Source organism: Olea europaea, chromosome 6, assembly GCF_002742605.1.
Source record: "Olea europaea var. sylvestris chromosome 6, O_europaea_v1, whole genome shotgun sequence".
Classification (NCBI taxonomy): domain Eukaryota; kingdom Viridiplantae; phylum Streptophyta; class Magnoliopsida; order Lamiales; family Oleaceae; genus Olea; species Olea europaea.
The window spans coordinates 8,700,852-8,759,117 of record NC_036242.1 but is presented as its reverse complement, the minus strand read 5'-3'; the positions used below and the strand labels follow the sequence as shown (position 1 = coordinate 8,759,117).

The window sequence follows — 58,266 nt, the reverse complement described above, 5'->3', positions numbered from 1 at the left end:
GGGGGGGGGAGAGAGGATCTTAACACAGATCTCTTTCTGAAATTGGCGGCGGATCCTCTGACAGAGGTTGCGAGAGTGCATCGTACTACGAGGGGTCAAAGCCAAGAATGCTTCGGCTTATTCAGTATAATTGTTCGTGCCTCGCAGCGTGCTAGCGGCTCGCCAACATTAGTGATGGAGTCACTTCGGATCCATTTCGGATGGGTGTTGGACACCTCATCTGACACAGTGGAAGACTTTCCGAAGTGGTTCAGATAGGAGGGCGCAACATTAATATTGATTGTTTGACTTTGATCGAGATTAAAATCAGCTAAACCAAACAAGAGGTTAGTCAAGAAAAATTACACAATTTTTCATGTTATTTTTAATATTCGTTGTACATATGTTTTAAGTGCCATTCGTTAGCGAATTTTTCAAAAAAATAAAAATAAAATTGTGGATTGAAATCCACAATAAATATCCTTTAATAGCTTGACATAGACCGATAATAAATAATAATGGTACATTATATCAATCGATGGTCTTTGCGTGTACTTAAGGGTGGGATATTGGTGGATCATATTTCTTTTTCTTTTTCTTTTTCTTTTTCTCCTATTTTCCCTTTCCTTTCCTTTAAACTTAAATTAAACTTTTTAAGCATAAGAAAGATAGTTCTTGGTGGATGTTAAAATAATAATAATAATAATAATAAATGTTTAGTTCTTGTTAGTTAAGAATCAAGTGCTCCACAGCAAAAAGGTTGAGGATCCATACACTTCATTATAACTTTTGGGGACCAAAATTTTCTATATTGTAAAGGTTGAGGATGCCAATTGTAATTTTCCCTTTAAAGAACCAAAATAAAAGATAAAATTGAAAAATCGTGGAAGCTGAATAGGCCCAAGAGTGAGATAGAATTGAAAAGGTTATTTTTGAAAGGATAGTTAAAAAAAATAATAAAAAAATAAATCATTCTCCTATAAAGAAATGAGAAAAATACATGAATTTTTAAGTAGGGTGATGTTATTTAACACTACTATGTTTAACATTAATTTAGATGATAGTCCTAGCGACATTAAATTACATATTCAATTAAATACAAGGAATTATAACTCATTCTATTTAATAGAATCTATGATATGTTGATATCTAGAATGGTATTCAATACTGATGTCAGATAGTATTATTCTTTTGAGTATGAACAAGGTATTCAATATTGATGTCAGATAGTATTATTCTTTTGAGTATGGACAAATCCTTGTCCATACTGAATAAATACTTGACAGCTTGGATTTATATGCTAAGAGTTTCATCAACATTTTCATTGAGTCTCGTTCTTAAAGATTTATTTTTCTTCAAAATTATTTTCAACCATACATTTTCCCATTAAAATAATTTATCTATAAACTCGTTTTAATTTGCTTCAATCTCTCAATGCATTTTTGGTCGCTAAAGGCCCGATCATATAAAATTTTACCATAAAATGAAAATTTTAGGGATCAAAATGTGGTCACTAAAGTGTTTGATTTCGGTGGTGATAAAAGTGAAAAATCGGTTGATTCACCGTCGTGAACTTCTTTAGCGACCAACACATGGTGGCTATATATAACATCCAGTGACCAAAATGTTGTGTGAAGTTTGGTCGCTAAAGGGTGCCATTTTGGTGACTGATACTGGATAAAAATTGGTTGATTCCACCATATTTTAATCGAACTTTGGTACATAAACAGATTATTGTAATCGAACTTTGTTTCATAAACAGATTAGAAAAAAATATTTTCATAATAAAAGCAACCAATAATTGATCAATTAAGATTATGAATTAGTGACAAACACGTAGTAGGTGAATATGCTATCTTTGGTCGGTGGAATTAGGAATATTAGGGAGTCTAATTTCTGTAGTTTTCTTTAAAATATTCGTGAATATTGCATTTTGCAAAATATCATTTTTGTTGTATTGAAATCTGATTGATTTCCAAAAACTTATATACATGTGAAGACTAGGAGACATTACTCATCAAAAAGCCCCTTCTTCTATTGTCGATTAATCGAGGTCGTTAAACTTATAAGAATACTCATAAATAACTTCTATGATATTTCATATTCCAGAATCTCGACCTGTTTTATAGATAATTTAATATAGATTTAACTCTTCTAGGCATGATTTAGTGGCTTTAATGATGCATGTGAAGAAATATTGTGTAAGACCTGTCCTAACTGAATAAGACTCGAATTCAAGATTCGTCCCTGAGTGATTTGGTAGATTTTTATTATTATTATTTTTTTATCAAATAAGATTTTAAACTTTAACATTTAACTTAAATAAATAACACGTGATTATAACATCAAAAATTGATATTGAATTATCATCCTCTCTTCAAAAGAAAATGAAGAACTATATCCCTCAAAATGGAGTTTGCTCTCATCTCTAGCCATTGTCGTCGTTACTCAATGTTGTATAATTATTTCTCTTTTTTCCTTTTTAATTGAAACGTTGTATTGCTGTTGAAAACGAGATTTATTCTGTAACTTTTTGGTAGTTAATTGATTTGGGACAAACCAAAATTGGAAACTGAAATCGAAAGGACCAAAAGTGATACTTAGGATAGATCAATTTGGTTTTGAATTTTTATGGTCTGTTCACACTGAAATTAAGGAAAAATTCATAAATAAGAGATTAAGTATGACACATTTCAAAATTAAGAAAGAGAGTTTCAAATTTCGAAAACAATATATTTTAAAATTTTATCTACAAATTAATTTATTAAACATATATTTTACTAATTAAATATATTGAAGTCACAATTTTATATAATTTGGTCATGGTTACCTAATTAATTAGTTATAGATTAATGTTTAGTCATAACTTATCAAATTATCAGTCATAACTTATTTCTCGATTACAAATCAAAAATTTTATAAATCATAGATCATTTTTCGATCACAAATCAAAAATTTTATAGATCACAAATTATTCATCGGTCATAGAATCAAAATTTTTATCGGTCACAACTCATTTATTTATTGCAAATTATTAGATTAATGAGTCACGATTAAATTTTCGATCACAATTTAATCAATTGTGAGTCACAATCACAATTTTTAAGTCACGTATTAGAAATTAACGAATTATTAGTCACAATCAACCAAATAATTAGTTACAAGCACCCAACCCCCATCTCATCCCTCCCACAACCACCATCACTATCATCATTGCACCACCACTACAACAGAGCACCACGGCCAACAGAACCACCACCACCACCTCATGACAACATATCAACACCACCACACCAATATATTCATCACCACCAAAGAGCACCGTCATCACCAGAGCCACCACCTTCACAATCAGTCACCACAATGACCAACACTACCATTAGTCACCACTACAATCCATCACCACAGCAACTACCATCAGTCACCACCACAGGAATTAGGGATTAAACAACCATCATCTCCTTACCACTATAGCCACAAACAAAATCAGATCCAAAGAATTGAATACCAGATCCGCAAGTTGTCTTTGACTCACTGGTGCCCGAAATGACTAGAATTACTTGCTGGTGGAGAGAATGGATACCAGATCTACAGGTTGTTTTCAATTTGTTTGTGGAAAAAAATGACCAGATATGCAAGTTGTTTTTGATTCGATTGTGCCCGAACCACCACCGCCACCATTCGATGGTGCCCTGAACCCAACGCAGATCGAAGGAACAGTGTCAAGGCGTTGTTGTGAATGCAACATAGCAACGCCTTGCTACAGCGGCCGATGGTGCTTCACTGGCGACAATGGGGACCAGTGGCGGATTTAAGGATTGGCCAGCTAGGGAGACCGCCCTAGCTGGATTCGCTAGAGAGAATTTTTTGTTGTTGATAATAGATAAAAATTTTATGTTATATAACCAATAGTTTAATTTATTTTTAAACCCCTCTTTTATTTAGTTGGTTAGAGCTTGCATTTTTATATTACAAGTCTTGGGTTCGATTCTTTTTCGTCCATTTCATTGTGCAAAATTTTTATTTCTACAATATTTACCAAAATTAATTCTCTAAGAAAAGGATTCATAACTATAACTTCTAATTTGAATGATTGGAAGCTTAACCATCATGGCAATGGTTGAATTTTGAATCTAAATTTAACAAAATAATATATGTTAAGATTTTAGGCAAGTCAATGACTATTTTTTTTTTTTTTGGGTTGGTTTTTGTCGTTTCAAATATTTTATGCTTAATAATTTATAAGATATGACTTATGAGTATTGAGTTTTAATTTATATGTTATTTGAGAATTTGTCTATTATGAATTTTGATATTAAAAATTAATTTGAGTATTGGGAAATGTAAATATGTGATTTATGAAAATTGAAAATGAGAAATTGGGGAATTTATAATTTGTGATGAATTGGTGTTGAGAATTGGAAATTGAAACTTTAATTATATTTTAAAATTAATTTTAATTACATTTAATCTTTGATTAACGTTCAATTCTCATATTAATTATGAAATGATTTTTTCAACTGAATCTCAATCTAGTTCTTGTAGTGATGTATCTAATATCTCAACTACTTTTAGTCAAGCAAACGATTTGTTAAGCATTGATAACATAAAGAAGTTTTACGTATTATGTAATTTATATTATTTCGGATTATATTGAAATATAATATGATATAAATATACGATTTTTAGGTTTTAGTGTATTTACATATAAATCGAAATTTTTTTAATATTATTTTATCTAATATTAATAAAGGATATCACTATACGGCCGTTGACTATCGACAGTCAACGGCCAACGATCAACGACCTCCCTAAGTTGATCGAAGTTTTAGATTCGCCCCTGCAATGGGCAATGCTTGCAGCTCCAGTGAAAAGCAACTCGATTGAAGAGACATGGGGTGAGAGCGAGATACAAAGAGAGAAAAGATAGGAAAATTGATTATGATTCAGGATGAAAACTGTATATTTAATATTTAAAATTGATATCTAATTTGTGAAATGTGAAACTTCCCACCTGATTTTAGAACATAAATCTTTGAAGGTAGGATAGGGTGTAATTTCCTTTTGAAACTAACCCAAATCGATTAGCTTATTTGGGTTATAATACAAAAAATAAAGCATAATTTTTTCATTTGAGCTTTGAAAACAATCTATCCTTATTTGGTTATCTTTTACAAATTATATATAATTGATCACAATTTTTTTATCCAAATATTTTGTGGGACTCACATAACCATAAGCCAATTCGTGGTTGCTCGTTATAATCAATAAAAAAATCAACAAGAAATCATTATAGAAGCATCTTTAATAGTCTTTTTAAACATAAAATACTCTCTATTTTAAGGAGTCGACTCTTAAAATTATATTTTAAGAGACTTTTTAAATTAACATCTTGAAATAGATGGTGATTTTGACTCTATAAATTTAGAGAGTCAAATTTACTCTCTATAATTAAATGCATTCAAAGTATTTTAACTTTTAATGGAGGAAAATAATACAATAATTTGGAGATAAACTAATGAAAATAAAATATGGAGAAATATTTTATTTTTGAAAATAGTAAAATTAAATGTTAAATAAAAAAATCTGTTGTAGTACTTAAAAATTTTTATTCTCTAAATTTATAGATGCACTTTAAATTGTGAAATTATATTTTTTTAAAATAGAGTGTTGCTTGAAAATGTTAATGACAAGTGTAGTTGAAGGTTGGTTGCTGAAGTGTCACAACCACAGAATGGTCGCTGTCGGTAGCTTGAAATACCAATGGAAAAAATGTGCGGAGTATATCCAGCCAAGTGTGCCAACAACCATTTGACACTGATTGCTGAAGCTTCAGGCCAGGGACTACAGAATGGTTGCCGACTGCAGCTCACATCTAGCTAAAACATATAAAAAAATATATGCGAGCTACAGTCCACGTTTTCTTACAACCATTTGAAATTGGTTGCTGAATCGTTAGCAACCATGGTAGCACTATTCTAAAATTTATTCAACTTTTTGTGTAAGAGGGTTAGAAGGTAACTAAATCAATCTCTGAATTTGATTAAATGACGTGGTTGTTAGTCAAATTGAATCTCAATACTTGGTTTAAAACAACAAAGCTATAAGTAAAGAAAAAATTTAACAAAATTTGTACCGACAATGACGTGGCAACAGGGGCGGACCCACTTGAAGCCGAGTGGGGTCGGCCACCCCCACTCAATTTTCAAATTTTTTATTTTTCTTGAGGTTTTTTCAAGTTTTTCAGATTTTTTCCTATGATTTTTTGCTTTCACTCCTTAATTTTTTTGATTTCGCCCCCACTGAATTTTCATCCTGGGTCCACCCCTGCATGGCAAATATAAGTGGGCTGTTTATTTTCCTTTTTTTCCATCCTCCAACAATGTCGTGCCATGTGTTGTTTGTAAGATTTTTCTGTTAAAAAATTTCTATGCTTATAGCATGATTCGATTTAAAATAGGAGTTCGTTTCCGATTAGCGTCCACAAATCTAATCATTATAACCGTCGAAATTAATTTTGATTTATCGTACTATCAAAAATTAGAATTTAAAATAATGTTATATAGTACCAGTAATGTTGAACACTAATTTAAGTATCAACATATCATATGTCTTATTAAATGGACTATAATTTTTTGTATTTAATTGAACTTGTAATTCAATGGAACTAGTTCTACCAGATAGACTGTTGTTAAATATCAGTGGCATTAAATAAAAGAGTACGTGGTCTACCGAGCATCATCTACTTTTGGGTTAAATATCAGATAGACTGTTGTTAAATATCAGTGGCATTAAATAAAAGAGTACGTGGTCTACCGAGCATCATCTACTTTTGGGTTAAATATCAGATAGACTGTTGTTAAATATCAGTGGCATTAAATAAAAGAGTACGTGGTCTACCGAGCATCATCTACTTTTGGGTTAATTTCATTCGTAGTCACTGAACTTTTAGCATAATTTAATTACACCATTAAATATACATTTAATATATCTCAACTGGATCACTATTTCCATTTAGTTTTCTATTCAATTCAAAAATTGGTGCAAGTTGAGCAAATAACTTTGGCATTTTTCACGCCGTTTAACAGTAAAATTAAAGAAAAAAGATATGCATCCTATCTATTTATCAATCAAGTTCTATATTGCAACTTGATGGGAAATTGACTGGCTTTGCATTCAGATTTGTTTCTTTATTCAAAGCTGACCCTATTCCATTAGATAATATTAAAAAAAACCAGAATAATGATTTTCAAGTTGGAACTAAGTACCTATTTGATTTAATTAAAAAGTTAATAAACATTTTTTATCAAAATAAAATATTAATTTTAATCACATATTTCTTTCAATTACAATTTTTATTAATTTTTCAACCATCATATTTTTATAAAAATTTATTAAAAATATGATTTTCAACCAAATTAAATGGCGGCAAAACCCACCAAACAATAGCTTAATAAGACCGCTTTCTCCCAACATTTCATATAGTGTTATTTTTGAAGAGTTATATATATCATTGAACGATATTTCAGGCATGTAAATAACTAAATTTTTTTATTAACAATGTTAGAATACTATGCATCGATACATGAAAGATTCATTGCTATTTTGGAAGATGACATGTGATGAAATTTAGAACTTCAATTGGAGTTCAATGTCCAACTAAAACAAATGAACTGTAGTGACTTAATTAAGATTTCGCCGAAAGTTCAATAAATGTACCCTATATTTTTCAAGAGTAATGCATAACCCCATTGGGATTGCAATCCCAATCCACGAGACACTAAATAATAGATTAAATAAAATGTGAGGCTAAATAGCATTACTCATTTTTTAATTCTTAATTGTGTTCCCAAGAATTATTTCATAGTACTCTAGACACATATTTGCACTCTCATGACATCACTGTGAAGGCAAATATTCTTAAATAGAATAAAATCAGACATTGGTCGGTTTTCACAAGTAGTGCATAAGGCACTCACATATGAGTGTGGATCCCACGTCAACCCCATATAATTAAAAATTGCACAAAAAATGTTGAACCCCTCTAATATGAGAGACCTGTAGAGCCTTTGTAAAAATTATTTCAGGCGGTATAGTGCTGCCCTCTTAAATATCACAAAATAATATCAAGTCTTCATTTAGCCAACATCAACTGTATATAACCAGTAGCAATGTCGAGTTTTCTATACACTAGATTCTAGGGACCTCTGCCGACCATAAAAAAAAAACAACATTTTAAGACTGTCCAAATACAGGGGCTACAGGGGGTAATGAGATGCAATGAATGATTTCACTTGTCAGAGAGCGTCAACATCTAGAAAGGTTGGTACTTCACATTCCAATCCCCTATATTGAATGCTGAAGAGAGAGACTCAAGGAAAAATTGGAGCCAAAAATGAAAAAATTAATTGAAGATATACCCTATCTTCTTGTCCTAGCATCCTTACTGTCCATCCTGAAGAGTTCCAACGCAACTGATACCATCAGTACAACTCAGATCCTCAGAGATGGCGATACCTTGGTTTCATCAGGGGGATTCTTCGAACTGGGATTTTTTAGCCCAGGTGACTCCAAGAATCGGTATGTGGGAATATGGTACAAGAATATACCAGGTAAAACTGTTGTTTGGGTCGCCAACAAAGAAATACCCGTGACGAGTATATCAGGCACCTTGAAGATCATAGAGCCAGGCATCTTGGTTCTTCTGAATGACACTAATAACATCATATGGTCTTCGAGAATGACAAGAGTTGCTCAAACTCCAATTGTGCAGTTGTTGGACTCTGGAAATCTTGTCCTAAGAGAAGTAAATGACAATGATCAAGAGAATTTTCTTTGGCAGAGTTTCGATTATTTGAGCAATACATTTCTACCAAACATGAATTGTGGCTGGAACTATGCAACGGGTATAGAAAGCTACCTGTCATCATGGAAGAGCGGTGAGGACCCAGCTCCCGGAAACTTCACACTTCACTTGGATCCAACTGGATATCCACAAATATTCATAAAAAGAGGTAATACTACTACATGTAGAATAGGAAATTGGAACGGTGTACGCTTTAGTGGAGCAACAGGTGTGAGAGGTAAAAGATCCTTGTATGGATTGATAATAATGAACAAGAACAAGACATACTACAGGGAAGATGTCCTTGACCGATTAGTTATTTCGAGAATTACATTGAGTCAGAATGGTGTCATGCAACGCTGGAGATGGGTTGTTGGAACCAGGGAATGGGTCAATTTCCAGATTTTACCAGTGGATATTTGTGATACTTACAAATTTTGTGGTGCTTATAGTAGTTGCAATGTAACAAAATCTCCAGCATGTGCATGTCTCAGTAGTTTTGTGCCAAAAGATCCAAAAGGTTGGATTGTCGAAAATTGGTCAAATGGGTGCATTCGTAGGACCCCCTTGAATTGCAAGAGTGATGTATTTTTGAAGTATTCTGGAATTAAATTGCCAGACTCGAGATATTCCGGGTTTAACAAGAGCATGATGCTCAAAGAATGCGAGGTGGTGTGTTTAAAGAATTGCTCTTGTATGGCATACACACAATAAGATATTAGCACAGAGAGAGGTGGGTGCTTGTTTTGGTATGGAGACTTGATTGACATGAGAGATCTACCTGTTGATGGACAAGATATTTATATTAGAATGGCTCCTTCCGAGTTGGGTAAGAATATCAGCAAACTTGCTGTAGATTCGAAAGGAAAGAGAAGAAAAATATTGATATCGAGTTTGACATCATTGATAGGAGTTGTTCTGCTAGGCCTGAGCTTGATGCTATACTTTTGGAAGAGGGAGAAGAATGATCCAAATGGGAAAACAGAAGGTAAGCAACATCTGCCATTTCATGCCATACGTATAAATAAGCATGCAAAGTGCAAACACTCAACTACTCTCAGTTGAATTATATCCTTATATTACTCACGATTCAGGAAGTAGTAGCAAAGACATTGAGCTGCCATTGTTAGACTTATCTACAATTTCAAAGGCCACCAACAACTTTTCAATCAACAACAAGCTTGGACAAGGTGGATATGGACTTGTTTATAAGGTAAAATGTGCAAATTCTATACATGGACTGTTGAGAAAATAAGAGCAGAAGATGAACAAATGCTAAAAGTCATGAAATCCTAGATACCTTCAAATACTTGAATCACGTATAAAATCCACTTGTTTTTCAACTACTGATCATTTTTTATTTTTAGGAAATTATTCATACGTTTTACTCTATGAGAAATGCAGATGGTCTCCTCAGAATAAGTTCACAGATATCAATGTTAGCCTAGTAGATTTTATCAGAGTAAAACATGAATTTCAGAGACATGTTAAACTAGAGTAAAAGATGAAAGCAGTAGCCTAAAATCCTGTACTACGTCAATTTTCATTAAAGTGAATACCTTTCCAAATGCAAAAGTTATGGTCTTAGGGAACACTGGAAGATGGACAAGACATTGCTGTGAAAAGGTTGTCAGAAACTTCCATGCAAGGACTTGATGAATTCCAGAATGAAGTGATGTGTATTGCCAAACTTCAGCATCGAAATCTTTTTTTTTTTTTTTGATAACCCAGGTGCCCCAGCTTAGCCGGACTAAATCCTGGACCTCTAGCCCCCGGCCCCTCAGTGACTAGTGGAGGTAAATCGCAGGTTGTGCCCTTATTGGTTCCCAGGTTCCCACATGGCTTTTACTCCTTCCCCAAAGGGACCCTCCTCCATGGTTATTACATCACCAAGCTGCTCCAACCCTTCCTCTGGTTATTACATCACTTGGCTGCTCCAACCAGGAACCGAACTCCCCACACTTGGTTCCAGAGCCCCCCAATGTGATTGTTCTGCCAACTTGGATGTGCCCTGGGGGGCTTCAGCATCGAAATCTTGTGAAGCTTCTTGGATGCTGCATTCAAGGAGAGGAAAAGATGTTGGTTTACGAATACATGCCAAACAAAAGCCTGGACTTTATTCTACTTGGTGAGGATTTCGGACAGTAATACAATTACCTTTACATCCATATTCTAATATAAGTATATACCATAATAAAGGTTTAGCCAGTAGCTAGAATATGTAGGGATCTGAAGATCAATGCTAGCAGGTAGTTAAATTCTCTGATTTAATTGTATAAATACAGAAAATTTTACTCATAGTGACCAGCATAGCTTCAGAATACAGTTGTTTAAAAGATCGAACACTGTGATAATAATTAGATTTTTTTCCCCCTTTTTTCACCAGATAAAACAAAAAGTAGGTTACTAGATTGGCCTAAGCGCTTCCATATCATCAATGGTGTAGCTAGGGGGCTAATGTATCTCCATCAAGATTCTCGGATGAGAATTATCCATAGAGACCTCAAAGCAAGCAACATATTACTAGATACTGACATGAATCCAAGGATATCGGATTTTGGCCTGGCTAGAAGCTTTGGAGGGAATGAGATTGAAGCTAAGACTGGCCGAGTTGTGGGAACACAGTAAGAATCCATCTCTATGTGACAATATATCTAATGCATTTTCATTACTTATAGCATTATTTCTTGCTATCGATTTTTTCATGCAGGGGATACATGTCACCAGAATATGTGATCGACGGCTTGTTCTCTTTAAAATCAGATGTATTTAGTTTCGGGGTCTTAGTGCTAGAAATTGTGAGTGGAACAAAAAATTGGCGATTTACTCAAAGTGATCACCACCTCAACCTTCTTGGACATGTAAGTGTTTGTCTTACACGTAAGAATGTATGGTTGTCTAAGGAGGGGGGGGGGAGGACAGCACATAAAATTACTGTCATTAATATTTTGATAAATAAATCCAATTTATGCAGGCATGGATACTTTACAAAGAAGGAAGGTCATAGGAACTAGTCGACACTTGTCCAGATGATTCGCAATACGTGAACGAAGTGCTAAGATCAATTCATGTGGGCTTGCTATGCGTGCAAAAATATCCAGGAGATAGGCCAAACATGTCTTTAGTTGTTTTTATGTTGGGAAATGAAGGTGTGTTGCCTGAAGCTAAACAGCCTGGTTTTTTCACAGAAAGAGATGTATTTCCTGCAGAAAGTTCAACTAGCACAAGTGCAGCCAACTTATCATGCAAAATGACCATTACTCTACCAGAAGGCAGATAGGAATAGTGTTGCATACTTATATTACATTATTTATCCAATCCACGTTTCTTGCATTTCACATGTTTTTCTTCTTAGTACATTTTTCCTGCCTTTGCAAAGGTTCTGCGTATCATATCAGTATGTGTTTATTTCATTGTTGTGGGATCAGTTTTGTAGTGTCAATGTTTCCAAATTGACAATAAGACTGTACAAGATGACAGTTCCCATTTGAATCAACTGATATATTTAGATTTGGCTACACCAATGTCCTTGCGATATGTATACACATACTCTCCTCATTGTTTGTAGACTCTCTACCCAGGGTGAAATAGGACAAGTCAGAATTTTTATACTATAAACGATATGGGATTTTATCCCTAACATTCCTATGCAAGATGGTTGCTAGCTTGAACAATACCAATCTTTGGAGTCCATTTGAATTTTACAGAGGTCGACTTGCTTATTTGAGCTTAATGAACTCTAATATTATATTAGAACTTGAAGTTCCATTTAGATAAATCTAAGTAGCTTATGTTTTTATACTTAACTGACGTCTTACTTTAACATAATAATTATTTACTCAAACATATAGATAGCATTGCTTGATGTCTGAAAATGTAATTAGTTGCTAGATCTGTTCGACTCTGTTTCATAAAAAAATAACAGAATTACACAAGACATTGTGAAGCTGTTTAAGTAGTTTTTGTAAATGCAAATTTAAATAATGACATCAGCAAGACGAATATATATATATATATATATTAAAATTAAACAGAAAAGATACATAAAAATTGAAAATCGCATTAGAGATTATTTACCTTATTCTGAGTGGAGAGGACAGAATTATTCCGGGAAATTCGCAGGGACTTAATTATCCTTATCATCAGAAGAATTTTAAATATCTATCGAATTTAATATAGGCGAGTATGCGTGGTTGGGGAGGCATGCCCACCTGCAAATCCAGGCGAGAACAACGTTTCTGGTTTAAATTTGGTTGTTTCTACATAAGCAAAATAAAATCAAATCAAAGTTCTTAATTTAAAAAAATTGCAACTGGGCCCATATCTTTGCAAAGAGTGTAAATGGGTTCCAAACATTTTATTTTTTGCAATACCATCCCGAAATTTGGGAAAATGTGCAACACGATGATGTTGGGCAAGGCTTGTGGACCAATCCTTAATCAATTGGGACAATAGTAACTGTTTTGATAATGAGTTATGATTGAGCTTAAGTTCACATTCGGTAAGCATCAACGTAATTAGGACCATCATACTAGGTTCACATTTGTAAGAAATTTGTTGGTAGCTAGTTTGAAGATTGCTTTCTACCTACTAATACAATGAATGAAATTTAGTATTCTCTCGTCCCAGGGGGATAGACTTGCTTTCTCTTTTCATTCGTCCCAACGTATATTCAACTTTTCTTGTTGAGACTAATTTATAGTTGATTTCTTAATTTTCTAATATGCTGTTATTTAACATGCCTTGCTATTAATAAATAAATATAATTTCAAATAAAATGCAAAGAATATATATATATATGTGTGTGTGTGTGTGTGTGTGTGTGTGTGTGTGTAATTTAAGGGCATTATTTGGGGGATTTTTCTAAATGGCCTATCACTATTCATTCTTACCAAAATGTCTATAATACCCTTAATGAAATGGCTTTCCATATTTTGTACAAAATATCCTAATTTATTGGAATAGTTCCAAAATTTTTCTATTTCTCTCATTTCGAATTTTAATATATAGTTCCATCCTTTGATCTAATAAATTAGCATAATTTGTAATATAATTGTCATATAATTCTTTAAGATTATCATATTTCTTTGATGATATATCCATAGTCTCTAGTTGAGAAAAAATATTTTTTATTTTTTCTAATAGTCTTTCTAACAGATTATCTAATCCTTTAATTGTATAGCCTGGCATCATTTAGATAATTCCTTACAAGCTTTATGAATAATAATAACATGATAGATAAGTTTTTTTAAAACATGAAAAGTAATAATCCCGACGATTCTTTCAAGATATTAGAAGAATTCTTTCTAAATTTAACAAAGACAATAATTTTACCTTATTTATGATCTTAAATCTGTATTTTTAGAACCGAGTGACCTTCGGGTTCTAAATCTGCAAACTGCTCCCTCAAACGGCCTTTTGCCTTAATGGGAATTCTGCTATTTCAACTTCTTGCCCTCACTGTATCTTTTCTTAGAACTAAGAATAAGGATTTTAAGTAAAGAAAATTCTCTCTTTGTTAAAGTAAGAAAGATATTATCTTCTTCAATCTGTCAAGAATCTATAGGATAGGAAGTTTAGAAACTCATATTTTTCTGATATCAAAAGATTGGGATTTTATTTCTATAATAATTTATACAAGATTTCTATTGTATACAAGGGGTTTCCAGAAAAATTGATTTTAAAGAAAGTTTAAGAAAAGAGAATGGTTTCTAACTCAAGATGATCAATTCTTTCCCCAAAGACCTCTATTTATACATGACTCAAACTTACTATTATTGGTCTATTACATCATTACATACATCAGAATTTGAAAAGGCTCACATGCCTCTCTATTCTTTTCCTCCTAGGGTCTACATTTTCACATGCATTTTTTGCTTTTTATCAAAGGGGCATCTTTTCCTCTATTATTACCTCTCCATCTTTGGCTCCATATGCAGTTGGCTAGATACTTTGGTAGTGGTCGATTCCCTTCCATTCATCTTTTGTCAATCTTTTTAATCTTGTCTGCATATGGGTCACTCCCTCAATCTGAATGATTCTTGGATTGTTGTAGGACTTCTATTAATTTGATGAGTATCAAATTTCTGGATATATTCTTTCAAAATAGTAGATTTTTCTTTTCCATTATTCGTAAGGAGTGTCCATCCTTCATGTTGACACAAGCATCTGAATTTTTTATCATATAAGTTCTTTGCAATGTTATAAAGAACTTTCATCCCCAAAACTTTTCGGGATTTTATCCATGATTTATTGATTTTAGGCAATGGCTTATTATTTCGGCCAACTTCAATCTGAAAATCTCGGCCAACATATCCAATTGTGATAATATGTGCAGCAGGATAGTATATCATTCCATCAACCTCGGGACTTATTGAATAAAATTTGATATAAATCGATCTCCCTTGAACAAATTTTGAAACTTCTACCCTGAATATATCATCAAAATTTTCAATTTCTTTTAAATCTTTTCCTGGATAGATCAAATCCAGAAATCCATAATCTGCCGCCATTTTGATCATGAAAGGGTCTGAATCTTTGGTAATTATTAATCTGGGATAAACATGATTTTCTGATGCAATAAAATATGATTCATTTTCTTGCAATGCATAAACAATTTTGGCAAATGATCTATATTCTTCTTCTTTTGATGATAAGGGGTATCATCATCTTCATTAGTTTTGATTCTGATAACTCTTGTATGCTCATCACCATTTTTTATAGTCACCTTTCGGGGACTTGCTATGTCTCGTTTGATATTGCTGGGTCCACTGCTGCTTCCTGGCTGTGTACCTGTTTGTATTTTTGAGATTGTATCAATTGGTATTTCCTGTTTGGTATTTAATGACTCGAATTGCGAAATAATATCAACAATTCTGTCATTCAATTTTTGGTATATTTGGAATGAGAATTAGAGATTTCCACCAATAATTTGGCATTTTGTTGGATAGATTCTGCCATTTGCTCTAATTGCTCAATTCCAATTTTCATATCTTCTGATTCTTCCATGAGAAATCTCATTCGTTTGTTAACGTCTATTAATAAATTTTTGATATTATCCATCTCCAAATTCGATATTCCTGCTCAAAAAATCTGCAAGATAGTTATTTATTCCTTTAATATGAATAATATCAAAATTGTAGAATGATAAATATGCTTGCCATCTGTGTAACCTTCTATATTAAGGTTCCCTAGGTAACTTATTTCTAATAAATCCTGCAACTTGAGAATTATCAGCTTCAACAATAAATTTTTTAGATAAAAGGAATAATGAAATTTTTTTTATTCTTCTAAGAATTGCTAACAATTCTTTTTTATGAGTAGTATAATTTATTTCTGCTTGGTTAAAAGTTCCACTTGAATATCTGCATATTTCATTTAAATTTATTTTTAATATAGCTGCCCAATATTTATCTGAGGTATCATTATTAACAATTAGATTATCTTTTTCATCTGGTAACCTTAATTTTGTAAATTTTTATATTCTTCTTTTAATGATTTAACAATCTCAGGATGTTCTTTGTTCCAACCTTTAGTATTTGTTTTCCTAAGTAGAATTTGTATCTTATGTCTCTTTTTTTAGAAATTTTTAATAAATCCTTCGGCATAGTTTAAACATCCTAAAATTTTTTGTATTTGTTCTTTGAATTTTAATTCATTTAGAAAGTTTTCTATCTTTTTAGATATATGAGTGTATAATTTTATTCATTTTCTATCTATTGATAATTCCAGAAAATCTATTTCTTGTTTCTCGATTATAGATTTCTTTTTAGAAAGTACAAGTCCTTCCTTTTTGCATTCATTTATGAATTGTAATAAATGATTCCTATTATTAGAGCATATTAGTATATCATTTATATAAACAATAAGAAAATCACTAAACTTTTTGAATATATTATCCATTTTCCTTTGAAATATTTGTGGTGCATTTTTTAAACCAAATGGCATAACTAACCATTCATATTTTCCTTGAGGTGTACTAAAAGTTGTATATTGTATACTATCTTCTTCCATTTTTATTTGCCAAAATCCTGATTTACAATCAAATTTAGAATAATATTATTTTCCTTTTGCAAGATTTATTAGGACTTCTTTATTTGGTAAAAAGTAACCAACAAATTTAGTATATTTATTTAATTCCTTATAGTTTATTACCATTCTAGCTTTTCCTCTAATCTGCTCAGAATGTTTCATAACCATAAAAGTTGGACTACTATGAGATCCATTACTGGGTCTAATTAACTTTTGTTCTAATAGTTCTTTTATTTGAATTTTAAATTCTTGCATATCCTGTAAGGTATACATCATTGGTCTAACTCTTAATATAACATTTTCTGTTAGTTCTATTTTAGCTTTAGGATGATATGGTTTCCAAAATAATAATGGGTTTTCTCTATAAATTTTTTCTAATTGTTCTATGATTTTTTCCATACTTATCTCTATTTCTGTTTTTAGGATCTTTTTATATGATAGTTTTTTATTTTTTAGTTCATCCTATACTATTGGTCGTTTTTCTCATTTATCACCACGCTGGGCTGACTGAACTCTGTAGGGTCTAAATTCTCTTGGTATTTTTAATAGATGTGCACAAGGCGTTTGTAACATTATCATGTAATTATTTTGTTTATAGTATTGAAATTGCTAGATAAAGTTATTTCCTAATAATATATCACATTCTAGGTTATTATAATTGTATACTTTATTTATTATAACTTGTTTACTACCAAGTATTATATTAACTTTTTCAACATTATCAATTATTTGAGTACTTTCTCCAGTGACTCCTGTTATTTTTATTTTACTATTTTTATTCCATGATTTTATTAAGAAATTTTTAAAAATTGTTATATCACTTCTTGTATCAATTAAGGCACAAGTTGTTATGTTTGTTTCTACTATAGTAACTTGTATATATACAGCCAATGAAAAACTTATTTGATTATTCATCCACTTCCTATTTTACATAATGTAGTTTGTCCTTTATGAGTTATATATAATCCTTCTCTTTTTATACTATAATCTTCTAATCCATTTAAAAAACTCATTCCTAATAATATATGAGGTTCAATATCCATACTTTCATCCAAATAACATGGTACTAAAAGATCAATCCCACCTATTTTTATTGGTACATTTACCTTTAATTCTGTAATATATAGTTGTCCATCAAAATTCCTGTATTCATATGACTCTATCTTGTAATCCTTCATTTTTATTTGCAGTCATATGACATTCACCAGCTCTTGTATTCATCAATATATTTGGTCATTTTATATACCTTTTACCGTTGAAATATTTTCCTTCTATTTTCATATTTCCAATATTTCCATGAGATTTTATTTCTTTTATACCGCTAATTTCTCCCAAATATTCTTTTTTATTAGGTAGTCGAAGACTTTTTGATTTCTTTATCAACCTTCTATTGTGAAATGTTATTTTATAATCTTCTTCTTTTCTTAACTTTGTTATTTCAGGCTTATTTTTAGTTATATTAAATTTATATTCTTCTGGAATTAGATTTATTTGTTTGTTTGGTTCCACTATTCTACTAATATCCTTGCATTCCTTATGGATTTTTATGCATGGTTTATAGAAATAAATATTCCCATAATTAGAATTAGTAAATGTATATAATGCCCTATATTCCATAGTCATAATTTGATCTCCTGGTTCCATTATATCATTTCTATGTAATTTGAAATGTAATCCTAAAACTTTATTAAAGTTTTTATCTTTCAATGAGACACAATATTTTGGGTAACAAGTAAATATTAACTTTTGATATGCTAAATTTCCTTCTATAGTTCCTAAATGACCATCTTCAAGATTTATAATTCTTCCATCATGTAAGCTTACAGTTAATGGTGAATCTATTCCTTCCCTAAAGATTTAAACATTATTTGTATTCCTGCTAAATAAACATATTGGATCTTTTCACTATATTTTTTACTTATTTTTGATAATAATTCTGATACTGTACTTTTTGTTAAAAGGTTTATTTTATGTGTTCCTTGAGTTGTCTTGACATCTATAGTTTTTTCAATCTTATGGTATTCATTTATTGCTATTCTTTCTCTTCTCCATATTCTATCTAGAATTTTCCATTTTTTTATTTTCAAATCTAATGATAACTTTTGTATTTTCTTAAATTTATTATTATCAAAAGTTACTTTTAATCTATAACCTTCTATTCCCTTATATTCTTGGATTTCTATATTATTATTTTCTATTTCTTCAATTTCTCTATTCAAATTCTGATCCATTATCTTCTGAATCTGCTTCACTTATAAATATTTCCTGATTATTATAATGTTCAATATCAGATATTTCACTTTCTATTTCAAAATAATCTTTTTGTAATATTCTTACTTTTTTCTTTGTGCAATCAGGACTTATATGGCCTATTTCTTCACAATACCAACATTTACATTATTTTTTTATCTTTCTTATAAGGTTTATTTTTTTGTATATTATTTTTTCTTTTATAATATTTCCTTCTAGGTTTTATGTATTTTTTCTTAAAGTTTCTATATTTTTTAAACTTTCTGTTTTTATATTTTCTTTTATTTATTTTTTTCAGAATTACATCCCCATCTTATAGGTTTTTCCATATCTTCACAACATATTCTAGTTAATTTTTCTGATTTTTTCAATAATTGTCTTTGTTGACATATATATGCAACTCTTTCAAACAAAAATTTTATTCTTGATCCTAGTGTTCTAGGTATTCCTATATTTTCTTTAATATATTTTTCGAATTCTATTTTAAAATATATTCCCCATGATCCTGGTAATTTATTGTAATACATATTTTGATATACTTCTTGATTTTCATTACTATAAAATTGAGTATAATAGTAATCCTTGAATTCACATGTATATTCTTTAATTTTACACATATCACAAATTGTTAAATTAATTAACTTAACTCTTGCATTATCTTTTTCTCGTATTACTTCTTCTTCATAATATCTTAACCAATTTTCTCCTAGGAATTCATTTGCAATATATTCTACTAATCTTTCTATTCCTAGTTTATCTGACTTTATTATTTCTGTTTGTACATTTCTTTTTATTAATAATTTTGTATCACTACTAATTCCTTCCCATCAATTTCTAACATTTCTTTCAAAAGATGCAATTAAAAAATCTATTCTTTTTTCAGTATTTTCCCATGTATCACCTTTATTATATAAAAAGAATAATATCATTGAGTCTGCCCAAGTTATTAAGGCTTTCTTAATGTGCAATCTAAGTCTAATTTTGTTCCTCCATGGTTAACAGGTTTATCATAATAATTATTGAATTCAAATCTATTACTATATTTATTTCCTTTAGACGGTTGTTTATCTCTTATTTTATCATAAAATTGTCTATATGGTTTATTAGATATCGGAGCATAACTTTCATCTGAATCTATTGATTCTTGTTTAGAGGTTCCTACGGGATTAGGTCCTCCTCCAATATTCATTAAGATTTGATATTCATCATCTATACTTTCTGAGCTTAAATGATCAAAGTTATTTATAAGTAGATCTAATTCGTCATTCATTTTCTTTGTCTTGATTTTCTTTAATTTTTTGTTTACTTAATATTTTTTCTCTAGATTCCTCTTCTTCTAATATTTTAGGTAATATATTTTTTCTAAACTCATCATCCATGCTTCCTTTTTCCATTATTATATTTTCTCTTTCTATATGTTTTTTCCCTATTCTGGTTATTTTTTTTCTATAAATTTTTTATCTATTCTGTTATTCTCTTCTTCATTTTCTTTTAATTTTCTGACTTCAAGTTTCAATTTATTTATATAATTTCTTGCTTCTTTTATTCCATTCTTTATTTATTGTACATCATTTATTAATGTTCTTATTAAATGTTTTAATTCTTTTATGTGTTCACTGATTGACATTTTCTTTTATCAATTTTTTGATTGACAATAATAAAATGCTATATACTCAGCATTTTTACAATCTCTTATCATTTTATCATACTTTTGTTTTATAACTTCAATATTTGTTAGTTCTTTTAATTTTTCATAATACCTTACTTTTTCTTTATATCTTTCTTATTTTAATTTTAATATTTATTTTTCTCGAGTTTTAGTTATATCTGCAGGTATTAATAATTCATTTAAAATTTTATTAATTATTAATCTTATTCTTCTTAACTTTCTTTCTAAAATATTTTTAGTTTCTTCCGTTATATTTTTATGATGATTCAAATATTTTTCTATGGTATAATTCATTTTCAAATATTTCGATAATTATTTCATATGTATGTCTATCTTTGATAAATCCTACAATTAATTTATGTAATATTTGTTCCTTTATTTTTTAGGTAAATTCCTAGTTACATATAATGTTATTATTTTTAATTTATTAGGGATAGGGTTGAAAAATATATAACATCCCTTTTCTTCAATACATTGATAATAGTTATTTATTTTTATGATTTCCATAATAAAACTTTTTTTTTTCAGATTATTATGAAATCTATTTCACTCTGGATTTCTTCTAATATATGTATATATATATATAGATGCTTATATTCTTCAAATAATATCTTTTTAATTATTTTTTCTTTTAGTTCTAAAGGTAGATTTTCAATTACTCTGAAAATTTCTAATACTTTTTTTATGTCTTTACTATATGTTCCAACTATATTATCTTCTTCTATATAGCCTTCTATATTAGAACTATATTTTACCTGATATCTTAATCTATTTTTTATAAGTTTCAATAATTTCTAAAATCATAAACTTTTGAGTCTTTCTTTATCTTTTCAATGATTAATTTTATTTATTTTCAATATCTTTTAGGTAATTTATTTTTATATATTTTCTCATGATCTCTCTGGCTCTGATGCCAACAGGATGAATGCTACTATGAGCGAACAAAAATCTAATAATCAAAAATCTAATAATCTAATATTCTAAAAATTCTTTTTTTTTTGTTTTAGTTAATCTATTTGTTATTAAACGTATATAAAATCTTAAGGTAAGGTTAAAAACTAATTTTTTGTATGCTTATGGTAATCTATTTTTTTCTCATAAATTTTTAAGTAATTCTTCAAAATTTAGTAATGTCTGAGAATTTATAATATCAACATTTGTTATCATATTTATGTCTGTTCTAAAAGGTATATCATATTTTAAGATATTTTTTTTCCTTTTTTCTAATTTATCTATGATACCTTGTATATCTTTTATAATTATTGATCTTATAATTCTTTTAACAAAATTTTCTAATAAATTTTCTTTGAAACACTTTAATATTTCTTATGATGCATATAATTGTTCTTGATATCCTATCTTATCAATTTCTTTTTCAAACTTAATTTCTTTTTTATTTTTAACAACATTTTTTATATTATATGGTCCTCTCTTATATTTGGGTTTTTTCATTTTATAATTGTTCATTAATAATTCTTTCAAATTTTTAGAAAAATTGCTTGTTTTTTTGAAGGACTTAGATAGAAGATTTTTATTATGAAATAGGTTGTTTTTAATATTTGTTTAAGGGTATTTTAGGTAGTTCCAAATATTTGGAAAAGTCAAAATGGCCTCTCTTATTTGGGTTAATTTAATGTATTTCCCGCATTATTTCAAGCTAATATATTTTATCTAAAATAATGAAGTCAACGTCAACGTCAACATCAACATCAACGTCAATTGAACGGAAAGAGGCATAGTCAAGACTTGTCAGCCTTTAATATTTCTCTCGACGTGTCCCATTCATATCAATAAAAAAAATGGTCCTAAAAGGAACTAAACAGGTCCCAATTGCCATAATGATGATTGCTCAATCCTCATGTGCATTTGTCCAAGTCAATAAACTACGGCGTGTAACAAATCCAGTCCTCATATTTACTCAATATATGCATTCAAGATTCTGTTTCTTGCCTTAACCTGCTCATTCTACATAAACAAGAAAAACAAGAGAGGGAGAGAGACAAAATTAGAACCATGAAGTTTTCAAATAAAGTTTTTTCGTTACTTTTTGCCTTTACCTTTATTTTATCCATTCACGAGATTTCCAATGCAATCGATACTATAACTACTACACAGACCCTCAGAGATGGTAAGACCATTGTTTCATCAGACGGAACATTTGAATTGGGATTTTTTAGTCCTGGAAATTCCAAGAATCGATATGTGGGCATGTGGTACAAGAAGATAACAGATATGAAGGTGGTATGGGTTGCCAACAGAGAAGTTCCACTTACAAACACATCAGGAGTACTCCTGAAGGTTGTCGAGCCAGGACTTTTAGTTCTGCAAAACGACAGCAATGGTGTCGTCATATGGTCTTCTAACACATCACGACATGTGAAATCTCCGGTTGCAAAGTTGCTGGACTCGGGAAATCTTGTAGTGAAAGATACAAATGATGATGACCCGAAGAAATTCCTCTGGGAGAGTTTTAATTATCCAACTGATACAATGTTCTCAGGAATGAAGTTAGGTTGGAGCTTTAAAACTGATCATGAAGTGTATCTATCATCGTGGAAGAGCAAAGATGATTCGTCTACGGGTGTATTTACATGTCACTTTGATCCTACTGGTTATCCACAACAAGTTTTGAAAAAAGGTTTGATGGTGATTTATAAAACTGGACCTTGGAATGGAGTCCGCTATAGTGGGAGTCTAATCTTGAGGAAAGATCCTATATTCAAATACGGAGTAGTTCTAAATAAAAACGAGGCTTACTATTATTTTGATGTCCTCGACAGATCAATTGTTTCAACATATACTTTAATGGCAAATGGTGCTACAGAGACCATATGGGTTACTCCAACATATGTGTGGGTGACTAACAGTATAGCTGGAGCCGATATTTGTGATATTTATGGATTTTGTGGTGCATATGGTAGTTGCAATATTGCTAATTCTCCGGTTTGTGGATGTTTCGATAAATTCTTGCCTAAAGATCCAGATGGTTGGAACAGGAAAAATTGGTCGAATGGGTGCATTCGTAGAACTCCCTTGAATTGTTTAGATGGAGATGTATTTCTTAAGTATATTGGTATTAAGTTACCAGACACGCAATATTCCAGAATTAACGAGAGTATGACTCTCGAAGAATGCAAGGTAGTGTGCTTAAAGAATTGCACTTGTATGGCTTATACTAACTTAGATATAACCAGAGGGGGAAGTGGATGCCTACTTTGGTTCAAAGAACTAATTAACATCAAAATCCTAAGTGAAGCTGGACAAGATATCTACATTAGAATGTCTTCTTTTGAATTAGATAAGAATATTAACGAACTTGCTGTACATTCGGAAGGGAAGAGAAGAAAAATATTGATAACGAGTTTGACATCATTGATGGGAGTTGTTCTGCTAGGCCTGAGTCTGATGCTATACTTCTGGAAGAGGAAGAAGAATGTTCCAAAAGGAAGAAAAGGAGGTAAGCAACCTCTGCTATTTCATGATGAAGGAAATTAACGAAAATAGCACCTACAACATAATGTAACATCATTTACATGCATAAATACCTGTAAATAAGCATGTAAAGTGCAAACACATCCCAACAGGGCAATAGTTTCTCTTTTCAACTACTCTTAGCTATCATATCCTCATATTACTCATGTTTCAGGAAGTATTATCAAAGACTTTGAGCTGCCATTGTTCGATTTGCCTACAATTTCAAAGGCCACCAATAACTTTTCAATCAACAACAAGCTTGGACAAGGTGGATATGGGCTTGTTTATAAGGTAAAAGTGTGTACAATATACACATGGACTGTAGCTTGAGAAAATTAGAGCAGAAGATGAACAAATGTCAAAAGTTATAAAATCCTGGTAACATTAAATACTTGCATCACTTATAAAATCCTCACGTTTTTCAACAATTGATCATTTTTTCTGAAATTATCCATATGTCGAACACTATGAGAAATGCAGGCCTGGAAAAAAGTTTTGTCAAAATTCTTCTGAGACATTTTGAAAAGATAATAAACATTTTCCTTCAGTATAATCTCCAAATTTTTGCCTCTCTTGCTATACGAGATGGTCTCCTCAAATTCAATTCACACGATATCAATGTTAGCCTAGTAGAAGATTAATTTCAGCTTTGTACGTACATCCGTACAATGTTAAAATATTGCTTCTCTTATATAGCTAAGACATGTTAAACAAGAGTAAAAGATGAATTCAGGAGAATAAAATCTAATGCTATTAAAGTTTCATTAAAGTGAATACCTTTTCAAATGTTCAAGTTATGGTCTTAGGGAACACTGGAAGATGGAGAAGACATTGCTGTGAAAAGGTTGTCAGAAACTTCCATGCAAGGACTTGATGAATTCATGAATGAAGTGATGTGTATTGCCAAACTTCAGCATCGAAATCTTGTGAAACTTCTTGGATGCTGCATTCAAGGAGAGGAAAAGATGTTGGTTTATGAATACATGCCAAATAAAAGCCTGGACTTCATTCTATTTGGTGAGGATATCTGACAGTAGTAGAGTTACCTTTACATTTATATTCTATTACCGGTATAGAATGCCATAATAAAGGCTTAATCAGTAGCTCGAATATGTAGAGATCTGAAAATCAATGCTAGTAGGCGTTAACATCTCAAATTTAATTGCATAAATACAGAAAAAATTTACTCCTTTTGACCGACATAGCTTCAGAGTACAGTTTTTTAAGAGATCAAACACTATGGTATTAATCATAATATTTTATTGCCAGATCAAGCAAAAAGTAGGTTGCTAGATTGGCCCAAGCGCTTCCATATCATCAATGGTGTTGCAAGGGGGCTATTGTATCTTCATCAAGATTCTCGGATGAGAATTATTCATAGAGATCTCAAAGCAAGTAACATATTGCTAGATGCTGACATGAATCCAAGGATATCAGATTTTGGTCTGGCTAAAAGTTTTGGAGGGAATGAGGCTAAAGCTAAGACTAGCCGGGTTGTGGGAACACAGTAAGAATCAATCTCTATGCAACAATATATCTAATGCATTTAAATTACTTATAGCATTATTTCTTGTTAACACTTTCATGCAGTGGATACATGTCGCCGGAGTATGTAGTGGATGGCCTATTCTCCTTAAAATCAGATGTATTTAGTTTTGGTGTCTTAGTGCTAGAAATTGTGAGTGGGAGAAAAAACTGGGGATTTTCTCATAGTGATCACCGTTTCAACCTTCTTGGACATGTAAGTGTTTTTGTCTTACACTTATTAATGTGAAGTTTTATGACAAAAATAATGTACAACACATGACATTAGTATCATTAAAATTTTTAAAAATCAAGGTCCTCTTAGCCTAATGCAATTTATACAGGCATGGATACTTTACAAAGAAGGTAGGTCACAGGAAGTTGTTGGCACTTGTTCAGATGATTCGGAATACTTCAATGAAGTCTTAAGATCAATTCATGTGGGTCTTCTATGTGTGCAAAAATGTCCAGGAGACAGGCCAAGGATGTCTACAGTTGTTTTTATGTTGGAGAATGATGGTGCATTGCCTGAAGCTAAACAACCTGGTTTTTTCACAGAAAGAGAAGTATTTCCTGCTGAGAGTTCAACTAGCACAAATGCTGCCATCTCATCCTGCAAAATGAGCATTACTCTGCCAGAAGGTAGATAGGAATAGTTTGTATACTTATATTACATTATTTATCCAATGCTCATTTCTTCGCCTAGGAAAGGTTCTGTTTCTTATATCAGTATGCGATGATTTCATTATGGTGAGATCATTTTTAAAGTGTCAATGTTTTCAAGTATAACATAAGAGTTGATGACAGTTATTATATGACAACTGATATAATTCAAATTAGGCTATAATAATGTATTTGCATCGCAATTTATATCCAATTTTTATGTATTATACTCGTTTGTAGACTCTTTACTCAGGGAGCACTGGGACTGGTTTAGTACTAAGACTTGGAGTTCCATCCAAATATATTGCCATTGGTTAATGTTTTTATACTTAAGTGACTTAATGTTTTACTTTAACAGAGTAATCATCATCACGAACAGTTACAGAGCATTGCTTGATGTCCAAAAATATAATTAATTTGCTTGCTCTGTTCAACTCTGTTTCATCCCAGACTAACAGAAACTTGGTCGCTAAAAACAACTAACATGACATTGTGCAGCTATTTAAGTAGTTTTGTAAATACTAATTCAACAACTTCAACAAGAAAGAACCTAGAAAATATAAGGTGAAAATTAAAGGGGAAAAAATAAGCAAATTCACAACATTGGAAACCTTAAAACCCCAATTTATAAATGAAATGAAAGTACTACTAAAAAACAAATTAGGATAAAAATATATTGTCGCCCTATATGAAACACAAACATCCTGAAATTCAGCATGTATAATATCATAAAAATTGAAAATCGCATTGTTATGATGATGACACAGGATTGTGCTTGAGTTCACATTCAATAAACACCATCGTACATAGGATTGCGAAAATTGGTTCACATTTGTAAGAAATTTGTGGGTTGCTAATTTGAACGTCACATTCTGCCGGCTAATTCGCCAAACAAAATTTCATATGCAAAAAGAGAGAGGGCACGAACAATACTTTTATATTCTGAATTCATGTGAAAACCTAATTAAGTACGAAATCACTTAAAATATGGATTATTTTTACATTTCACTTCTCAAAATTGTGTCCGGTCATTGATTTCAGAAACCACTCCGCTATTGAATTGAGTTTGTATTTGTTAGTTGCACATTTACTTCATTAACTATACATTAAATTTTATGTCTCAACAACTCTTCCAAAATTCAACACTACTGTCAAAAAGGTGATGTATTTTTCAAGCATTCTGATGCTAAAATGCCATATAAACGAAATTCTTGTTAGGCTTGATGAATGCAATATTTCACTGTTCTTAAACTTGCAGAGATCCTCAAACCAATCACTGATGGATATTTATTGCATAAAGTATATTTTCTGAAAATAAAAGAAAGTTTTCCACAACTCAGAAAGTGCTTATAAGTGATTATGGAAGTTTTTGTTTTTGCCATCATATGCTACAAAATAGAAAACATTGATTTTGCAAAAAGTAATAACTAAAAATTAGATAAAGACTAAAATTTAGATTAAGATAAAAATAAAAATAAAAATAGTAAAATTAATGATGAGGAATCAATCTTTATCTTAATCTAGATAAAGATTAAAATTAAAGATGAAGACTCAATTTTCCTTATTCTCCTCCAATTGACAAAGATTCATCCTCAAATCTTGCACATTAATTGTTCTTCATTCAATTCCTCATGACAAGAACAATCTATTTGATAGCTCTATAAAATGCTCATTAGCTGCTTCTTTCAATTTCGTTAAAAGTTACATATCTATGGCAACCCTATACTCTATTGACCAAATTATTTCGATATCAATATAGAAAAATAAGTGTTCCAGAACCAAAAGACATAATTGTCGCACCCTTCACAAAATTATCCATGTCACATAGACACATCTTTAAACAAAAGCATGGAATCTTGCCATCTATAGTTGTCATATTGATATTTTCTTTCTTGAATTTCTTGGACAATTCTTCAACGATTTCGACATATGGCTCATTACAGATAATTGGAACATTATTAGATATACCATTATCCAAATTGAAAAAATTCTTCAATCTCTTCATAAAAATTTGGAGACGAATCGTGTATGTCATTACTAACTTCACACATTCTTTAATTTCTTCATAAATATGGGAGGACCATCATAACTCAAATCAAAGATTCTTCCATCTTTGAATTATTGAAAGGAATAAAAAGAGTTTCATCCCAAAACATAACTTCAGCCATTGGATTACACGAATTCAACTTATCTCAATTAGGAATGAACCTCGCTTTAAACCAAGTGATGTAAAATGAATACCGCAACACAATTACCTTCTGGTTTATGATAATTCCTAAAAATACCAGAAATTAGGCACAAAAGCTCCTAGATTCATGCATGAATGTAGAGAATTTGGACTCATTAATTTGAAGTATCAAATATCGAAAATTTACGAAATTTGAGAAAATTTCAACAATTAATTTTTTATTCTAACTAAAAAACTACCAACCGTCATTAAGACTTTCAGTACTTATTTTAAATAATAACTAAAAGCCTAATAAAGATTAGAATTAAAAGTAATGACTAAAATTAATGATGAATACTCAATCTTCATAAAGACTAAATCTACACAAAGATTAAAATTAAAGATAACGACCAAAATTAATGATGAAGACTCATTTCAGTCTTCATCACTTCACCTAATCCAATTTATACCGGCACGGATACTGTTGGAAATAACAACAATGGAGAGTAAAATAGGATGAAGATGGAAACACCAAATAAATGTATTTGCAAGATTTGAATAGCTTAAACACGTTGTTCTCAAAAGATATTTGCCTCCCATCCAAATACTTTTAAGGATTTAAATATGGCAAATAGTTTGAAAAATTAATCAAGTCTAATGAAGAACACCAAAGCACAAGCGGTTCTTCAATATGAGCAAGTGAAAACTTTGAAATGAATTAGTAAAGGAATTTGATAATCTCTCTTTGAATGTGTGAAATGATTGTATGTTTTTCATGGGTTTAGAGACGAAAACTATTCTCTTTTTAAAGTTTTCAATCAACACATCTCGAAATGGTTCCAACTGTTTAAGAAAAGATGGAACTTTTTATCCAAAAGCCAATAGATTTCAAACGTGAAAACCAGCTTGATGGCCTGTTTCCGTGCCCATGCAATTGCACAGTTCAACTAAATTTGTTTTAGGTTTTTGCAAAGTGGCCCATGGGAACGCATGGATTGGCAAAACCAAAGTTACAATTTTGTCATTCATCAATTCATTCACACATTTGGCCCAATTAAGGCCCAATATCAAATCTACCTTATAATATATGATTTTGAACAACAATATTTCTAACAAGCTCCCACTTGTTCAAAACCGATCACATATTCAAATTTCAACACTTATGCATAAGGGTTAGATAACTTTCGATTTGAATATGAGAATAGTGTAAATCTCACAAAATATTATCAAAATTTCAGGTAGCATGAAAGCTTTGAACCAATTATTTCTCATGATAATACCAATAAAATCACACACACAAGTGTTATGTTTTCACAAGTTCCTCAAACTCGCTTAATGCTAACATGACTTTGCACTTATCCTATTTATTGGACTTTTAAGAGAGAAACTCTAAGTTTCTGTTGAGGTAGTATTACTTTGAAGTTCACATCAATGAAATTGTTTTAGCATCTTTATTACTTTTAGAAGTACTTGTACTTAGTACTGAACTTTATTAGGAGTTCTATAACTCATCCCTTCAATTGTAACAACTAGGACTATTCATCAAGGATAGTTTTAAATAAGTTAATAGTGCTGAAATCTATCCACTTATCGAATGATTTGTTCTTAACTTTTGAACCTAGATATACTTGTTTAGTAGATTTTGGTAGGGTTGCTATCATTGGTGGATTTTAATAAAGGAGTTTCAACCCAATCCTTCTCTATGTCGATCATATTATCTCTCTTGTAAGAGGTTTAGTCAACGGATCGACTAAGTTCTTATTAGACTTAACATATGTAAGAGAAATTATTTCATGCTTGATTAATTTTTTTGCACACTAATGTTTTAGATTCATATGTCTAGACTTTCCATTATATATTTTGTTATATGCTCATGCTAAAGTGGCTTGAGTATCACGGAAAATAGGCATAGAAGAATATTCTTTGCATCCAAAGGAATTTAATAAAGAAGACCCCTTAGCCGCTTAGACTCTTTTCTAGTTTCGGCCAATGCTGCAAACTCTGACTCAATTGTTTAGTGTATAATGCATGTTTGTTTCTTCGACTTTCAAGAAATTGCACTTCTTCCAAGAGTAAACAACCAACTTGAAGTAGGCTTATTTTCTCCCCACTCAATATCGAACTAGTGTAGGTATATCTTTCTGGGATAGTTGAGAAATTCATATAATGAAGTCTAAGGTTTTTGGTTTTCTTCAAGTAACCAAGGACCTTCCTATGACCATCTAATGTTCCAAACTTGGATTGCTAGTAAATTTACGTAGTTTACCCATTGAAAATGCAACGTCTGATATTGTATATTGTACCACATATATAAGGCTTCAAATTGCACTTGCATATTCAATTTGAGCTATTGCTCTTCTATCATTCTTTATTAACTCAATGCTTGAATCCAACAAGGTATTTACCTCTTTAATGTTCAAATGTTTCTACTTATTTATCACACTTTCAGCATAATGTGATTGGCTTAATGTATAACTCCCACTATCCTTTCTAAATTTGATGCCAAGGATGGTATCCACTTATCCACGATCTTGCATTTTGAACTTAGAGGATGTGAACCATTTCGTTTCTCTAATCCCTTTTATATCATTACTAATGATTAACTTATCATCCACAAAAAAACATATGAATATAATTATACTATCATACATTTTAGTATATAAATATTTACCTATTGAATTATGATTAAAATCATTTTAATTTTAGAGTCAAACTTCTCATGCCACCTTTTAGATGTTTGTTTTAATTTATATAAGGACTTGACTAATTTGTCCACCTTATGTTCATTTCTCGGTAGAACAAACGTTTAAGCCGTTCCATATAGATCTCCTCCTTGATATTTCTACTTAGAATTGTCGTCTTAACATTCATTTGATGAACATGTAAATCATATATTGATGCTAATGCAAAAAAGATTCTTATCATTGTTATCGTAGCCACTGGTGCATATTTGTCAAAATAATTGATTCCTTTCTTTTGTCAATACTCTTTAACTACTAATATCGCTTTATAGGTAATGAGTGTACCATTGAAATTATATTTCCTACTAAACACTCATTTGCAACCAATGGATTTAGATCCTTTTTGGTAAATCAACAAATTTCCAAGTGTTATTAGAAATTTCCAAGTGTTATTAGATATAATAAAATCAATTACATCATTTATTGCATCTTTCAAAATATGCAATCTCTAGAAGACATAACTTCTTTATACATCTTTAGATCACTTTCAACTTGAAAAACAAAAGGAATTGTTTTTACAACATCATTTCTATCTCTCTTTACCAAGTAGAGAGAAATAAGTTGGGAGTTTATTTTGTCCATTCCTAAACCCTTTTCTTTTATCTCTTTTGCTTCTTTGAAGTTCTATTGATAGTTAAACATCTTTCTTAAATGTTTCTACTTGTGATTCTCTAGAAGCAAGAATGTTTACATGAGTTTCTTTTTGAGAATTTCTTGTTGCCAGTATATTTTCAAAGAACTTCAAATCCCCTGATTTTATTATAATATTAGATTCTAAATTTAATAGTTGAAATGCCTTACTATTTGATACATGTCCTATAAAGGCACATTTAGTACCTCTAGGACCTAATTTGGTTCTCTTAGGATCCGTATTCTTGCAATAAGCAAAACACTCCTATACTTTAAAATAACTTATATTTGATTTTCTTCCTTTCTAGAGTTCATATGGAGAAACATTATTCTTTTTTAAATGATTCCTATTTATTACCTGACACACATTAATTAAGGCTTCACCCCATAAATTAAATGATAATTCAACATTTAATAACATGGTATGAATCATTTCTAAGAATCTTCTATTCTTTCTTTGTACTGAACTATTTTTGTTTAGGTGTACGTGTTGCACAACATTGGTGTATGATGTCATTTTGCTGACAAAATACTTTGAATTCAATTGGGAAAAAAAATCTCCATCGCTACCGCTTCTAAGAGTATTTATTTTTCTTCTTAACTGATTTTCAACTCGTGCTTCATTTTTCTTAAATGTATTAAATGCTTCATTTTAATGTTTTAATAAATATACATAAGTATACCTTGAATAATCATCAATAAATGTAATAAAATATCTATCATCGCCTCTTGCTAGCATGTCGTTCAATTTACAAATATTGAAATACACAAGTTCAAGCAATTGTGATGATCTTTCTACACTATGTAATGTTTTCTTAATCCTCTTAGATTTAATGCAAGTTTTACATTTATCTAAGTTATCAACTTCGCATGATATCAATTCACATTTAAGCATTCTTTTAGTACTTACCTATGTGTGCTAATCTAACACGCCATAAATTAAATGAATTAATCATATAAGCAAAAGAATTATTTTTATTAGAATCATCAATAACGATACATAGTTTAACAATTCTTCCACTTGAACCACCAAAATACCCATTTCAAGTTAATACAAGTTTTTCTAACTTAATACAGATTTGATTCCCGATTTTTCCAAAAGAACCCCACTTGCTAAGTTTCCATACATTTTTGGTACATAAAGAATATTGGTCAAAGAAGTTTTCTTTTCTAAGTGAAGATGATATCGATTTTCCATTCGCTAATCTCTAGATCATCCTTCATTTTCCATTTGAATATCTTGTCCATAAACAATAAGTTTTGAAAAGAGACTTATTATAACAAAATAGATTGTAGTACAAGTGTCATACGACCATCTTGAAAGTTTGGTTTGGATTGAATTGATTTCGCTTACCTTAGTGTAATCTTATCAATGGAGTTCACATTTCCCACCTTCTTTGGTTGTTTTTTATGTCTGCAATATCTTGCATAGTATCCCAATTTTCTACAAATATAGCAAGGTCCTTTCGACCTTTTTTTGAACTTCCTTAATCATTTTTTAAGAACAAGAGGCTTTTCTTTCTTTTTATATTTGTTGGAGTGATCAATATAGTCCATGGCATTGGCTTTCGATGAGCCATCATAAGAACTTTCGGTCTTATCTTGTGTCATTGATTCTTCCTTTATGCAAAGATGTTTATGTATTTGTGTGTCAAAGAAAAATCTTTGGAGTTGCAAAGAATCTTCTCCATATAATGTTTCCAAGTTGGAGGCAATGTAACAATAGTTGCTCCTACTTAAAATGATTCGAAAAGTTCGATCTTCACTGCCTTTAATCTATTGACAATCACATGAAGTTCAGGTACTTAAGACAAAACAGGTATATTATCAAGCATTTTAAAATCAAATTACCTAGAAATTTAAAACTTCCCTCCTCGCCTTTGTATTTATTTTCAAGTGCTTCCCAAACTTCCTTTGCCGAAGTAATGTTGGTATAGAGACCTTACAGACGATCGGAAAGAACATTAAGAATGTGACCACGACAAATCAAATCGTCCTCTCATCCTTTTTTTCTCTTGGCCCAGTACTTTTTTAAAATCTTCATTGGTTGCTTCAGCAATAGGTTCCAAAATTGGAACAAGTACATAGAAGATTTTAACACTGCTAGAAGGAACTTGAGTGTCTTGCCACTAAGTGAAGTTTGTTCCATCGAACCTATTCAAACAAACGAAGTCTTGGTTTATCAATTTGATCGTTGCAAGTGCAGTTTCCATCTCCATAGCAGTAGGAATATCGTTTGAGATTGTTGAAAATAAAAACAATAGAGTGTAAAATAGGAAGAAGATGGAAATGCCAAATAAACATATTTACAAGACTTAACACATTTATGAACGTTGTCCTCTAACAATATTTGCCTCCCCTGAAAATGGTTTTAAAGATTTAAATGGCAAATAGTTTGAAGGGCAAAGAAGAACATCAAAGCAAAAGTGTTTCTTCAATAGAAATAAGTGAAGACTTCGAAATGAATATGTAAAGGAATTTGATAATCTTTCTTTGAATATGTGGAATGATTGTATGTTTTTCATATGTTTTGAGATGAAAACAATATTTATATATTTCAATCAACACATCTCGAAATGGTTCCAATTCTTTATGAAAAGATGAAACTTTTCATCCAACAGCCACTGAATTTCATACCTGAAAACCAGCCTAATTGCTAGTTTCTATGTCAATGCGATCGCACGGTTCAACTAAATTTGCTTCAGTTTTCTGTAGAGAAGCGCATGCGATCGCATGGGGAAGACTAAAGTCCCAATTTTGGCTTTCATTAATTCATTCACACATTTGACCCAATTAAGGCCCAATATCAAATCCACCTTATGTAATATATTATTTTGATCGACAATATTTCTAATAGATAGTTCGCAAAGAAGGAAGGTCACTAGAACTGGTTTATACTTTTCATACCGATTCACATTACTAAAAAGTGCTATGCTCAATCCATGTGGGTCTGTTATGCATGCAACAATATCCATGAGATAGCCCAAGCATGCCTTACAGTGGTTTTCATGTTGTAGAATGACAGCAAAATGGCTTAGTTTTTTTCACAGAAAGAGGTTTATTTCATGTTGATAGTGCACAAACGAAGCCAAATCACCGGAAGAAGTGACTATTACGCTGCCAAGTGCGAGATAGGAATTGGTCTATATTACATTATTTACGCTAGCTTTGTTTCTTGCAATTCATATGTTTTTTCACCTATAAAATTTTTCGATCTCTACAAAAGGTTTTTGTGTCATAACATTTACACTCATAGCATGTTGCTTTAGCAATACAATCGCATTTGTAAATGCTGCATTTTGTTTTGTTAGTCACATTTCTATATAGTCTACTTTTTTTTTTTTTTAACCAATCTCTTTTTTATTTTTTAAACTAACATGGTCATTTAGTTATGCAAAATGACTGTAGTCAGGTGCGAATTCAGGATGTTAAGCCAGCACAGGTAGCCGTAATAAAATATTAAGAGCTCGTTTGATGTCATTTTTTTGCAAAAAAAAAATGTATTTTGAAATAGTGATTTGATGGAGAATGTGTAGTTAAAAATAATAAAAAATTTTGAATTTACGTGTAATATTATTTTATTAAAGAATATTTGATCAAAAATAAAGGAAAGAAAAATGTATTCTGAACTAAATGGGAATCAAACAAAACTTAAAATTTAAATAAAATAATTATTTTGTTGAAATTGAACATATATAATTTTGTTATAGAATAAATCATACTCACCAAATGACATTATTGCTTTGTATAACTCAAAGGAAGAACATGGTGTTTGAATTTTTACAATTGCATAAAAACCACTAAAATGTTACATATATTATTTTGATAAACTTTGTATCACAACTCATCAAGTGTTATAGTGGTCAAGCTTTAACTATATTCAAGAATAGCTCACAGGTTCGATTCTCCACTGGCCCCTTTCCTTATTTCAGTGGTTTTTGGTCAAAATTGTATAACTAAAAAAGCAAAAAGAAGCGCCAACCAACTTGGCTAGAAGAAACATTGGTAAGAAAAATAACTTACTAGTAATATAAACTATACATTTGTCTGTTCTCAGCCAAAAAAAAAAAAAAATGGCTCCTGGCGGATCCAGCACGCTCGGCCGCGGGGGCTCGCCGAGTGCTGATCCGCCAGTGACTGTAGTGCAATTTTATCAAAGTGTACTCTAGGGAAATTTAAATAAAAGCTGTCGAGGAAGACTAGAATGTCTAAATGGACCAAAAATTCTCGTCAACTTTGATTATTGTGACGAGAATATCTAAAAGATTCGAAACGTACGCAAAAATGAAGAGACAATGAGTCTGGATGGATTTGAAATTCTCATTAACATTTCCAAATTTGACAATGATGCCTAGCTAGTTGGTTTAAAATGAGAAAGGCCCTTGGTATAGGGGCCCTGTAATATAGGGGACTGAGCTGGCCCCCTGTTTGATAGGGCCTTGTAGCAGGGCCCGTTCAAAATTAGGGCGAAAAGGAAGTGAGAGAAATTGGCAATTTACATATTTACTTATAAGCAAATTTATTTTTTATCTACTACATGTTTGGATAACTTGTTACTTTGAAGGTGAAAATATTACTTCGTAATGTTACACTTATATTACTATCAAAATAACATTAATTAGTAAAATAAATTATTTTATCTTACTTATTTACTTAATTAATTTTTTTACTTATCAATAAATATTTGTGCTAAACTTATTTACTTCTAAGTAAATTTACATCATTTCCTTATTATTGTAAGATGGCCTGAAGACTCTAAACCCATCTCATAAAACGTATTATTTTAATCCGATTCACTTTAGGATTATTTTAATCCCGAAATTATGTGCAACAAATGCTGAATGACATGAAATTACTCATTATTCTGTCTAATAGGCACATCATTTGAATTAAATTTATTATATCTAACAAATTTGTAATCATGAATATTATAAATTGTGGAATCTTGTTAATATTTTTTTTTATCCTACAACAGAATATATTAGAGACCAAAAAACAAATTTAGCTTATTAGCTAAATTTAGAGTTGCTATAGTTTAGCAATTGCGTTAGCATTATTCTAAAATATGAGAGAGAGAGAGAGAGAGAGAGAGAGAGAGAGAGAGAGAGAGAGAGAGTGTTTTCGCATAGCAACAATAAAATGGCGATAATATCCAAATCAGACAGCGGGAAGGGGTAGGTCTGGGAGCCCCAATTTGTTTTTGAAGGAAAATAACATTATTAATGAAAATTCTTGTTTGTTAATATATTTTTTTTTTATCAACATATAAGCTCAGATTTTATTATTTATTTATTTATTGTTTTTTTTATCCCCCGACTTCGCCCCTAGATCCCTGTTTGGCTTAATTAAAAAAAATAAAAAAATAAGAGTTGAAATCAACAATTAATTTTAAACACTTTCATTAGGACTGGTCTTGTGATTGTCGGGGCCCTAGGCAAAACCTAAAAATTGGGACCCGCTCCCGAAATCAACGTAAATGCAATGAATAAAGGATATATGTATATATTTGGGTAATTGGACTAAGGCTAAGGGCATTGAATTGTATTTGGGCTTAAAGTTGTGGGCTGCATTTCTACATCACTGGGTTTGATTCAAGTTTAACTATAAAAGAGAGGGGGAAAAAAAAGTGGAAATTACACCCTTACAGGTGTTTAAAGATCAGATTTAAAAAATGAGGTATAAGTTTACTTTATTCAAAAATCAGGTTTTTAATATATAATATTAATCAATTTCCATCCAATTTGCAATTTAAAACCCTAATTATTTTCTCTCTCTTCATCCCATCTTCTCCTCTAAACAGATAGCCGCCCCTCTCTCTCTGCATCAACTCTTCACCGGCAGCAAACTCCGGCGTTGGATGTGGTGGATTGAATCGCCGGTGACTACAATCAGAGCTCCACAGATCTGTCCGATCAATGGCCGCTGTGTGCGATCGTCGCACTCTGTTCGTTATAGATCATGGTGTTCACATGTGGTTTTTTTTTTTTGCCATTGGTGGTGTCTTGTGGTGGTCGTGCAGTGATTTGGCGAGGTGGCGGTATTTTTGGTGGTGTCTACATCCTCTGCCGCGACTTTGGGATTTTATTGGGTGGAGATTGTAGCTATGTTGTGGTAGTGATGGAGGGTTGGTGGCATTGCTGAATCGTTGGTGGTGCATGTGATGGTGAGAAGGTGACGGCGTTGGCGGCTATGGTGCTACAGTGATGGTTAGTCGGTGCAGTGTTTCGTTGGTGCCGGTACCATCGCGGTGATTGTGATGTAGGGGTGTTTTTTAGTGATGGGTGTTGGCTTGTTTCAGGTAATGGTGTTGTTATGGGAGGTGGTGACGATGTTACTGTTGGTGTCGTAGTGGTGGTGGCGGCGGTGGAGGTGGGCGATGTCGCTGGTGGTAGTGGTGGTTGATGTTGTGCGATGGAATGTGACTTGCTATTTGGTGTATGTGACCAAGGATTCAACTGTGACTTAAAAATTTGATAATATGTGACCTAAAAATAATTTGAAAATCTGTGATCGACAAATAAATCGTGACCTTAATTTGTGATCGATGAATAATTCGTGATCAATTAATTTGACAATGTTTGATTTTGTGACCGAGGATTTAACTGTGACCTAAAAATTTAATAATATGTGACTGAAAAATAATTTTGGCCATATAATTTGAAAATCTATGGCCTGCAAATAAATTGTGACCTTAATTTGTGATTGATGAAATAATTCGTGATCAATTAATTTGATAATATGTGACTTTGTGACCTAAAAGTGCCATCTGTCACCATGAATTTTACATACGTGACTTTGTGACCTAAAAGTGCCATCTGTCACCATGAATTTTACATACGTGACCATAATATATTAAATTAATAAAATATTATTAATTAACTAATAAAAACCTGATTATTGCACTTTTAAACTTGGGGCATGCAATTTGAATTGGTCATACTTAAAAGGCTGAATTGTGAATTTTTCCCAAAAAAAAAAAAATTCTGGGCCCAAAGTGAAGCCCCCCTAGATATTGGGCCTGAGGCATAGGCCTCATTTGCCTAGCCTCAGGACCGGGCTTGACTTTCATGGTACTCATAACTTTTATCAATTTTTTAACCATGAATCTTATTAAATTTATTAAAAATATGATTTTTAACAAACCAAATAAAGACTTAGTAACACATCACATCTTTACATTTCATTATTATTGGGAAAAACTTTTCTATCTTCTATTTTTTTCATTTTTTGACATATTTACATTTTTTTTTACAAGGTGTCCAATTATTGACTAATCCTTGGGTCTGTGATCCGGCCCCTCTTCACACATTCCAGTTAATCGCGGGATGTGCCTCCAACTAGCCAGGATCCGAGCCCTCCCCACCTGATCTGCCAAAGTGCCAAGCAAGCCAATCCAAGTTGCACCTTGCCTTTCAAGAATAATCCTTGCCTTCTAAGATTTCTCTTGCGTTCCAAGAATAAATCCTTGCCTTCCAAGAGCCCCATGAATCGAACTCACGACCTCTGATCTGCCAGGTTTGACAGAGCCGGTCCTTTGCCAGTGGAGAAGTGCCTCGGAGGGCGACATATTTACATTTAATTACACCTTTGATTATGCAAAAGCAGCAAAACATCATTTCCATTCATTTCTATTTAATTTCTTTGTCAGGTGAAGGGTGTTCTCCTTATTTTTCCTCTTCCTATCCCATTTGAAAAGCAAAAGTTAATATCAACATTCATTCATAAACCTGGGGTGATTCCTTCAAAATCCAAAAAGCATCCGTTTGATCGCATACACGACATACTGAAATAGAAAACCAAGTTGTTCAAATATTCACCAACCACAAATCACTAATGCTTTCATCATAACTAAATAAAAAATAAATTGATAAAACGCGATTGTACATTAAAAAGGACAGAACACAAAGGTTTATATCTTAACAAATTGGTAAGAGAATAATTGATTTGATCATGATATCACTGACAAAAGGTAAAGGTATGAATAATGCTAATTTGCGGGACGTGAGATGCGATTTCAATTTCTACCTAAAAATGGAGACGAAATTTGGGGATTTTGGCAATAATTGGGGGTGAATTAATGAGGCTTGTTTGATAAAGAGATATAAGCTAACTAAATTGATTATTATTTTTTGAAGTAACGTCTTTTTTTTTTTTTTTTCATAAATCATTTTTACTGTATATATAGTAGTATTTTTGAAATAAAAAATGATGATATGTAATTTTTGATTATTTATTTAAAAGTACGTAGTCCACTTAATTTCCACTAATTAAAGCCACAAGAAAGTCCAATATATCAATAAAATCTCATTCCCATCTCTTCCCCGCTATCCAAAAAAAAACCTATTTGGGCCATTCTTAATGCCGTCGCCACTTATCTGTGTGTGTATAAATTGTAATTTGCTTTATATTTAATTGTTTTTCTATTAAATTTGCCCAATGATGGAAAAAATTAATGCATTGATGCGGCACGGTGGTGTTTGATTCATCGTGGGCCTTTGCGCATCACCGGAATAATCAGCTGCCTCCACCACCACCACCACCTCCTCCTCCTCCTATACTTTTTACTATTGATAGATAGATAGATGCACACACATACACTTGGTCGCTTGATTGTGATGGTGGTGTGTAAGAGGCCTCTGATGGATCCGCATCGGATTAGCCGTCTGGGATTCTAGAAGCTATGAGATCTGAGGGAGGGCTCTAATTTTTTAATTAAGGAAATTTTTTTATTTACTTGTAATATTATTTTAACGAGAATGTGTGGTTAAATAGAAGAGCGAGAAAAATGTATTTTGAAAGAAACGAGAATCAAATGAGTATTTTTATTTCTCCTAAAATACTTGCTTTGAGTTATTTCTAGGAAAGTAACTTACAAGTATGAACGCTACAAACAATTCAATGATTTGTAGGGTGTGCTGGAATTTTTATTTTTTGTTATTCTTTTGTCCTTGTAAATGAAAATCCATCTACTGGGAAGGTGATTTTCTGCATTTACAATCCATTGGAAGTTGTTATTGGGAATTGTTCAAGCTATGTTTAAACATTTGAATATTACTTTCAATATATATGATAGGCTACTTAAATCTCTTTAGGCACTTTATTTGGTTCATTGCTGGCTGTATTGAAATATTAATGCTTTCGTAGCAAGTTGATCAATTGCCTTGAAACATTACATTGTAAATAACTGCCTTCTGCTGAGATTAATTAACTTGATACTAATCATGGGAGCTGGTAGCAATAAAGCCAAGTACATGATCTCCTAAGAGTAAATGACGTTGCTACTTTCTCAGTAATGGTAAGAATCAATTCCATGTTTTTACTAATGTATATTTGGATTTTAAGCAATAGTGAAAGATAGACATTATGTGCTAATTACCCTAAATATCAACATTGAAGTTTCAATAATCTATAGTCTAGGGACTATACGAGTCAAAGTAAACAACAGTATTTTAAGATTGTTCAAACGGTGGGGCTGGTGGTGTGCTAGTAGAGAATTGATGCAATGATTTTACTTACTAAAGAAAGACTAATGTCTAGGAAGGTTGTTTCTTTGCATTCCGATCCCCTATACTTAAATCTGAAGAGACAAACTGGAGTAAAAATAGAGACCAACAATGAAAATATCTATTGAAGATGTATCCTTTCTTCTTGTCCTAGCATCCTTACTGTCCACCCTGAAGATTTCCTCCGCAATTGATACCATCAATACAACTCAGATCCTCAGAGATGGCGAATCCCTGGTTTCATCAGGTGGAGTCTTTGCACTGGGATTTTTTAGACCAGTAAACTCCACTAATCGGTATGTGGGAATATGGTACAACAATATACCAGGTAAAAGTGTTGTTTGGGTAGCCAACAGAGAAATTCCGCTAACAAGTATATCAGGCATCCTGAAGATTATAGAGCCAGGCATCTTGGTTCTCCAGAATGACACTAACAACATCATTTGGTCTTCGAAAATGACAAGAGTTGCTCAATCTCCAATTGTGCAGTTGTTGGACTCCGGAAATCTAGTCCTCAGAGAAGCAAATGACGATGATCCAGAGAATTTTCTTCGGCAGAGTTTCGATTATTTAAGTGATACATTTCTACCAAGCATGAATTTTGGCTGGAACTATGCAACAGGTATCGAGAGCTACCTGTCATCGTGGAAGAGCAATGAGGACCCAGCTCCAGGAGATTTTACACTTCACTTAGATCCAACTGGATATCCACAATTATTGATAAAAAGAGGTAATTTTACTATATATAGAATGGGAAATTGGAACGGTGTGCGATTTAGTGGAGAAACAGATGTGAGAGGTAAAAGATCCTTGTATGGATTAGTAATAATGAACAAGAACAAGACATACTATAGGGAAGACATTGTTGACCGATCAGCTAAGTCGAGAATTACGTTTAGTCAGAATGGTGTTTGGCAACGCTGGAGCTGGATTGATGGAACCCAGGAATGGGTCATTTCCCAGGTTTTACCATCTGAAAACTGTGATATTTACAGCACCTGTGGTGCTTATAGTAGTTGCAATATAACAAAAACTCCTATATGTACATGTCTCAGTAATTTTGTGCCAAAAGACCTAGATGGTTGGAATAGAAATGATTGGTCAAATGGGTGTGTTCGAAAGACCCACTTGAATTGCAAGGGTGATGTATTTTTGAGGTATTCTAGAATTAAATTGCCAGACTCACGATATTCCTTGTTTAAGGAGAGCATGACACTTGAGGAATGTGAAGTGGAGTGTTTAAAGAATTGCTGTTGTATTGCATACACGCAATTAGCTATTAGCAGCGAGAGAGGTGGGTGCTTGTTTTGGTATGGTGACTTGAGAGACATCAGAGAAATACCTTTTGATGGACAAGATATTCACATTAGAATGGTTCCTTCCGAGTTGGGTAAGAATATTAACAAACTTGCTGTAGATTCAGAAGGAAAGAGAAGAAAACTATTGATATTGAGTTTGACATCATTGATGGGAGTTGTTCTGCTAGGCATGAGCTTGATGCTATACTTTTGGAAGAGGGAGAAGAATGTTCCAAAGGGGAGAACAGGAGGTAAGCAACTTCTTGTATTTCGTGCTGAAGGAAATTAACGAAAATAGCAACGACAACATAATAAACATCACGTACATGGATAATACCTACAAATAATTATGAGAAGCGCACACACAGCCCAATAGGTCATTAATTTTTCTTTTCAACTACTCAGCTATTATATCCTCATATTACTCATTTTTCAGGAAGTATTATCAAAGATTTTGAGCTGCCATTGTTCGATTTATCTACAATTTCAAAGGCCATCAATAACTTCTCAATCAACAACAAGCTTGGACAAGTGGATATGGGCTTGTTTATAAGGGAAAAATGTGCACAATCTATACTGGGACAGTTCCTTTACAAAATTAGAGCAGAGGATGAATAAATGCTAAAAATTGTAAAATCCTGATAACTTTAAATACTTGCATCACTTAAAAAAATCCTCGTGTTTTTCAACCATTGATCATTTTTTTTTCCTGAAATAATCCGTAACATTTTCCTTCATCATAATATTCAAATATTTGCTTCTCTTGCTATAAGAGATGTTCTCCTCAAATTCAATTCACACGATATCAATGTTATCCGAGTAGGCGTTTTATCAGAGAGTGAAAGATTAATATCAGCTTTGTACATACATCTGTACCAATGTTCAAGTCCTTCTCTTGTATAGCCTAAGAGACATGTTAAACTAGAGTAAAACATGAATTCAGCTGACAAAAATCCTGCGCTACGTAAAGTTTCATTGAAGTGAATACCTTTTCAAATGCACAATTTATGGTCTTAGGGAACACTGGAAGACGGACAAGACATTGCTGTGAAAAGGTTGTCAGAAACTTCCATGCAAGGACTTGATGAATTCAAGAATGAAGTGATATGTATTGCCAAACTTCAGCATTGAAATCTCGTGAAGCTTCTTGGATGCTGCATTCAAGGAGAGGAAAAGATGTTGGTTTATGAATACATGCCAAATAAAAGCCTGGACTTCATTCTATTTGGCGAGGATATCTTACAATAGTACAGTTACCTTCATATTTAAATTTTATTACCGATATATAATGCCAATAAAGATTTAACCAGTAGCTTGAATATGAAGAGATCTGAAGATCGATGCTTAAATTCTCTGATTTAATCGTATAAATACAGAAATTTTTTTACTCATCATGACCAGCATAGCTTCAGAATACATTTTTTATAAGATCAAACACTACGATAGTAATCAGATTTATTTATTTATTTATTTTGGCCAGATCAAACAAAATGTAGGTTACTAGATTGGCCCAAGCGCTTTCATATCATCAATGGCATTGCTAGGGGGCTACTATATCTCCACAAGATTCTCGGATGAGAATTATCCATAGAGACCTCAAAGCAAGCAACATATTGCTAGATACTGACATGAATCCAAGGATATCAGATTTTGGCTTGGCTAGAAGTTTTAGTGGGAATGAGACTGGAGCTGAGACTGGAGCTAAGACTGGTCGGGTTGTGGGAACACAGTAAGAATCAATCTCTATGCAACAATATATCTAATGCATTTCCATTACTTATGACATTATTTCTTGTTTACGTTTTCATGCAGCGGTTACATGTCGCCAGAATATGTAGTGGAAGGCATAGTCTCTTTAAAATCAGATGTATTTAGTTTCGGTGTTTTAGTGCTAGAAATTGTAAGTGGAAAGAAAAATTAGGGATTTTCTCATAGTGATCACCATCTCAACCTTCGTGGACATGTAAGTATTTTTGTCTTACATGTATTGATGTGTGTTGTAAGTGAAAAAAAATGTACAGCGCATGTAATTACTATCATTAATAGTTTTATAAATTAAGATCCTCTTAGCATAATCCAACTGATACAGGCTTGGATACTTTACAAAGAAGGAAGGTCTAAGGAACTAGTAGACGCTTGTCCAGCTGATTCACAATACTTGAACGAAGCGCTAAGATCAATTCATGTGGGTCTGCTATGCGTGCAAAAATGTCCAGGGGATAGGCCAAGCATGTCAACAGTTGTTTTTATGTTGGGGAATGAAGGTGTGTTGCCTGAAGCTAACCGGCCCGGTTTTTTCACAGAAAGAGAGGTGTTTCATGCTGATTCAACTAGAACAAATGCAGCCAAATCATCATGCGAAATGACCATTACTCTTCCAGAAGGCAGATGAGAATATTATTGTATACTTATATTACATTATTTATGCAATCCTCGTTTCTTGCATTTCACCTTTTTTTCCTTCGTACAATTTTCCGGCCTTCGCGAAGGTTGTGTCACACATCTGTATGCGTTGATTTCTTTGTCGTGGGACCAAGTGTCAATGTTTCAAATTCGACCATATGATAGTACAGATGACAGTTCTTTTATGACACAACTATTACATTCAGCTTTGGCTAAACCAATGCATTTGCATTGGTATACATAATTTTAATGTATTGTACTCTCCTTGTTTGTAGACTCTCTATTCAAGGAGAACTACAAGTCGTTAATATTTTTATACTTCAACCAATGCGGGATTTTTTTACCTTTTATCATTCCCAAGCAAGATGGTTGCTCACTTGAACAACTCCAATCTTGGAGTCCATTTGAATTTTATGGAGATTGAATTGCTCGTTTGAACTTAACGAACTCTGATATTGTATTAAGACTTAGAGTATCACCCGAGTAGCTCAGAATCTTATAAATTGGTTAGTGTTTTTATACTTAACTAACGTAATGTTTTATTTTAACATAATAATTATTTTAAAAAAAACATTTGTAGAGCGTTGCTGGATGTCCATAAATGAAATTAGTTTGCTTGCTCTATCCAACTCTGTTTCGTCACAAGCTAAAAGAAAAACGTAATCGGTCGCCAGAAGAACTAACATGACATTCTGCAGCTGTTTAAGTAGTTTTCGTAAATGCGAATTCGAAGACTTAAACAAGACAGACCTTGCAAATATAAGGTGAATTTAAAAAAAATAATAAAGAAAAGAAAAGAAAAAACAAATTCAAAACAACTGGAAACCTTAAAAACCCAATTTATAAATGAAATGAAAGAACTACTAAAGCCAAATTATGATAAAATATTTTGTAGACCTATATGCAACACACATACTTTAATTCAGCATGTATAAAATTAAACAGAAAAGATACAGGAAAATTGAAAATCACATTAGAGATTATTTACCTTATTCTGAGTGGAGAGGACAGAATTATTCCATGAAATGTGCGAGGATTTCGTCCTCATCATCAGAAGAATTAAAAAATACAGAAATTTGAATATCAAACAGATATATGGATGTTTATATATAGGCGGGTAGGCGTTGACGGGGAGAATGCCCACCGGCAATTCCAGGCGAGAGCAGCGAATCTGGTTGTTTACACAAACGAAAAATAAAAAAATAATATGTTTTAGAAAAAAATTTGCAGCTAGGCCCCAAACCTTCACAAAGAGTGTAAGTGGGTTCCAAACATTTATTTTTTTGCAGACGCAAGTCAGTATACTAGAGGAATTGCTCAAAGCCTACACGAACTTAGAACCACACGTTTCTTTGAATCATTGTAGCATACTTCCACATATCCGCTTAGTGGAAGGTCTAAGTAGAGAAAGTGGATGCTTGCTTTGCTTTGCTTTGCAGATTTGAATTTATATTAGGGTATCTCCAACCATTGCACCACTTTTTGGTGCAAAGTTGCTCCAATACAATACAATACAAAACTTTGCACCATTTTGGTGCAAAAATGGTGCAAAGTGTAAAATGTCTCTTTTGTCCTTATTTAACATTTTCCAAATAAATTTGTTAATGATATTTATGTCATTTATGCTACATATTTTTTAATACAATAAATTATTATTAATATTAATATTTTTTGTATTTAAAATAAATTTTAAATGTAAGACATAATAACTAATAAATTAATTAAAAGATGAAAACAATTTAAAATACCTCAAACACGATTATTTATTAAAATTAACACGAAATATATTAAATAGCGACATACATACGATAATCTAATTTTATTTTTAAAAAAAGGATACATAAAAAGTGCATAGTTCAATAATCTTGAAGATCACTTCATAGACAAATCAAGGATAAAGAAAATCGATCATTTTCAGGAATTCCTTGCTCGTCATAGACAAATCAAAGATAAAGAAACTCACATTGCACTTCGAAATGCATTAATCGATCATTTGTGGGATAAACATATGAATTCTGAGAATTAAATTACAAAAATTTAGTGACTTCGTAATATCGTCTATCCAAATTCGAAATGTATTGTACTATTTTCTGATGGCATGATTTCATATTTTTGTTGTTATAATATTTTTATTAATTGTTCTATGTTTTTTATATTTATTAATGAATTTAATCTTTTCCGATTTATTTAGTAATTTATGTATTTATGAAATAATTAAATAAATAATATTTCAAATAAATAAATTATAAAAAATAAAAAAAGGGAAGAAAATTGTTAAACACTGTTCATTTGGTGTAATGGTTGGAGATGAATTTTAGTTTGATGCAAGATTTTGTACAAATTTTAGTGCAAAACGGTGTAAAATTTGATGTAGGATTGGAGATGGGCTTAGAATGACTTCTACAGAGTTGGGTAAAAATTCAAAATAAATATTGAGAACTCATACTTCATAGGAGAGTCATTTCACGTTCTTAAACTTGCACGGATCCTCAAAACAATTACTAATGAATCTTTCTTTGAGAAATTATCTTTTCTTAAAATAAATGAATTCTTTACGCAACTCAGAAAGTGTTTATACTTGGTTATGAAAGTTTTTGTTTTTGGCATCATATGCTACAAGAAATAGTAATAATGTTCAAACATTAATTTTCGTGAAAAGTTCGAGCAGACACTTGACTATTGGGCCAGCTCTATATATATAAAAAAAAAATTAACAAAATAAATCTAAAAACAAGCAGAATATATCGTACTCATGAGCTGGCTTGCAAGCTCATGCCCATGAGCTCAAACGAGCCGGCTCGTGGCCCTCAAGAGCGGAGTTTGGGCTCGAGAAAAATAACGTAAGCTAAATGTAATTGAGGCCACTTAAATCACAACAATAATGTTGGAAGGGTCCATCCTTCGAACCGACTAAAATGGTATTTTCCTTCGTGGATTCTTGATACAAATTTGTTTATTATTAAAAGACCTCAAAGCAAGAAACATATTCCTAGATATTGTATGAGCTCAAGGATATTAGATTTTGGTATGGCTAGAAATTTTTGAGGAAATGAGACTTAGTCCCTATTTGGTTTAGATTAAAGTCCGATTTTTAGTAAATTTTGAAAAAAGTTAGTGAAATGTATAGTTCAAATGTCGTGAGTCCATAAATATTATAGTTAAAATTAATTATTGATCTTTAGTTAAATTTTAATCAAAGTTTTTAGAACATAATAAGAATCTCTATGCAACAATGTATTTAAAGCTTTACCATTGCTTGCAACATTATTTTATGCAACAGCTACATATCACCAGAGTATGAAGTGGACAACTTGCTGTCGATAAAATCAAATGTATTTAGCTTTGATGTCTGGGTACTAGAAATTGTGAGTGAAAAGACTAATTGGGAATTTTCTCACAGTGATCATCAACTTAACCTTCTTGGGAATGTAAGTGTTTTGTCTTAAGGGTATTAATATGTGAAATTAGAGCTATTAATATTCATAGAATTAAGGTCCGCTTAGGGATGTAGTGGCGAAAGAGATAAAATGATAAACGAACACGTTATTGAAGTTTTGTTGATTTCAAACAAATACCGTAACATGATCACTTTTCTAGTTTCTATTGATTCTTAAGAATAATAGAAATTCAAACATAACTCTTTGATTTGTACACGAATACAATGAATTTGTACTCATTGATTTTAAATATCAAATACTGAGAATTTAAACAATGAAAACCTCCAAAGTCTATTTTATTTCAAAATTTAAAATATTGAAAACTCCAAAACATATTTGATTTCAATTCAAAAACTACTTACTATCCTCATTTAAAGCAATAACTAAAAATTAGAGAACGACTAAAATCAAGATTGAGACAAAAACTAAAAAGAATGACTAAAATTAATGATGAAGAATCAATCTTCATCAAGATTAAGTCAATGTTTGGTGGGAATTAAAATCAAATTTTTAATAGATCTTAATAAAAGTCATTGAAATGTGTGTATGAGTTGTGAGTTCCATAAAATATGTAATTAAAATTAATTATTGACATCGTTTTAAAATAAAATCTTGATTTTAATTTTCATGAAACAGGAGCTAAATTTAGATAAAGATTGAAATTAAAGATAATGACTATAATTAATGACAACCACTCAATCTTCATTATTTTCCTAACGATTGATGTAGATTCATCCTCAAATCTTACACCGTATTCTCTATCCAATTCTTCGTGACAAGAACAATCTATTTGATAGCTCTTAGAAACGTTCATAATTAACTGCTTCGTTCAATTTCATTAAAAGTAACATATCTATCAGGACATCAATAGCAACTTCATGCTCAATCAACCATATTTCTATAAGATCATAATATAAAAACAAGTGTTCCAAGGTGAAAGACATAGTTGTCGCCTCTTCACAAAATTAGCATGAGAAATGCACACACATCCCAACAGGTCAATACTTTCTCTTTTCAACTACTCAGCTATTATATCCTCATATTACTCATGTTTCAGGAAGTATTAGCAAAGACTTTGAGCTGCCATTGTTTGATTTATCTACAATTTCAAAGGTCACCAATAACTTCTCAATCAACAAGAAGCTTGGACAAGGTGGATATGGGCTTGTTTATAAGGTAAAAATGTACTGGGACAGTTCCTTTAAAAAATTAGAGCAGAAGATGAAAAAATGCTAAAAGTTGTAAAATCCTGATAACTTTAAATACTTGCATCACTTAAAAAATCCTCATGTTTTTTGACCATTGATCATTTTTTTCCCTGAAATTATCCATAACATTTCCTTCAGCATAATATACAAATATTTGCTTCTCTTGCTATAAGATATGGTCTCCTCAAATTCAATTCACACAATATCAATGTTATCCGAATAGACATTTTATCAGAGAGTAAAAGATTAATTTCAACTTTGTACATACATTTGTACCAATGTTCGAATCCTTCTCTTGTATAGCCTAAGAGACATGCTAAACTAGAGTAAAAGATGAATTGAGCAGACTAAAATCCTGTGCTACGTAAAGTTTCATTGAAGTGAATACCTTTTCAAATGCACAAGTTATGGTCTTAGGGAACACTGGAAGACGGACAAGACACTGCTGTCAAAAGGTTGTCTGAAACTTCCCTGCAAGGACTTGATGAATTTAAGAATGAAGTGATGTGTATTGCCAAACTTCATCATCGAAATCTCGTGAAGCTTCTTGGATGCTGCATTCAAGGAGAGAAAAAGATGTTGGTTTATGAATACATGCCAAATAAAAGCTTGGACTTCATTCTATTTGGTGAGGATATCTGACAGTAGTACAGTTACCTTCATATTTATATTTTATTACTAGTATAGAATGCCATAATAAAGGTCTAACCAATAGCTTGAATATGTGGATATCTGAAGATCAACGCAAGTATGTAGTTAAGTTCTCTAATTTAATTGTATGGATATAGAAAAATTTTACTCATCATGACCAGCATAGCTTCAGAATACTGTTCTATTATAAGATCAAACACTGACAATAATTAGATTTTTTTTTTTTTTTAAATGTAGGTTACTAGATTGGCCCAAATGCTTTCATATCATCAATGGCACTGCTAGGGGGCTAATGTATCTCCATCAAGATTCTTGGATGAGAATTATCCATAGAGACCTCAAAGCAAGCAACATATTGTTAGATATTGACATTAATCCAAAGATATCAAATTTCGGTTTAGCTAGAAGTATGGGGAGGGGGGGGGGGGCTCCATCCAACAATATATCTTATGCATATCCATTACTTATGACATTATTTCTTGTTTACGATTTCATGAAACAGTTACACGTCGCCAGAATATGGAGTGGAAGGCATATACTCCATAAAATCAGATGTATTTAGTTTTGGTGTTTTAGTGCTAGAAATTGTGAGTGGAAAGAAAAATTGGGGATTTTCTCATAGTGATCACCATCTCAGCCTTCTTGAACATGGTAAGTATTTTTGTCTTACATGTATCGATGTGTGTTGCAAGTGAAAAAAAATGTACAATGCATGTAATTACTATCATTAATAGTTTTATAAATCAAGGTCCTCATAGCCTAATCCAATTGATACAGGCATGGATACTTTACAAAGAAGGACGACACTTGTCCAACTGATTCAGAATACTTGAACGAAGTGCTGAGATCAGTTCATGTGGGTCTGCTATGCGTGCAAAAATGTCAAGGATATAGGCCAAGCATGTCTACAGTTTTTTTTTTATGTTGGGGAATGAAGGTGTGTTGCCTGAAGCTAAACAACCTAGTTTTTTCACCGAAAGAGATGAATTCCCTGCTGAAAGTTCAACTAGAACAAATGCAGACAAATCATCATGCAAAATGACCATTACCCTTCCAGAAGGCAGATAAGAATAGTGTTGCATACTTATATTACATTATTTTTGCAATCCTCATTTCTGGTTAATTTCCTATTTATGCAAGGCCATAATGGCGCTAAACGAGAATGTGCAAAACTTGGGACACTTGATACTTGTGTGTATGATCTCACTGGTATCATCGTAAGGAATAATATATGTTCAAAACTTTCATGCTACCTAGGATTTCGATGATTACTTTGTGAGATTTATACTAAGATTGGATTTAAATAAAAAAGATATCCATACTTTATGCATAAGTACCATTAAACTAGAGTTTGTATTCATTTTATATTTGAACAAGTGGAGGATTGTTGGATATTCGTTCAAATTAACAATGGGAAATGATATTGAAAGTGATGGAAGTAGTTAATCATGAGAAAAATAAGCGAAAACAAAACATGAACAAAAAATGGTGAAGGCTGAAGAATGGCTTGGGTGGCCGCCCGGCCTTGTTTTGTAATTATAGTGGCCATTTCATTGAACTGGGTGGGTGGTCGATTTTGGCACTGAATATAAAAAAATTTGACTGTTGGCTGTTTGAATTCTAATGTTATTTCAAAGTGTTTCACACGCTTTTGGCTTAGTTTTTGCATCTTTTCATGTATGGTGATTGTAGCTCTATATATATGGATGGTTTTCATGTTGGAAAATATATCACGAAGATAAAATTGATTCCATTACATCCAAAATCTAAGTTCAAACCAAGTTTTTATATTTTTTGTTCTTTAGTTTCCTTTTCCAAGTCTTGTTTGCTTGATTCAAACTTGGATTAAGGTTTGTTTATTCTTATAAACTATTTTCCATAAAGCCTTCAAACACTTACCTCGGTGACGATAAATATCGTTTGAGGACATCGATTTGTAATCGTGTTCAAATCTTCCATTTTGGCAATTTTTTGCTGGTCTTATTTTCATTCTCCATCAACTTTGTTCAACATCTAAATTATTACTATAGTTGTGACATTATTTTCTAGTTAATGCTTTTATGCAATAGCTACACGACTCTAGTATGTAGTGGACAACTTGCTCCCAATAAAATCAGATGTATTTAGCTTTGATGCCGTGGTACTAGAAACTACAAGTGAGAAAAAAAATGGGATTTTTCTCATGGTGATTACCAACTCAACATTCTTGGACATTTAAGCCTTTTTGTGTTATGGGAATTAGTATGTGAAATTACTTCCATTAATATTTGTAGAAAATAAGGCCCGCTTATTGATGTACTATTGAAAGCAATAAAATGATAATCAAACATATTACAAAGTATTATTAATTTCAAAGGAATGCAGTAGCATGGGCACTTTCTAGTTTCTGTTGATTACTAAAAATACTAGAAATCTAAGCATAAAAAACTCTTTAATTTGCACAGAAATACAAAGAATTTGAACTTATTGTTTTTAAATAGCAAATACCGAAAATTTAAAAGATTGAAAAACTTTAAAGTCTATTATGTCAATTCAAAAGCTGCTCACTGCCATTAAGGCTTATGACTCTTATTTAAAGCAATAACTAAAAATTAGGTAAAGACTAAAATTTAGATTGAGAAAAAATTAAAAATAAAGAGTAAAATTAATAATGAGGAACCAATCTCTATCAAGACCAAATCTAGATAAAGATTCAAATTAAAGATAATGACTAAAATTAGTGATGAAGGCTCAATTTTCATTATTCTCCTCCGATTGACAAAGATTCATCCCCGAATCTCACACTTTGTTGTCCATACAATTCCTTGTGATAAGAACAATATATTTGATAGCTCTATTAAACGCTTATTATCCACTTCATTCAGTTTCATTAAAAGTTAAATATCTATATATAGCAACTACATACTCAATTGACTAAATTACTTCAATATCAAAATAGAAAAATAAGTGTTCCAAAACCAAAGACATAATTGTCGCCTCTTTCACAAAATTAGCCATGTCATACAGACACATCCTTGACCAAAAGCATGGAATCTTGGATCTATAGTTTTCATATTGAATTTTTCTTTCTTGAATTTCTTGGACAATTCTTCAAATATTCGACATGCGTCTTGTTACAAGTAATTGGAACATGATTAGATTTGCCATTATCCAAATTGAAAAATTCTTCATTCTCTTCATCAAAAATCAAAGGCCAATATTCCATGTCATTACCCAGATTCAGAAATTTTTTAGTTTCTTCATTGAAGATTTCGGAACCGTCAAAATTCAAATTAAAAAGTTCTTCCATCTTTGAATTTTCAAAGGAATAAAAGAGTTTCATACCAAAACATAACTTCTGCCATTGTATCATACGAACATCAACTCATCTCTATTAGGAACGAATCTTGCTCTAATACCGATTAATGTAGTGGTGGAAGTGCTAGAAATAAATAAAAGGACATGCTATATAAGTTCTGTTGATTCTAAATCAATATTGCAACACGATCACCTTCTAACTATTTTGATTCCTAAATTACCAGAAATCTAGGCTACTAGAGCTCCTATATTCATGCACGAATATAAAAAATTTGGACTCTTTGATTTTAAGTATGTTGGCTTACAACCCTTATTTTAAACAATAACTGAACGATAGATAAAGCTAGAATTAAAAGTAATGACTAAAAATAAAGATGAATACTCAATATTCGTAAAGACTAAAATTAAAAATAATGATCAAATTAATGATGAAGACTCATTTCAGTCTTCATCACCTAGCCTAATCCAATTTATACAGGCATGGATACTTCACAAGGAAGGTCACTAGAACTAGTTGATACTTTTCGTGCAGATTGACATTTCTGAGATCAATCAATGTGGGTCTGTTATGCATGCAAAAATATCCTTGAGATAGTCCAAGCATGTCTACAGCTGTTTTCATGTTGTAGAGTGAAAGCTAAATGGCCTGCTTTTTTCGCAGAAAGAGATTCATATCACGTTGAAAGTTTAGCTTGGACAAACATAGCCAAATCATTGAACGAATTAAGTGACTATTCCACAGCTAGATGCAAGATAGGGATTGGTATTTACGCTATCTTTGTTTCTTGCAATTCATGTGCTCTTTCACCCATAAAGTTTTCTGGTCTCTACAAAAGGTTTTATGTATCATAACATTTACACAAGTAGAATGTTGTATTAGCTATACAATGACATTTGTAAATGTTGCTTTTTGTTTTGTTAGTCACATTTCTGACTAGTCTGTCTTTTTTTACTAGTCCTGTAAGATTTTTTAACAAATATGATCATTTCGTTATGCAAAATCACTATATCGCAATTTTATTAAAATATACTCTAGGGAAATCTAAATAAAGTTGTCAAGGAAGACTAGAACGTCTAAATGGACCAGAAACTCTGGTCAACATTGATTAAATTTGAGAAGAATGTCTACAAGATTCCAAACTTATACAAAAATGAACAGAGAATTGATGTAGGGTGAATAATTCAATAAATATAACAAGAAGAGATGGGGGAAGGGGGGGAGAAGAAGAAGAACAGAGGCGGGGGAAGAAGAGAGGAAAACGACTATAGCCAACTTTATTATTTAATTAAATTCATCAACTGAAAAATAACAATGTAAAATAGGTTTAAATACTGAAAAATACTGCAAACCTAGGGCCAAGCCCAATACACAAGTCCAAAAAAAAAAAAAAAAAAACCTAAGTCCAACTAAAATAATTAAAACTGGATTGGGATGTCCTCATCAATTCTCCCGGAGTAGGAGAGAAAACTCGACCCTGTCGAGTGTCTATATCACCATAGGCATCCGTCAATCTCCCAACCATAGGCTGAGTGGCTGGGCAAGCTTCTTCTGGCGTCTGTAGAAATGCGTCAGTGGCGGTCTAAACCTGGTGTCCTCACCAACTCCTCTCGGGTGGATGGGAGGCGATATGGGCCAATGAAGATCTTGCTGACTCCGATAAAACTCTAACAAATCTGGGTCCAATTGCTGAAGTGTCTCCCTGGAGATCCATGCACAGTCACAATCTGATCGACCAACCCAACGAACAAGGAAGCGCTGAACCTCTCCATCATTAGTGAACACAGTTTCTTTATCTAAAATAGCATCAATTTTTTGTGTGTGCTGTGAGAGGTGGTAGTGGGTTAGAAGGGGTCAAAGAATCAAGGTCAAGGTCCACAATAAGAGATGACAGAGGATCATCTGAGAAAATGAAATGACCTTTATAAGCTACAAGGTCCTCAACATTGAAAGTAGAGTGGTAACCAAGGTGTGGTGGAATGTCAACAATATATGCATTTGGACCAACCTGCTTTAAAATTTTAAAAGGACCAGCACTACGAGCTTGCTATTTAGAGGCGGGTCCATGTAGACGCCGCTCTGGCCTAATGCGAACCATAATGTAATCCCCAATGTTAAACTCAATATGTCGTTTGTGTAAATAAGTTTGGAGTTTATATTTTGCATTACTAGCTTCAAGTTGTTTATTGATCTCAATATGCAAGTCACGAAGATGTTGTGTAAATGCTTCGGCTGATACTGACACTCTAGCCTGTGGGGACATAGGGATGAGATCTAACGGTTTCCTAGGCTTGTACCCATGAACGGCTTCAAATGGACTCATACCTAGTGAACGATTTATAGAGCTATCGTACGTAATTTGAGCTACAGGAAGGATCAAATCCCAAATTTGAAGGTTTTCCCGGACCAGACAATGTAATAGGTTACCAAGACTTCGATAAACTACTTCAATTTGACCGTCAGTCTGAGGGTGGTAGGCCGTAGAAAATTTTAATTTGGTACCCATCTTGTGCCACAAAGTTCTCCAAAAATGGCTAGTGAAACGAACATCCCTATCAGACACGATGGTCTTGGGAAGCCCATACAATTTGACAATTTCATTAAAGAATAACAGGGCAACCTTGGACGCATCCGACGTCTTGCTACAGGGGATAAAATGAGCCATCTTTGAGAAGCGATCGACAACCACAAAAATGGAGTCATGCTTCTTTGGGGTGCGTGGAAGTCCTAACACAAAATTCATACTAATATCTTGCTAAGGACAATTAGGGACAGGGAGAGGGGTGTATAGACCTGTGTTCTGCTTCTTCTGCTTACTCAATTGACAAGTGTTACAAGTACTAACAATCTTAGCCACGTCTTTCTTCAAGCTAGGCCAATAGAATTGACGTTTAACTTCCTCTATGGTCTTATCACGTCCAAAATGATCGGCTAACCCTCCCGCATGAATTTCCCACACGATGAAATCTCGCACTGAAGTTCGAGGGATGCACAATTTATTGGCTCTAAAGAGATAACCCTCCTCAAGTCGGAAGCCATATGTGGCGCTTGATTATCCTCTTTGTAAATCGAGAAAGATATCTTTAAAATCGGGACACACCTCGTAATCCTCCTTAAGTCTTTCAAAACCGATGACCTTGACACTCATGATCGATAAAAGGGAGTCACGACAACTTAACGCATCAGCTGCTTGGTTCTCTACGCCCTTCTTGTGTTTTAAAACAAATGAATAGGCCTGTAAATATTCGACTCAACGACCATGCCTAGAACTTAATCTTTTCTGGGAGTTGAGGTAACGGAGGGCCTCGTGATCCGAATAAAGGACAAATTCCTGGGGTAACAAATAGTGGCGCCAATGGCGCAAAGCCTGGACCACTGCATACAGTTCCTTATCATAAGTTGAGTATCGCTGTTTGGCCTCGTTTAACTTCTCACTGAAATAGGCAACAGGGTGACGATCTTGACTTAAGACTCCGCCTATACCTACCCCGGAGGCGTCACATTCAACTTCAAAGACTTTGGAAAAATCGGGAAGATTCATGACAGGGGCCTCCGTCATTCGCTTCTTGACTAACTTAAAGGCCTTAGCCGCCTCTCGTGTCCAATGAAACTCCCATTTCTTCATGCACTCCGTAATAGGCGCCATAATAGTGCTAAACCCCTTACTAAAGCGACGGTAAAATGTAGCTAAGCCGTGAAAGCTCCTGACGTCATGAATAACTTTGGGCTCAGGCCAGTCAATAATCGCCTGAACCTTAACAGGGTCAGCGGATACCGCTGTCGAAGAGACAATGAACACTAGAAAAATGACTGTGTCGGTGAAGAAAGAGCACTTCTTGACATTCGCATATAGATTAGTTGCACGAAGGGTAGAGCAAACTTGCATGAGGTGGTCAAGGTATTGCTCCTTAGTCTTACTATAGATGAGGATATCATCAAAGTAGACAACAAGAAACTTGCCCATGAAAGGTCGTAGAGTTTGTGTTATTACTCGCATAAAGGTATTTGGCGCATTGCTCAGCCCAAAAGGCATGACCAGCCATTCATAAAGACCATTTTTCGTCTTAAACGCGATCTTCCACTCATCACCTGGGCGAATTCGAATTTGATGGTATCCACTCTTCAGATCAATCTTCGAAAAGATTGTGGCACCAACCATTATATCTAACATATCGTCAAGTCTAGGAATTGGAAAAAGATACTTCACCGTGATCCTATTGATCGTGCGACTATCCACACACATTCGCCAAAAGCCATCCTTTTTGGGCGTCAATAGGGCGGGGACCGCACACGGACTTAAACTCTCACAAATGAATCCCTTGTGAAGGAGATCATCCACTTGCCTTTGAAGTTCAGCGTGCTCGATAGGATTCATCCTATAATGAGGCAAATTTGGGAGGGATGCCCCTGGAACGAAGTCTATGGCATGTTGAATATCCCTTAGTGGAGGTAGATGATCAGGGAGGTCCTCTGGAAAGACGTCTCGAAACTCTTGGAG

The 58,266-nt window shown here is 32.4% G+C and overlaps 3 protein-coding genes, 1 long non-coding RNA gene and 2 pseudogenes across 7 annotated transcripts; 5 read left to right on the top strand and 1 right to left on the bottom strand.

Moving 5' to 3' along the window:
* Window positions 1-8,097: 8,097 nt before the first annotated feature.
* Window positions 8,098-12,344, top strand: LOC111395721 (annotated as a pseudogene).
* A 10,400-nt stretch (window positions 12,345-22,744) lies between these two features.
* LOC111395719 (G-type lectin S-receptor-like serine/threonine-protein kinase At4g27290) lies at window positions 22,745-26,666 on the top strand. Of its 2 annotated transcripts, XM_023021851.1 has the most exons (7): window positions 22,745-24,231; window positions 24,421-24,539; window positions 25,055-25,265; window positions 25,518-25,755; window positions 25,839-25,989; window positions 26,117-26,138; window positions 26,244-26,666. In XM_023021851.1, exons 1-7 carry the CDS (start codon window positions 22,788-22,790, stop codon window positions 26,420-26,422), a joined length of 2,364 nt encoding a protein of 787 aa, XP_022877619.1. In that variant the 5' UTR covers window positions 22,745-22,787; the 3' UTR covers window positions 26,423-26,666. The 2 variants fall into 2 exon arrangements, with proteins under 2 accessions (XP_022877619.1, XP_022877618.1); XM_023021850.1 differs by having other exon boundaries at window positions 26,117-26,658.
* A 13,572-nt stretch (window positions 26,667-40,238) lies between these two features.
* On the top strand, window positions 40,239-50,527 carry LOC111395726 (G-type lectin S-receptor-like serine/threonine-protein kinase At4g27290). 3 transcript variants are annotated; one of them, XM_023021862.1, is made up of 3 exons: window positions 40,239-43,025; window positions 49,672-49,790; window positions 50,240-50,527. In XM_023021862.1, the coding sequence occupies exons 1-3, from the start codon at window positions 41,588-41,590 to the stop codon at window positions 50,462-50,464; spliced, it is 1,782 nt and encodes a 593-aa protein (XP_022877630.1). In that variant the 5' UTR covers window positions 40,239-41,587; the 3' UTR covers window positions 50,465-50,527. The 3 variants fall into 3 exon arrangements, with proteins under 3 accessions (XP_022877630.1, XP_022877632.1, XP_022877631.1); XM_023021864.1 differs by lacking the exons at window positions 49,672-49,790; window positions 50,240-50,527 and adding an exon at window positions 43,792-44,165 and having other exon boundaries at window positions 40,240-43,025; XM_023021863.1 differs by lacking the exons at window positions 49,672-49,790; window positions 50,240-50,527 and adding an exon at window positions 43,211-44,165 and having other exon boundaries at window positions 40,241-43,025.
* Window positions 43,515-46,399, bottom strand: LOC111395734. Its single transcript, XR_002702855.1, has 2 exons — window positions 46,166-46,399; window positions 43,515-43,928 (listed from the first exon to the last, which is right to left on the bottom strand). It is a non-coding gene; the product is annotated as an uncharacterized LOC111395734 (long non-coding RNA).
* Window positions 43,882-45,362, top strand: LOC111395731 (annotated as a pseudogene).
* A 17-nt stretch (window positions 50,528-50,544) lies between the features above and the next one.
* Window positions 50,545-51,541, top strand: LOC111395109 (G-type lectin S-receptor-like serine/threonine-protein kinase At4g27290). The gene is made up of 4 exons (XM_023021119.1): window positions 50,545-50,570; window positions 50,711-50,830; window positions 50,976-51,124; window positions 51,411-51,541. Exons 1-4 carry the CDS (start codon window positions 50,545-50,547, stop codon window positions 51,539-51,541), a joined length of 426 nt encoding a protein of 141 aa, XP_022876887.1.
* The last annotated feature ends 6,725 nt before the right edge of the window (window positions 51,542-58,266 follow it).

Excerpts from the sequence above, each read along its gene's own strand:
- LOC111395719 (XM_023021850.1), top strand. The coding sequence starts at position 22,788 with ATGAAGTTTTCAAATAAAGTTTTTTCGTTACTTTTTGCCTTTACCTTT. Across the intron at positions 25,756-25,838 it reads AGCCGGGTTGTGGGAACACA|TGGATACATGTCGCCGGAGT; the intron begins GTAAGAATCAAT and ends ACTTTCATGCAG. Across the intron at positions 25,990-26,116 it reads GTTTCAACCTTCTTGGACAT|GCATGGATACTTTACAAAGA; the intron begins GTAAGTGTTTTT and ends CAATTTATACAG.
- LOC111395726 (XM_023021862.1), top strand. The coding sequence starts at position 41,588 with ATGAAAATATCTATTGAAGATGTATCCTTTCTTCTTGTCCTAGCATCC. Across the intron at positions 43,026-49,671 it reads TCCAAAGGGGAGAACAGGAG|GAAGTATTAGCAAAGACTTT; the intron begins GTAAGCAACTTC and ends CTCATGTTTCAG. Across the intron at positions 49,791-50,239 it reads GATATGGGCTTGTTTATAAG|GGAACACTGGAAGACGGACA; the intron begins GTAAAAATGTAC and ends TTATGGTCTTAG.
- LOC111395109 (XM_023021119.1), top strand. The coding sequence starts at position 50,545 with ATGTGGATATCTGAAGATCAACGCAA. Across the intron at positions 50,571-50,710 it reads ATATCTGAAGATCAACGCAA|GTTACTAGATTGGCCCAAAT; the intron begins GTATGTAGTTAA and ends TTTTAAATGTAG. Across the intron at positions 50,831-50,975 it reads CTCAAAGCAAGCAACATATT|TTACACGTCGCCAGAATATG; the intron begins GTTAGATATTGA and ends TTCATGAAACAG.